Source organism: Lissotriton vulgaris, chromosome 9 (genome assembly GCF_964263255.1).
Source record: "Lissotriton vulgaris chromosome 9, aLisVul1.2, whole genome shotgun sequence".
Lineage (NCBI taxonomy): Eukaryota > Metazoa > Chordata > Amphibia > Caudata > Salamandridae > Lissotriton > Lissotriton vulgaris.
In genome coordinates, this window is record NC_141697.1 from 638615443 (window position 1) to 638687531 (window position 72089).

General features: G+C 44.2%; 1 protein-coding gene across 1 annotated transcript; it reads left to right on the forward strand.

Annotated features, from left to right (window-relative positions):
• The first annotated feature begins 9734 nt into the window (after positions 1-9734).
• Positions 9735-22786, forward strand: LOC147692012 (transmembrane protein 272-like). The gene is made up of 6 exons (XM_086936719.1): positions 9735-9775; positions 11676-11805; positions 12246-12291; positions 15106-15168; positions 17765-17944; positions 20643-22786. The coding sequence occupies exons 2-6, from the start codon at positions 11773-11775 to the stop codon at positions 20861-20863; spliced, it is 543 nt and encodes a 180-aa protein (XP_086792845.1). The 5' UTR covers positions 9735-9775; positions 11676-11772; the 3' UTR covers positions 20864-22786.
• The last annotated feature ends 49303 nt before the right edge of the window (positions 22787-72089 follow it).

Below are 72089 nucleotides of genomic sequence, written 5' to 3' on the forward strand. Positions count from 1 at the left end.
TGGAAATAGTAATTTATACCCTTCCAATATCCAACGCTTTCCCTACTGTTGCACTCTCTGGAGTGGGAATAGTAATTCCTACCCCTACGCTATCCAACGCTTTCCCTACTGTTGCACGCTCTGGAGTTGGAATAGTAATTTTTACCCCCCTGCTATCCAACGCTTTCCCTACTGTTGCACTCTATGGAGTGGGAATAGTAATTTCTACCCTTATGCTATCCAATGCTTTCCCTACTGTTGCACTCTCTGGAGTGGGAATAGTAATTTTTACCCCTATGCTATCTAACGCCTTCCCTATTGTTGCACTCTCTGGAGTGGGAATAGTATTTTTTACCCTCCCGCTATCCAACGCTTTCCCTACTGTTGCACTCTCTGGAGTGGGAATAGTAATTTTTACCCTCACGCTGTCCAACGCTTTCCCTACTGTTGCACTCACTGGAGTGGTAATATTAAATGTTACCCTCCTGCTATCCTACGGTAAAATATTGTACATTTTTTATTAATAACTTAAATTAATTATATCTTAATTTTAAGGTTATTTGAGTATTTTTAAGTATGTTTTAGTTAATTATATTTATTATTTCATTCATTTTAAATTACTTTTAAGACATTTAAAAAAATTCGATATTTTGACTGACTATATTTTTTACAGACTATATTTTGGATTCGATATTTTTGTACTTACCTGTTTGTAGATAGGAATTCGATATTTTGGCATTCTATATTTTGGTGACTATATTTTGGTAAGTCTATATTTTGTCATTCTATATTATGTCAGTGATCCGTGAGTGAAGCAAGCTTGTACCAATATAATGTAATTAATATATCTCAATAACTTGTTGAGACGCCCCCTCTCCATTCCACTCAAAATGTGGGATTTAAAAAACTCTGAAGATGCTGCCTGATGAGCAAACTAGAAGATCTTCTCTTCATCCTTTATCCACAGATGTGATGGAATCTCAGCGATGCCTTGTTGTCTTAAGAAATCATTTTTTGAGCGCCTACAGGTCTTCTCTCCTCAATAAAATTAACATAAGTGATGAAGTACCCCCCTTGCTGTACCATATAAGGATATTGCAAGTCACCAAGGACTTCTATAACCATATAGAGGAATGAGGCCAATGGCTGAGTTCCTTTATAAGGTTAAGGTACTCCAATATCCTTATCTTATCATGTGCACCAGGGGGGTACTGTATCCCTATATTAATACAGGGTCACACTATTACCTTTCACACAAACAACTTAAAATCTTGGTGTGTAACTCTTTCATATGAAAGAGTGAGCACATTTACAAAAATTAAGAATAAAAATTAACCTCTGGTGCAAAATTAAACAAATCAATAACGTGTTAGTTATTTATTACAAAGATTTATATTAAATCTAGTATGAAAAAAAGCAGCACTAGTTTGGAATGCGTAGAAACATGCAGAAAGATTCTAGTTTATCTCTAATTATCTAAGGAGTGTACAAAATAAACATGTTCTCTCTGGTTGTCATTGTACACTAAAGAGTAGAGCAGAAGGAAGAAAGGTAGTGTTTGGTTTTTCTTGCTTTGAACAGCTGCTTCAGCTAGGCTCTGTGCCCTGACCCGCCTTTCACCTTGGCTGCTGGTTTAAGAAGTAGGAATTGTGAAGTCAGAACTCAACTGTAATAACCTAGTATTAGTTGAGTTATGGCCTCTCTTTTTTATAATGGTGCATCACAAGGCAACGATTATAAAGAAATTAGATTCCTTTTATCCAGGGATTACAGAATCCCATGTATTAAAGTTAATACATGCAACTTTCTACCATTAAAATGGAGGTTGAGCTTCCTGAGTGCTGCTATCGTCACCATTTATCTCTGACTGGAGTTAGACAACTCCACCAACAGTGAGCCTGACCTCCCCATACTGCCTACTGGGCCCAGCTCAGGAAGCTTTCAGACCCTGAGTATTTCAATCCCGAATGCAGAGTTGATCCCTAGCACCTCGTTGTCCAACAACTGTTTTGTCTTGGATATCTTCGCCCTCTGTAGATTGAAGGGGGGCCAGTGTCCTCAAAATGAATCTTTCACTGTATTCAACATTTTCTCTTCATTCTGCTTGCAGGACTTTCAGAGACACTGCAGCATTGCCACCATTATGGCCTCTTCCAGGAAGATGTTGATCACATCCGCGGGCCGACAAAGGCCTACGAGAGAAAGCCATTTAGGCACTCCAGAGAATCTAAGCATCCTTAGTGTCCTGATTGCGCTGCCTCAACTAATCGTTAAATGTTTCAACAACATGAGAGGTGTATAAAATACATAGGGTGTGGCCTGTTATGGTCATAGACAAACTATGGTTGCCCATGGTGTACAGAAGGTCAACAATGTACAACAATGGTTTAAACTTGTTTTTGAACTCACGTTTCACAGGAGTGATGCTTGGCATACAGACATGTCAGTGGTCTGCACAAGTTAGGTAAAGCATAGATTTGTTTACTAACAGGAGTAGTGTGTGACTTGCTGATTAACCCAATTCAGACACATTTTAGACTAAGAGAAGTAGCATGTCATTCAGAGAAGACCGGGGGACAAAGTAGAAGAGTACATTTTACAGCTGGTTCTTATCAAATTGTAATCTCTTTTCTAATTTACAGTATCAAAAGTATTTAATTTTTCAAATAAAAATGCAGTTTGCAGCGTGGTGTTCCTTGTACATTTTGAGAAACATCAGCCTACAAGCCTGATCAGTCTAAATAACAGTGTAAGAGTAGAAACTAAAAGGTAAATTTCAAAGTATGAGGAAGGGGGAGATATTTTGAGAAAATGGATCCTCCAGAAAATTCTGATGTGACTCTGGTGCACCAGACTTCACGTGGATGTGGGTCCTAAGCCATACAAGAAAGTGTGAGTGCTCATTTATAGCCGTATGTTAAATCAGACCCCAACATAACAGTCAAATATACTAATATACTAATATATGTGATGACATGTCTCCTGCCTGTCATCATTAAAAAATGAAAGCCAAGGAAGTCACCCAAATCAATGAAGTGGTCTGAGGCTATATTCCTTTATAAGGTCAGGAGACTATTTTGTGTCTTTTACTTATCCTGAGTTTTTGGTCGTCTTGACTTGTGGTGGACTTAAAGAACTTAATTACATATCATGCTTGGATTACTTTCTCACAAGCCTGCACATGAATATGCTCTGCTTTGTTCTCCTTAAGTTGGCAGGGTATGCCCAGGCGTGGGTCCCTTTCTTACTTTACCACTGGATTCAAGCTAGCCTGGCGAATGAGGGGTGTTACCCTGAAATTGGTCCCAGTATCCTTGCTTCCGGTTCAGGGAAGACCAGGCTTGGCAGTTCAGGTTGAACTGTTCCCATGAGGCACAGGGTCAAGACTGATTTGCATATGGCTGGGTCTGAACTGGGGTGGCGAAGTGAGCTAAAGAATGATAAAGGATTCAACCAAGATCTGTGACTCGGGTGAGTGAAAAGTTTCAGCGCTCCGTCCATCGTCTCCTTATGATTGCTTTGTTCCTCCTATTCGACCACACACTATAGAGAGCTTAGGTGTGCCTGGATGAGCCATCCCTGACAGGATGGGAGAGCGGAACAGGGTACAGCCCTACTTACACTTGAATAGGCTGTGTCCAGCCCCCACACAAACGGCTGCATACCCCCTGTAGTTAGGATGAAGCCAGGACAGGGAAGGCATGATGACTGGTAATTTCAAATGAAAACCTCTAGAAGCTTCTCCCAATTCAAAGTAATGCCCAGGTAAAAATATTGGACCTCAGATACCAACCCTTTAGTATATTTCTCATCCTGTGAATACTCTGCTAGGAAGAAGAACTGCTGTGTTGCTGATAGTACTGCAACTCTGCTGGACTGCTGGTGTGAAGGACTGCTGCTCTGCTGTGCTACCCTGTTGCCTGTGTGAGAAGGACTGGATCTGCATCTGTTGAAGACAGGACTACAAACTAAATCCAAGGGTTAGTTGGCTGGCCTCCTGACTAGAGCTTTAGGAACAAATGAAATGAAATGAAATGAAATTTGATTTGTAGAGCGCATGGCTGCCCGAAAGCGTCCCAGCGCTTGCTTAGGGAACCCGTCCTGGTATTCCCTTGCGAGATAGCCCATTACTGGGCATCCCCAAGGTGAAAGCCAGGCATCCCGCTGCGAGGGGCCGTTGTGGAGATTAAGCAAGCTATTGCCCAGAGTTACAGAGTGGAACTCCATGATTGGAATAGGCACCAAGGCAAGAATTGTCAGGTCCGGGGAAATTTGAGCCCAAGACCCGCCGAGGCGGGGAATTGAACCCTGGCCTGAGCCAGACCTCTGCATCAGGGTCTGCCGCTCCAACCACTTGAGCCACACTTCTCCACCTTGAACCCACTCGTGGGCCCTTCAAAGTGGGCCTCAACATGCTCCCAAAGCCCATCAATGAAGTCAGCAGAACTGATGTATCTCCTCCGTGGTGTGGCACAACACCAGCAGACCCGGAGCATCACCTTTGCTGTTTGACGCATCACTTTCGGAACTGATTAATCGCCTCTGCTTTGAGGGTTCTCCTGATACAAGGACTCTGCATCGACCCCACAACCTGCATCGGAACTGTCACTAGTTCGAACCTTTCCCAACACAGGCCTTCGTATCACAAACCCCTCGTCAACAGCAGCCTCGATGGCGACACATGTTCTTGCACCACAGCCTCATAGCTCCGGAAGCCACACATTGCCTTCAATAACGCATCTTCCACGCTGGACTTCTCCATCGCAAGCCCTTGTCGAGAGGATCCTCGACAACGATGCAGGACATCACATCGTAGCTTCGCTTCTCTGAACTAATGCATTATCTTGCCTGATCAATGCATCTTCTGAGCGGGACTTCGCTACATTCCGTAAAGCAGAATTTAAGATACTCTTTTTCAGTGGGCTTACCTGGGTCAGACTTACCTGGGTCCTTGTGGCCGGTCCATACTCCCATCACTGTCAGCCTGAGCATGTGGCTTTGTCCCAGTCTGGCGCGATCAGATATCCACAATTGCCACTTTGGGGTTTTTGGTGGTATTTTTACTGAAATCTTTAAACTTGCATATCTCTAGTTCTAGAGATTAGAGTTTTGCCGGTTTGGTCTTGATTTCCTAATTACTCTATTTATTTATCTTAATCTGGCGTGGAATCCTTTTTGTGTGGTGTTTTCCACTGTATTACTCTTTGAAGTGCTGCACAAATACTTTACGCATTGCCTTTAAGTCAGACTGCTCCATGCCAAGCTACTAGAGGGTTGAGCACAGATTATGTTGAGGTTTGCTTGTGACTTCACTGTGACAAGGATTGTGGTTTCAGCTTAAGGAGAAGTTCATGCTCCTCAACCAATAACCCAATTTCCTACAGGGTGTTTTTAGTTTAGTGAAAAAGGTTGTGTCAAATTTACAGCCAATAGTTGTCATACCGTTACCTACTGTGCTAAAAAAAGGTTCCGCTCATGCCAATTTGACGTCTGAAAATATGTATTAAATAAAGAAAATAGTCTGTGAATCATAGAGCTGGTTTACAAGGGCATCCCTGGGAAACTGTAACATAAAGCTCAAGCACACTAGTAGAGAATGGAATTGTATATGTTTTCATACACTGATCTAATAGACATCATATCATGCAACTAAAACAAAAAGCTGTGCAGATGCAGAAACTGAAAAATGAAAACTTTTCAGAGTTGACCAAACAATTCAAGGATTATGTGGCTAATTTGAGCTGGTCTGCAAAAGGGGACGACCTGTTATTTTGAAGAAAAAGAGGGATCAGTAGAATCGACCTGGGTGTTATGGGAGGTCTACTAGATGGTGGTTAGAGGCCAGTGGGTTGATTTGATCACCAGACATCAAAAAGAAAAGCGGAAACAGTTGGAAGATATAGAAGGAGAAATACAGAAATTAGGGGCTCATGCATCAAACTCCCGTTTTGCGTTTCCAAATTTGCGAATTTTACCGAATCGCAAATATGGATTCGCAAAACGGGATGCATCATGGAAAGTGCAAAATATTTCCGATTCGGTAAAATTCGCATTTTTTACCGACTCGCAAATATTTTGGGACTTCAAAATTGCGAATTCGCAATTCCCATTGATTCCTATGGGCCAAAAGGCCCATAGGAATCAATTGAAATTGCGAATGGCACTTAGAAAATTTCATGGGTGCAGGGGGGGGTCCAAAGGACCCCCCCCTGCACCCCCGAAATGTAATTCAAAATGGATGTTTCACACACACATGTCCTAAGGACATGTGTGTCTGTAACATGACATCGTTTAAAATGTAAATTAGTACATTTTAAACATTTTTCGCAATTTACCACGAGGTTCCACCTCGTGGTAATTTGCACTTCCAAACCTTGTTCTCGCAAATTCATTTCTGAATGATGCATTGCATTTAAGGAATCGCAAATTTGCGATTCCTTAAATGCATTCGCATTCTGGAAAGTCGCAAAATCAGCGATTTCCATTCAGAAATGATGATGCATCTGAAAAAGCACTTTTGCATTCGCAAACGGCCGATTTTAAGGAATCGCACCGTTTGCGAATGCAAAAGTGCTTGATGCATGTGGGCCCTAGAGTCTGAACTGCTACTGCAGAATAAACAGATGCACAACATAGGCTACGAATTAAACAAAAAGAGTGTAGAGAAATTGATGAGGATGCAGCAAAAGCCAAACACCTAGCGACCATACATCGCCTGTACGACGTGGGGGACAAAGCGATCAAGCTCCTGGTGTGGTTGTAAAAGAGAAGAAGCTTCCATATGTTTATTTGAGATCACTCTAGATGGGGGTAGACATTGAGGGATCGGCAGGGAATAGCAGATGCCTTCACAATTTACTGTAGGCAATTATATACGCCATTGCTCGTTGTACGGATCTAATTTTGATGACCCATCTATTTTAAACTTCTTGAGTTTTGAACTTGCTGCATGGTCTTCTACCAAAGTTGTCTGTGGGGACTTAATATACATTTGAACTCCAATTTCGACCTATATGGCAATGCCCCATATCCTGGTAGGAAGAGCAAGACATTTAAAGCTTTGCGGGGGCTTATTTGTGATCACGCCCTGGTAGATGTCTGGCAAAAATTGTGCCCATCGGAACCTGGCTATACTTTCTTTTCAGCTCCCCACAGCAAATTTGTTTGGCTAGATTATTTCTTTATCTCAGACCCAATTCAGGAAGTTACTAGCTGTGAGCTTCACCCCAGGTTAATCTCAGACCATAACCTGTTAATATTCCAAGTACCAACTAACACTTCTAGTCAAGCAGTGACTGCAACATGGCCATTTGAGCGCCAATTACTGTTAGACCAGGAATACTGCAGCTACATGGCAAATCGGATAACTGACTTTTTTAGTAGGAACAGGGGAACAGCCTCTGAGTTAATTGTCTGGGGCGCTTCAATGATTGCACCTAAGCAATAATGTTATGTTCTTCTTGCATGTTGCATAAATTGTGCAGAGTGAAACCCCAGGTTGCACACCCTCTGACAACTGATATTACTGAATTGGAGACAAGAATTCTCACAGTAATACTGATCACAAGAGAGTCCAAAAGGTAGCGCCATTCATGCCTTGGAAATAAGAGTGCTCCCCCATTATAGAGCCATACCCACAAAAAATGAGAGAATTCACTTTGCGCATGCTCATACTCCTAGTAAGCGGCACAAAAGGGGGTGGTGATGGACAGAGCATCTGAACCAATCAAATACTCACACCCAGTCAAAAGATCTGGATTTGATCCATCACCGTTCTTTAGCCCACTCTGCCACCCCAGTTCAGACATGGCTATATGCAAATCAGCCTTGACCCTGTGCCTCATGGGAACAGTCCAGCCCGAACTGCCAAGCCATGCCACTGGATTCAAGCAAGCCGGGCTGAAGACGGCTGTAATGCCAGAAACCGGTCCTCGGTAGCTTGTTTCCGGTCCAGGGAAAGCATGGCTTGGCAGTTCGGGCTGGACTGTTCCCATGAGGCACAGGGTCAGACTGATTTGCATATAGCCATGTCTGAACTGGGGTGGCAGAGTGGGCTAAAGAACGGTGATGGATCAAACCCAGATCTTTTGACTGGGTGTGAGTGTTTGATTGGTTCAGATGCTCCGTCCATCACCACCCCCTATTGTACCGCTTTTGGCTGCCATAAGGGTGGCAGGGTATGCTCAGACGTGAGTCCCCTGCTCACTTTGCCACTGGATTCAAGCAAGCCGGGCTGAAGACGGCTGTAATGCCAGAAACAGGTCCTCGGAAGCTTGTTTCCGGTCCAGGGAAGGCATGGCTTGGCAGTTCGGGCTGGACTGTTCCCATGAGGCAGAGGGTCAGACTGATTTGCATATAGCCATGTCTGAACTGGGGTGGCAGAGTGGGCTAAAGAACGGTGATGGATCAAACCCAGATCTTTTGACTGGGTGTGAGTGTTTGATTGGTTCAGATGCTATGTCCATCACCACCCCCTTTTGTACCGCATACTCCTAGTAAGGCAGCATTCAAATGTGAACCAGAGGAGAAAATCTAGACGTTGATCACCCATGCATTGCCAACATCCTAGTGTGACTGTGGGGTGCCCTTAAAGGCCCCCCTCACATGGGTGCAGTCACATCTGATGGCTGGGCACAGGGGCACTGAGTTTGTGAGTACTTTTTAGCCTGTGCACACAGTACATAGGCATAGGCACCCATAGCTCTAACTCTGAGGGAGCTTGAGGGCCTCCAGATGGTGAGGATCAGTCAAGGCCAGCACCCTCCCTTAATGGGAACCCTAAGTTGGTCCTAAAACATAAGAACATAAGAACTTGGGTAAACATGGTGCTCAGGGACGGCTTTAGCACTGGTGACGCCCTGTGCGACAATCATTTTTGGCACCCCCACACCCATGACCTCCTCCTCGGTTTCTCTCACTACCACCGGGCAAAAGTGCCCTTCATCTCTCCAATCATGTTATTGCTAAATGCAGCTCCCCCCCTTGAGGTCAGGGCCCCCTCTGCAGGTCAGCGCCCTGTGCGGCTGCACCAGTCACATTACCCTAAAGCCAGCTCAGCGCTCTACTCTATGATCATCTCCCATATCCCCACTTTGAAAAGAGGCGATGCATTGGGAGGGACCCTCTTCTCTCTATGGTGTTATTGACGACCACCATACCAGAGTAGGCAATACATTACAGTATTCGAATTAGTGGCCATACCACCTCTTGTCTGAACCAAGGACATTGTGTGTAGGTTTTAAATGGGAATTACAGTCTCCAGTGCGCTGTGGTGTAACAAATGGCATTACATGGGCAGCTCAGAAGGAAGAAAACCTACCCCCAAGATCGACAAGAATATAGAACCCCTGATCATCCTGCTTCTTTGCTAAAAGCCTTCATTTCACAGCTGGTTCTATGTCACTCTGAAAGTTTTGACCAGAAAGTACAGAATTCGAATTTAGCCCTTGCTTGAGAAGTACGAATGTGCTGCTCATGTTTCACGTGTCGGTGGGTGATGTAATTAAGAATCCATTGTTTCTAGGATTTTTTTGTACCTAATCAATTTGCGGAATTTGTCCTGGTCGGGCTGATAGTATGAACGTGGCTTTCCTGTTTAACATTCCTGATTCAGTATCCCGCATGTTTCATTGTTTCCTTGCAGGTGATAAATATTCATGAGCTTTCGTGTGGGGTGTGTGCCGTTAATTACATATTGGGCAATGTGGCAGCGGTGCTATAAAACCTCTTTCGAGGCACACACATTTACCAGCACTGAAAGAGCCCGGCACCTTCTCTGCCAACAATCCTCAGGAAGGTAAGTGCTTGGTTGTACCCTCTTGGTCTGCGGAGGGTAGGGTTGCTGCCATGTTGGGATTTGAAGCTGCTGTAAGATGGCGACTGTTGTAGTTTTCAACAAACTACATTTGGAATGTGTACTATTGTTGTGTTGAAAATCTGATGAGACGATAATTGCGTGCTTAATTTCTATTTCCAAAGAGTAGAATTTTCCTGAGAGTGTGAGTAAAACGCCCTTTCTCTTATTGATCTGTAATATAAATGGAAGCACGTGCTATTTAAATGTGTTTTGAGGATATTCATGTGAATTTTTATTCCAAGATTTTGTAAACCCGGTGAAGGCAGTTCCTATCAATCTCGCGGGTAGGATTAGTTCAGAGTTAGAAGTAGTGTGTCTAGAAAAGTGACTAGTGAACTATATACTCGGTGTCCCTAAAGATATGCAGTGGAATCTAAGGAAATCGGCAGGTTCTCAGTCTAACCCAGTGTCTCAAACCTAAAGCAGAAGTATACAGACAATTCTTTCCCACGGTTTAAGGTGGTTTGTATCTAATTGAGTCAGTCATTTCATTTCATTTTGGTACTTTATTTCGGTCATAGTCCATAAAAGTAACAATTCATCAGTGCAAGTACAAATGCATCATACCGTAAAAGGATAAAACTAATTCAGGATGTGTTACATTCTCAGTAACAGCATTAGATTGAAAAAAACAATAAACCCAAACAGTGCAATGTTATACTTTGATATCTATAGAGTAAAAACAATTCATTTAAAATGGATGAATTACTACTCAAAAATAGCACCAGTTAAGTAAAACAATAAAACCGTACCATACATTAAAGTACATTTGAGTCTGACCAGTCAGAGGCCTAGGTACTGCCTACCAAGGGTCCGCCAGGTTGGTTGAAGTAGTGACAGAGAGGATTCTGCTCTGGTTGGGCCAAATTTTCTTGAGATAATTGCCTACAGAGGAACTTTATCAGAGGACGCATCTACTCTACAGATCCTCCAGGCTATCTTATACTGGCGGGCTACTTGATAGCATAATAGGGGGGCTAGCCAGCTTTTCCACTGTTTGTAGTAAGAAAGAACAAAATAAGGATGAGATGACAGACATAAACATGGGTAGATGGAAAGAAAGAGGAAAGAGCTGGTGGTCGGAGGAAGGTTTCAAGAATGGAAGTAAATGTCGAAAGATATAATGAAGAAAAGGTGAAAAGTAGGATGGAAGGGTGAACGACTGGATGGATGGAAACATGAAAGATTGGGTACATGGAAGGGGACAAGGATAGATGGAAGAATGAAACGATCAACAGATAAAAGGATGAATGGCGGGAAGGATGAAGACTGGGCAGATGGGGCAGATTGTAAGGATCAATAGGAAAAGAAAGGAAGGATGGATGGAAGGATGAATGGATGGGTGATTGGATTAATATATACACGGGGAAAGCATGAATTTATGAATTGATGGAAGGAGGATGAGAAGGTAAACAAAATTCTCCTAAGGGCAGGTTTGCTCACTTGGCATGCTGGGTGTGATAAGAGTTATGGTTAAAGTGGAGGTAGTTTCATGTTCTAGTTCCTCACTGGAACCTACCTCCACATATTTTGGTAGTTGATATTTTTTGCTACAACATTCTTGCAGCCTGATATTTCTTTGGTCGATATTCTGACAAACAGGTGAAAGGAAAAGTGAGCAAGAAAGGTAAAGCAGGCTAATGAGTGAAAGAAAGAGGCAGAATGCAGCATAAAACAGGGAAAGAGCACTGACAGCAAAGAAAAAGAGTTCAAGGGAGCCAGAAGCGGGATGGCAAGGGAGACCAATAGGAAGAAAGAGTGGAGCTGAGCTAAACAAAATACCTCATACAAAGCTGTGCATTTGGGATTATCAAACAAATTAATCTTAACTTTTCTGCAGGTCGGTCAACAAGAAAAACGGTCAATCATTGGCTCATAAGGACATCCTTGGTGTGCCGTGGGACTGAATTCGAAGAAAGCCGACAGACAACAGAGTCATGGTCCAAGACAGAGTGCATCAGGACTGCCAGGTAAATAGACAGGTGTAAAAACGTAGAAACATCAAAAAGTATCAATATGGCATCAATAAGGGCTTCTAGTATACTTGAAAGAGAAGATTGGAAGTGAGGTTCTCTCTCACATCCACAACATTCTTTCTTGGCTGAGCAAGGGCAGATGTGATGCTCACAAATGCCAATATTAAACCCAAAGAGGACCTATGGTACAGCATGAGCACACACACATATCTCAATGGCAAATTCATCTCGCTCTTTACTGTTCTTTTTAATTATCATTTGTATAGCGCACCATTATTGAGGCTTCGTAGCGCATTTCAGTAGTGACTCTTCATGGTTAAAGGCAGCATGAAGGCACGCCTATCACAGCTCACTGCTAGTACAAAGCAGACCCAAAGCTTAAATGCCAAGCTTGATCTCAGTTCTAATGCGGTCACTGTCTTATGTTTGCACAGGACACATCAGTCAAGAGTTGCTGTTGCTGTGCCGCTCAGTGTTTCAGTGAGTATTTGATTATTTACTGCATTTCAATTAACTAAGGTTATCTTTTTTGGTGTTGGACATTTCTTGGTGTTTGATGGTCGAGTTCCTCTGGAAATCCTTCTATTTGGAAAAATAAGTTTCTCACAAATGTACATTAATTAGGTCCACCTTTACGCCTAGTCACTGCTGAGCTTCTCCATGAATGGATCACTGATGGAGTCTCCAGCCTCATCTCCATTCATGCCTTGACATACCATGCGGCACAAACATCTTCACAGATGACCGGCCATTGCAGTCTCCAGGTCCCTGTGGTTTTGGGGACATGGAGCAGTATTAACCAGAGTGCCTCAGGGGTGCAAAGGGCATGTGTGCCAGCTTGGTGCACCACGGGACACTTTGGTATTACAGAAGGAGCATCAGATGCTTCTGCGGCCCATTCAGTATTACAGAGAGCTCTGGCGCACATTGAACACCAGCGCTATCATCAGAGGGGGTTTCCTCATGTGCACGGAGGCGTGAATCCATGCAAATGAGGGAATCACTTTGCCTCCGCGCCCTATTTTGGACGTAGACTAGAGGCAAACATTACTATAGGAGGCACCTGCTAAAGGCAGCCTTCTAGAGGGGAGAAAGGGGGTCCCATGGTCCTCACAGACATCCCCTTGTAGTCACTCACTGCACCCACCTGCAAGGGGATCTCTCACCCCTCTTGAAAGGGCAAGCGGGTGCCACCTGCGCAGCGAAACACGGAGCGGCTTTGAAGCAGCTGTGCTTTATTTCTCTTGAATGCGCTGCCCTCAGGTTAGCACTGGTTCACGGCTGCCCTGGGGGCAGAGCATTCATGGAAATACTGTGCAATATCCCTGTTTGGGCATGGCACCTGTACTTAAAGGTACACCATTGCACAAAGAGGGAAAGCCACCATATTTGTTATATGGGCCCAGATGTACTATGGGTTGAATTTCAAGGCAGTTGGTGTTTGTACACACCGAACGCCTTCTTACCATACCTTCCTTTTCCACTGTAATAGATATATTACTCTTGAGCACAAAATCAACATTAGGTAGCATTTGCAGAATCCTGTCCTATTGACATCAATGGGGCAGGTTTCTGTCTGCGAATGGTGCAGAATGGTAGGGATGGGGGACTGAAAGGGACAGCGGACCTCATCTTGTCCCGGCCTTTGCATTCTTAACCAACATATTTTATCATTCTACTTCCTGCGCTTTAAAAGAACAGGCGCTGCAATCAAAATATAGAATACGCATTTGGCAAATGCCTTGCTGGGTGCCTGCAGCAGTACCTTGGAACTCTGGTGGCTCCGCATTCCCAATAGCCCACATTGGCAAAGTGGAAGATGTCCCTCAGACACTACTTCTATGTGAATGGATACCACTGCTTTGGGTGTTAGTATTCAATCAATGATTTACAGAAGTTATTTGATGAGGCTGGGCCTGGAAAGAAGGGTGTTTTCAGCTGGTTAGCTAGATTTAATGATACAAAAGTTTTGAACTTAATGCATAATGGGGTTGGGAGCCACAGAGGAGCCCTGAAGATAGGGATGATGTGGTCACACTGAGGTAGGTGGTTGTATGGAGCATTGGCTTCTTGGGGTGATGGTGGAGTCCATTATGGGCCAGATTTACAAACATTGGGAATATTGATTTCCTAATTGCGATTTCTTTTAAATTGCAATTATGAAATTACTATTCCTAAGGTGTGAAGTTTGTTGAGTTTCAATTAGCGACACCTAATGGGCCGTAAATTGTCCTACCTCATAAATATTAATGAGATTAGTCACAGTTTGCGACCCATTAGGAATGATAGCCATCACAGGGATGGTTTCCTGCTAGGGTCCGCAGACCCCCTTGTCTGTGATTGCTTTTGATTAAAGCAACACTTTTTACTTTGATATGCAGCCGTTTAACTTTATGAAAAATGGGATGTTTCAAAAGAAAAAAATGAAACGCTTAAAATTCATTAAGAGTAGGCAGTCCGGGACCACTGCCTACTCTCAAAAAAATATTTGTGTTACGTTCTCAAAGGGAAAGTGGTCCCATAGTATCCATTCCCATTTAGAATGGGTTACTACCAACTTTGAATTGGTGGTACAATATTTATGTTTTGTGAACAAAATTTGGTTCCAAAGCATTATTACATATCACTGCGAATCGCTGTTTGGAAGGGAAGCCCTATACACCCCCCTTCCAAATACCGATTCGAAAACCAATCTTACGATTCAGTAACAACTTAGAAGAGAGCTCTGGGGTTTCCATATATATAATCTAAAAACGAAAGGCACATATTGAGTTGGATACCTAGACTTCCCTTGAGAGGGCAAAAAGGTAATGAAACCTAGAGTGAAACGCGTGGAAGAAAAAAGATTTTACATGAGTTCTTAACTTAAGAAGTAGAGTAACAGTATGGTATGAACTTTTTTTACAATTGTAAATTATAATTCACTGCTGAAAATAGGAAAGAGCAACAAATATGAAGAAAAAAATGCTTTTGAAATGAACTAAAAAGAAAAATCACTTGCTGTGTGACTTGAAACGTGTTTCGTCAAGAATTACAATAAGTAAAGGACTGAGAATTATAAGACAGGAAGAGATGAGAATTATAGAAATAAGTGGCGCCCGGATGGCCTTTAAATCAGCTCTGTTATTGATGCTAACCTGTTGTTGGCGAGAAGGTGAGGTGCTTAGAGACTGAAAGTTTCATTTGAAAGTTGTTTTTTTCTTTATTTAACTTTCCTAAATAGCTTCTACTTTTAGTATCACAGATGAGTAGAAGTAGGCATTTCAGAGATTGATATGTTTTCTTCTTTTTCAGAATGGCTTCTTGGTCTAATGTCACTTGTTTGGATAGCACTGAGCATCGCTGAGATTGTCATTGGTAAGATCAAATGATCTCATTGCCTCCTTGTACTCTTTCGTCTCCCCTCCACCCTGACATATGCATCCCTTTTTCTATCCTCTTTTCATCCCTTTTTCCAGTTCACCTCATGAGACTAGGAGATACCACCCCTCGAAAGATTATTTTATGCTGAATGGATACATACTTATAACCTGTTGACTAGTAATGCCTTATTTGGTGTACGACATGTGATTTGGGCTCTACCTCATAAACTAGGAAATGGTCGATCTTTGTTCATCTCTTTTAAGAAAGATTTTATTAGAACTCGAGACAAACTGTTATGACACTTTGGTTTGTGGTAGATTATTAAGTCCATGCTACACCCCACCAAGGGGTTATCTCTAGCGACTGGCCCACTCCAAACTCTCAACCAACTAGGGCATTCTTAATTTCTCCCTACAAAGGAGATATCTCTGGACTGTAGGCCATTTGCTATGTTTTGAAACTCAATAAATACATGTAAAGTAGTCTCTGTTGGCAACAGGCCCAAACAAAATCTCTGGATAGTTCTTTTTTAAATACCTCTTTTAGCCAAAACCCCAATGAGACTCGCCCTTCAGCATTTTTTTTCTTTTGGAAGAACAGAACTGCAAGCACCAAAATGCACTGAGACAAATGCATGAGGACTTAAATGTTTCCCCATAGCCTAAAGAGAGCTGTCATAGTGAATTAATTGAGTGTCTCTTAAAAATAGTTCTCACCTCCGCGACTGTAATCCAAAGGCAAGAGGTTGAGGGAACCTCTGCCAATATTCAGGATGTGACTCACCTCAGCTCTTGAAAGTATTGCAGTTAACTCATCGGAAGGGAATCATGTTGGTTTCTGTATTTAGATTTAACCAACCTAGGCATAAACTCCACAATTTTCATAGGATAGGATTTTATTGACATTCTTGCTATGACTCTGCTGATAAGCATGAGCTCTTTCGTGTCACATTTTTGTGAGAGCTCTGATGTGTGACTGCTGGTGTTATATAATGCCTCACAACTTATAATTGAGGCAGTTATGTGAGTCATGGATTGTCATGTGATCCCAAAATGATCTGATGAGTTATAAGAAAACCTTTAAAAACTATCAAAATAATAGATTGAAAGAGTTAGCTAGAACATGAAACTGGGCGGTAGGAAGAGAGAGTGAGAATGTGAGTGAGAGGAGAGAGTGAGAGACAGGGAGAGAAAGAAAGAGAAAGAGAGGGTCCAATAGAAATGATTGATTGGAAGAGGGCTAGAATGAGAGCAAAAGAAAAAAGCAAAGGTGGGGATGAGGATTGAAGAAAGGGAGGAGAAAAGAATGAGAAAAAGAAGGTGACAAGGCACAGGTGGTCTAAAAGGAAAACCAGAGTCAAGTCAGAAGGTGTCTTAAATCATATGTTTTAAGCCCAACTGCTTTAGGCCCCCATTTCAAGTTCATTGCTTAATTCTGATCCTGTGTAAACTAAGGGATGGGGATCCTGTGTATGTTTTAAACATACCCCCACAGTTTTCCCTAATGGAATAAATTAAGGAAAATGCCTTTAGAAATACCAAATTATGTGGAATTGTGTGTGCATACAAAACAGCGCTGAATGGAATGCTTGAATTACTATCAGGCACTGTAATCACTCAGGCTGCATCCCAATCCTTCGTTATTTTGCACACAATGCCTACTCAGTTCATACCCAGCTATATGCAAATCAACCTTGGCCCTGCTCCAATAGGAACAGTCCAGCCCGAAATGCCGAGCCAGGTCTCCCCTGAACTGAAACACAAGCAAACCAGAATTCGTTTTGCTACTATAATATTTTGCGATGTTACGTCTCCGTTGCAAGATGAAAACTATGAAGAGGAGGCATTTACCATAACTATCCGTGGATAATGGTATTACCAAGTGTGGTAAATGCCTTAACTGACCTAACTTGCAAGGATATCCATAGTCTTTCATCAACAAACCACACAACTGCAAATCCCAGCATGGTTTTCTCTAGGAGTGTGCTTATTGTCTAGGAGGACTGCAGCCATACTGTCTGCATTATATACATTTCATTAGAACATTGCTATGTTGGGAGCTCCATTGAAAACGATGGAGTGCTCTGGGTTTATGATGGCTGGTATAAGCCTGGAGCACCAACATTCCAATGTTTCTTTGTTCACAGCTCTGGCTGTGAACAAAGGCTTCAGGAAGCCTGAGGGGATTCCAATCTCCTCACGCGCCCAAAAGACTTTGTTTTTTTTGTTAGAACATTCTGCCCTCTAGTGGCAGAATTTTCTAATGGCCTTATTGACCTTCGTAGCTGGGCTATACCGGCTATTAAAGTCCCTCTCCCTTGTTAAAGGCCTTTGCCTTTGGCTCGGGCCTTTAAAGCTCGAGATGGCCTTTAATAGAGGGTATAGCCCTCTACGGCGGGCTATAAAGCTATAATAAGACCTGTTCCTTCTATCAGGTGAGTCTGGAGTATCTGGCAATTTGTTATTTCCTGGTAAAAGATCAAACTAAATAAAAGCCACCCTACTGAAGATTCCTTTGGCAATTTTTAATTGCTCTGTAATGCAACACCTTCTGTAGTTATTTCACTGATCTGTTGTTTTCATACTCACAGGTTCTGTTTATCTGCAACAATGCCCAGCGCAACGCTTCATCCCTATCTACCTCATCGTCAATGGCGTCACTGTCATCGTCATGTCCCTCCTCTCTATTGTGGCTGGACTGAGGCCAAATAAGCTCGTCTATGCCATCCTTGCGCTGTTGAGCCTCTTTTGGTTTGCTTGGCTTATCGCAGGTAATACCTTTACTTATGTTGTACAGTTCTAGGGAAGGTTATTATTAAACGATTGGAAGCTATCAATCACAAAATTACTAATGAAATTAGCAGTCCATTTGCATGATAATTTATAAACACAAAGTGCCATCCATAGGATGGTGGATGATGAAATGGCTTTAACATGAGAGTGCACAGCACAACAAGTCATTTACAAGATAGTGCATGATCATGAAGAGGTGGGTATATTGATTATCATGATGAATATACTTACAGATAAAGTGACCTGATAGTCTCCTGTTTGTGAATGGCTAGTTGTGCAATTTATTACCATCACAACATAAAATACCCACCAGGATTAGAATGTTTGGGCAAGGTAAGAAAAGTGATACATTCTATATCTGAGTAAAAAACTCAGATTCACTGTGTACTTTTTATTTAAGAGCACTTAAAGTGGTTGCTAAAATTGAGCTAGATGTAATTTTTTGAAGCATTGTTTAAAATATGATATATGTGTCCCAAGTCAAATTTCCTGTGGTATATTGTTCCATGAATTGATTCCAAATACCTGTATTTTCCTGCTTCCAGATCTCTTATTATTTGCATTTTATTGACGTTATTTACATAGGGTTTATGTAGACCCAGAGGTTATCGCAGTGCTTTACATGGGCAGACATTTTGTACAGACAGATGCAGCTTTAAAAAAAGGTCTGGTTACCTTATAAATTGGGTGTGGGCAGGTAAAATCCATAGAAGAAAAATCTTTGAGATCTGCATGGATTGATAGGAGGTGCTGTGGATTGACCAGGAGGGGACTTTGGGTAGTGAGAGAAGTAAATGGAGAAGGTGAAGCGTTTCAGTTCTTTTGTGGGCAGTGGAGTTTGGCACCTGTCTGTTTCTCAAATCCTGACACCCTCATTCAGTTAATATTCAATGGTCTATAAAGGGAGACAGGTACATATTTATTTACGCCTTGACTGGAATGGAGGAACCCAGCATCAATCACAACTCGAACATAAGCACAAAACGTGTAGTTCCTCCGCAGGCCCTGGCGGTGAGCGAGTCAGAGTTTGCGCAATGGGCTGAATTCCGAGTTGTATGGAGTTTACAGCACTCACTAATTACCAGGGGCAATATAGTCCACACCGTTCATAAAATTTTGACAAGCCAGATTTAACAGTTGAAAAGTACATTATTTATCATGAGATGCAGATTGTGGCGTGTTAAGCCAACGTGATCTACTGGGCTAGAGTGAGTTTGTTTTCCCAAAACAATTGGACCAGGTCTCTCCCATACTGGCTGAAGCTTCCAGGCAGCTTTTCCAGCACAGAGATGAAAATTCTATTCAAAGTTGTAAACTGGAGTTTACCATCAGTTGTAGGCCAAGCTCTGCGATAAAGGGAAAAACGGCCTATCCTACTCAAAAAGTATTTCAAACAGAGCCTTACCTTACTCACCACTGATAAAAAGCCATTTTAACATACAAAATAACCTTAAAGTTTCGGACTTTTATCAGTAGGGTCAGAGATTGCCCCATTGAATGAAAACACCTGAAGAAGGACTTAGGAGAGATTTTCTTTAATCTGTGACACATCTCACTTAGTACTGCTAAGGTGCAACCAGTTTTACTGTAGCCGCCCATGACTGCTTCCTGGGATTTCCTGATTGCGAATAATTTCTTTGCCAAAAAGGTTATGCTATCTAAATGCATCCTGATGCTTTCTGTTATTTCCATGGTAAATATTTAAAGTGAAATGTTGCACGTATATTTTGTGATATTTAATGTTTATGGGCCAAATGTAGGTAAAATCCAATTTGCAAATCCTTAATAGCGAATTTTACTGATTCACTATTAAGGACTCTTAAAATTGAATATAGGTAGGAATCGCTAAAATATATGGGAATCCTTAATATTCCTTAATAACGAATCACAAATTGAGATTCGCTAATAAGGAATACCTACTCATTCATTCCTATGGGCTTGGAGGAACATAGGAATGAATGGGAAGATATTCTCCATCTGCGATTCGTTATTAGTGAATCGAGATAGCGGGTGCTATTTCAAGGGTGCCAGGGTGTCAAAAGGACACCCTGTTGCACCCCTGAAATGTGCATGTGTGCACATGTGGCGCACATACATGCCCTAAGGGCATGAATGTGTGCCACAGGGCACTTTAAAAAAAGTAAAAAAGTGCTTTTTTAAAAAGAAATCGCTAATTTCTACTAATTACTACCAACTTGAAGTAGGTGGTAATTAGCGATTCATTAAGGCTAAAGTGCACTTTTTTTGTCCTACTTACATTGCATTTAAGGAATCGCAATTTTCCGATTCCTTAAATGCAAGAGCTCGCTATTTGGCCACCTACATCTGACCCATAGTCCTCAATTCCCCCCCTCATGCGTTAGAGGTCTTTGGTGAAATAGTTTCATGTAAATCGAATATACTGTATCTTAAAGCTTATATCATATAACTGTTTAACTGAAAGATTCATAGTTTAATCATTGGTATCAATGTACCTTCTGGATAGTACATCTTATGCCAGGAAAAGAGATTTATACACATAAGTATAGTTTTAAGTGACACATGGTGGCTATTGCACTTATGGGTTTTGTGGAAATGTGGGTTAGTCAAAAAGGTAGGATTATTTTAAAGATGGGTCGGCAAGGATCTGAGATCAGTGTTGGGGATATGATAAATGTCTGTTTTTTCCCCCAACAGGGAGCGTCTGGACTTTCCCGCTGTACCCCAACTACACGAACTGCAACAGAACCGTTTACCTATTTACGTTCTCCATCTTGATCATCCAGTGGATCGTCCTGGCGCTGTCCCTCCCCGCGATCATTGTCAAACTTTTCTCCTCTTTCCTCGCTTGTTCTTCTTGTTCCTCTTGCTGTCTTTGTTCTCAGTGCTCCGCTTGTGTTTCCTGTGTTACTAAATGATGAACCTAAGCCACCAAAATCCTTACATTTTATTAGAAAACTTACATTTCCATGGACTATTTGCACAACATTGGCTCAAGAAAGAAATTGTTTATTTTGTAAATTCGCAATTGCTAAATGATGATTTTTGTTGCACTGACAATTACGGAACACCTTTCCTTCTGACTGACACATCACCTAGACACCAGGATGATGGCCCAACCCTATTATTATTAGGCACATTGTGTAACAATAAGCACCACATGATGACCAAAGGTTTAGTGAATCCTGATTTTGCACAAAAGCAGGATACATGTAGGGGTCAAAAGTAAAACGTGGCTCTGAGAGAGTGTCACTGACAAGTGTGTATAGCTCCAACAGAAAACATGGCATGAACTCAGCCGCGGCCCGTGCAGGTAAGAGTGCTGGGGCCGGGTGGGGGAGGAGGGGTAGTTCGACAGATGAAGACAAGGGAAAATTAATTATTTATTTCATTTTCCCTCGTGGTCATCTGTCGAATCCCACCCAACCCGGCCCCACGGCCCCACCATACATACCTGCACGGGCTGCGGCTGCATGAACTGTTTTTCCACTTCTTAATTTACCTGTGTTTGAACATCCTAGAGACACAGAACTTATAGATTTACTGGGTTTGCTGTTGTTCCATTTAGAGGGTATGTATTCCAGCAATTCGTACTGCATTCTTCCTATTGAAGGAGGATTAATACTGATTTATATAAGTTTGCTCCCTGTCACAAAAAAGTAACAGGTGTTGCGATTCAAGATATTTTACTGACTACAAAGTCAGTAAACTCTTCACCAAGATTTGTACAGGAAATAATGTTTTCTAGAGTAGTTTTGTTAATTGCCGGTACGGCACATAACAATGAGCATAAGTTGGTGCACCAGAGAACTACCATGTTAAATAATAAAAGATTACCAGCTACGGCTCACAACAAAGGTTTTTTTCAGATCATTATGATGATCCTAGACAGCCAACATTTCAGGAAATTGAAAAAAATGGTGCCACACTGTTGAAATAGTGTAAAATGGAAGTGTTTGTTGGAAAGAGAAGAAGGGTGAGGTTTACTAGGGCTTTATGCCTGTGCAAGCATCCACAAAGTGGCGCATGCTATTTACTATTCAGAGCAAAAAGTATGTTCCAATGGAAAGGTGAATGTTACAGATCACACAAACTGTGGCTTGAAGGTGGCATTACTAGGCTGGATCAATGCAAGCATGCACAGGTTCTAATGCCAAGCAGGCGCTATGAAGCTCAAGACCAGAATTTGTCTAGTAGAAGAAGGCTCAAGCAAGGTAACATTAGTTTTTTTTTCTTCAAAACATCATTCCATTCCATATGGAATGCAGTGCACAACACATATCCCATGCACTGGAGCCTTACGAGTTTGTTTACACGAGGAATCCGTTCTGGAATGGTATGTCTCCAGTATTAACCCTAAGCTAGACAGTGAACACTCACTGATGTACCATGAAGTGACTCTGTGCGTCATGCAAGGCAGCCAGGCCTTTGAGATTCATCAGACAGAGCAACAACAGTTTAACCCCTTCACTGCGGCGGCTATTCCGCCGCAGTGCTAAGGGGGCAGGACGGAAGAGCGGCGGGCCCATGCTGGTGATGGCTAGAAAAAATGGTTAGGGGTTCTGCCCACCTCACCCTCCCGTACCTGAGCAGGAGACATCCAGGGATGAAAAGGTAGAAACAAATGGTACTGAAGGGATCAATCCACTTTTAATTTTCAAACAAGAAACAATTAATTATCTTGTGATTTACGAATTATACATAAGATGAGTATATATTAATTCATATACACATATATGAGCGGACAGCAAGAGAGGCACAACAAATAACAATCTATATACAACACATCACATGTACATTATATACAAATATACAAAACATTTACAATATCAAAAACACTTCTCTGTACCCTCACGACAAAAAATATATAGAAATATATATACACACCAATTTACATATGTACCTCTTCTTAAATTGGCTTGGAGTATACAACAAAATGGTAGTCCCAAAAACAAAGCACCAGGGGGTTAACACATCAACCCAGCCTACATTTGTGTTGGTGCACATAGGAAAAAATCAAATCTTCCTTGAATTTTAACAGGGGACTCCGTTCAAAGCAAAAGGTGTTGACGCAGTCGCGGTCGCGTTTCAGCCAGATGATATAGGCTTCATCAGGACATGGGTACTCTAATCTTCACAGCCCTGGCAAAACCTAGGGCAGGAGTCGCCGGCCAACCACACAACCACCCAAGAGGGTGGGGAGGAACCACCGTCTCGGCTCTAGTCTCGAGAACTCTTATATCTTCACTGTGTCCGCCCAAATAGAGACAAAGTATATCAGAAGTGGTTCAAATCTCACGGTCTTCCTTCAGTTTCCAAAAGGGGGTCGGTGGCACGTTATTACAGTGCTTGCTGCGGCGTCTCTCCAGTCAACCCACCAGGAACCGCTCCGTCACCAGCGCCGGTTGCGCTGTGCTTATGACGGAGCGGTTCCGTCATGGCCCCGCCCGCTCAATAGAACGCTCAGCGCAGGCGCGGAATTCGCGTCACGCATGAGCGACGGGCGGGCCATGACGGAACCGCTCCGTCATCAGCACAGCACCACCGCAGCTGATGACGGAGCGGTTCCGTCATCAGCAATTAAGGGGTTAAGGCCAATGCTTGGTCGATTCGAAAATAATGTGGGTGCTATGCTGCGCTGGGTGAAAAATGTGTACATCTGGGCCTGAATGTGTATTTCAAATAGGAAAGGTATAAAAATAGACCTAATTAGAAATTAATGTGTCCTTGTGTACTGTAACTGGTGCTCCTGTAAAGCGCTTTGATACTTGATTCCTTCGGGTCAAGTTTGCGCTATATAAAACTCTGGAAAAAAAAATGTTTTTAAAAAGTGATAAAGTACCTCTAGGGTGAATTGCTGAATGTTATACGTTATACATTTCTCTGTTCAAAACAATAGTATTTATTTTATACGAGTGATTATTTCTTGCTTCTCCTTTTAGTATATTATCATAATGTGACAAGTCAAAATTAAAACATTTGGGGGTCATGGAATGAAGGTATAATTATTATTTGTTGTCGTTGTTATTGTGCTTCAATAAATTAATTTGTTTGGAAAACTGGCATCCTTTAAATAATTCACACTTAGATCTGAATTGGATGAACAAATACAATTAAAAGATTGCGTTTTACAGACACTGTCGCATTTTTGTTCTTAAATGTTCTTTTGTGTTCTTGGACGTTTTACTTCCTGAGCAGAACGCTTGTTAATTTATCATATAGGCCATTGTATTTTTTCAAGTAGATCATTTCTACAAACCATTAAAGCATAGTTTTTTAGGTAAACAGACCATATAAATGTATTCTCTCCTTTATAACATCACGATTTCATACATAACCCAACTGGCCTTCAAGTGGCGGAATTACCCAAAATGTGATCAGCTTCTTAAGAACCATTGTTAATCATATGTAAATAAGGTAGAGGCATTATTTATTACATTTACATTTGGAGTTGGAAGAATAGTTGAACTTGCAGAGTTGCATCATGCTCGACTTGTAGGCTTGGTGCTGGTCTGGATAATTGTTACAGTTTGTCTATTGGTCTCAAGTGAGCCTGAGTGTAGCTGGTTTTGCCTTTGAACCTTCTTTAGTGATTTGACCAGTGCAACAATAAAGAAAGACATGTTTGCAACGGCAAGGAAATATACTATGTTTGTGTGTGCACTTGTTTGAATGAGCATAGGTGATGCAGGGATGTTCTTTACAGGTTAAACAGAGCAGGGAAAACTCCAGGAGCTGTTGCAGGAGACCGGATGTGATGTCGCCTGCATTAGGGGATTCCACCACTCACTCCCACCAGTACAAAAGGAAAAAAAATGTTGCCACAGTTCTGCAGACAACAGCAATAGAGTTAGGCCAGGACGCCCGTGTCCTTTGATTTTAATAATAGTGCAGGACACAATCCATACCTGGTACTGATGGATGTGCCAGACCTTATATGATCACAAATTAATACGCAGAATGACATCGACAACTGTATGGTGTCGGAGATTAGTCAGACCACTTGTATGCTTATGTGAGGTCTGCAAAAGTTTACTCAGCAAAATAGGAAAAGCGGAACATTGCTGTACAAATAGGCAGCGTGGCCCTTTATTAACAGTGGAGACAGCGGAAACTCCCGCTGGCTAGGTGGTGATATTGTGCACACGTCTACTTGAACCTCCTCGGTTCTCCTCTCAATGTATATGCCAATGATACTTCATTCAACGTTTTTTTCTCAATTCAATCATTGATGTTTACTTTTTCATCATCATAATCATCAGTATAAATCCTTTACTCAGGACACTTCATATATTTACATTTTCCTTCTACCCAATGCATTTCGGGTCTACGGCGACCCTTCTTCGGGGGTCTGTGTGAGAAAAATCAAGGAAATACAATCAGCCTTTGACAGCATCATACTATGTTTTGCATGATAAGCGAGGCTATAAAAATACCCGAAATAACACACACTTTCTAGCAATCATGCCTGATAATATTGTAAACCAATTACATCTGAGCCACTACTCATTAAATGACCTAACTCTCCATTCTGTTGGTATACGCGCTCCATTAATCCCTGAATTCTAAATTAACCTGAAAGGTACAGAACAGCCGCTAAAACAGAAAAAAGCTAACATAAACAGTTTAAATGTACAGCGGTCGTGCTCGACTTACGGAAAATGGTAAGCGTCCCGGGATTCAAACTGTCTTCCAATCAGTTAATCCAAACCACCTAGTGCTATGTTCTCTGTGCTTTAAGTCATAGGATTGGCTGCAGTTGCGATCACGTGATCGCGATGGAAACACTATTACTGTATTACTATGTAACAACGATTCAACATATGAATCTAAAACATTCTGCGGTCTAAAACATTCCCGCTCTGAAAAAAATTGTCAAATGAAATGAAATATAACAGTGACATGTTAATTCAAATGTGTAAACTATACTACGAAGAAAATGGAAATATGATAACTCTGTGTACCAAATCAAGTCTCTATTAGATATGTTCAATACTAAGTGAACACATGGTCTGGGTGGCAAAAAAACCAGGGTTTGTTAATCATATTATTTTCCATGGTAAAAAAGTGTCCAAGACTAAACACTTGGTGAATGTTGCACAACAACGAACTGAATGAAATTTATAGTAACAATTTACTTTTGATTCTTGAGTGCGAGATGGATTCCTAAATGATTTAGCCTTTATTAACAGTGAGCATCTAGTGCTAAACCCCCCAACTCCCAATGTTCAGGACATTTTACAGGATTTCCACGTACAATCAGGAGCATAGCTTAGTCAGTGAGATTCTGAGGGGTATGAATCGTCAAGTCTCTCCGACTTGATTGTGGAACTCCAATATCAGAATGCGGAGCCCTAGGAGCCAGACTCCCAGGAACTTCTTCCTCCCGAATAATTTAGAGAGGAGTTGGGTCTGGTGTAACCTTGTCTGAGCCACCATATAATGGTCAATCGGATTGTATTTCTTCTGCCGTGTACGAGGAGTTCAAGACTCGACCGCTGGGCCCAGGAAAAGGACCGGCGACGTTGAGGATGATAATCATGTTAAGCATGAACTAACAAACAAGACTGATTCCCAGGAAAATGCTTCTGATTTTGCCCAAGAATTGTCAATGTGGAATCTCCTTTCCCTAATGCAAACAACCTTTCAGGGAATGTTAAAGGCACTGGTTTTGAACAGTACTCGAAATGTTAAGCTTATCCAGCTACTCAAAGTATTAGTAAATCACCAAAGGATGGTTCTAAGGAGGCGATTTTAGAAGGAGATTTAAATGGTGTTATCACTGATCCTAGTTCTCCTTCTCTCCTATTGAGCCGGTCCCTTTATCAACTCGCACCATAAATGATGAGATATATGTTTCTAGATGTACCTTCCTTATTTAAAAAAAGAGTAGTATATTTGGGCAACAAAGGGTCTTATCTTAGTGTCGCCTCACTATGTTGTTGAGACCTGGGGTGAGAAGGAGAGCTCAGGAAGGGAGGGTAGGTAGAAAGCATAGGAGCTGTTTAAGGCCACATGAAATAGAGTTCATGAGCCAGGCTCCTAGATCCTCCCAAGCTGCCAGCTTCAAAGGCTACAACTAAGATGTGTAAACAACTAACTGCTAAGGGAAAGCTGGGTCAGGGAAACTTCCAGAGAAAGAAAGTGGGAACATTTAAGAAATCAAGGATAGTTCAAGGGTGGCAAAAAATGTTTATAGGGACAAACGTAGGAAAATACACACAAAAATACGCAAAGTATTAACATTTTGAAGGGGCGATCTTTGCCTAACCCTTATGTTGGAGTAGTGAGGCTGACAAAAGAAAATCCTGTGTTGATACAAACAATTCCTCCCTATTTCAGGCAGGAGGTGCTTGTCGGCAATTTACACCACCATTGTTATTCCCAAAGATGCATTCTAAAAGGAAAATGTTGCATTCAGTTTCTCATCCCCTAAATAGATCCATGCTGCTAAGTGCTTTTGCCAATATTAAAAGATTTAGGAAGATTTCTTCAAAAGGATTTGGCTCTGGTTGGTTTAAGGAAGGTTCCAGGGTAAGAACTAACCAGTGTACTGTTTGTTTCAGTGGAGACACAGAACATAGTGGAGTCCTCAGGCTCAGTTTGTGTGACAAATTGCATTAGTCTCTGTAATAGAAGTGAGGCAATATGTGCACCCACTGGGAAATCAGTGGAGGGCTCTTACACTGAACTTCCCACATTTCTAAATGAACATGGAGGGCTAAAATGTAACCAGGTTTTTCTTGCCCCCCCCCCCCCCTTCCCGATGCAGGCCAGAGAATAGGTGCTAGAGGGAGTTGGTAGGAGCGAGACAGTTTGCAAGAAAGAAAAGTTACAATAAAGTTCCATAATAATATCTTGATGTCAGCCATCAAAGTTGGTCCCATCGTCCTCACCACTCTCTAGGAGAGAAAGAGGACAGTGTGGCCAGGGCTGTATCCCTAATAGAACAGAGATGCACCCCCTCAAAAACGTCAAGGATCACTTACTTTCTTCTTGGAGCAGGGGGTGGCTGATGAAATTGACTGGTAGAGGTCAAGGCATCCGCTGCCGGGTCGTGTCCTGATTTGGAACATTCATGGGTTTAAATTGTTTATAGAAATGGGAAAGCACAGAGAAGTCTTAACGAATTACCCTATGTTGCTCCTCCAGGAGACCTGGTTGTTGGAGTGCCAAGCAGTGGAGGGGTGTGTTGCCTTAGGTCAAAAAGAGGGACTGCTCATATTGGTATCTGTCTGCTGTGGGAAGAAGGTAATGAAACTCTAAACTACTTGCGTATGGGCCCGCGCATGTTTAATTTATTTGTTCACCAATGACAAGGGGTTAAAACAAATGATTTGTCTGGATGCGTATGTTCCTACAATTCATCCCTTGCCAGAGTGTGAATTTTTGAGTATGGTTAATGCTGTGGGAAAATTGAGATGCTTTGTTGGTGGTAGGGGGAGATTGTAATGAAAGATCAACTTTCAAAGAGCTTGATGTGGGTATGATTAGCATTACACGTTCCTGAAAGCACTTTTCCTGAAATTCCTAGAGAAGGAGGCGCAGAGGTTCTGTCTCGCTTAGTCCGATTGAACATGATAATTGTTAATGGTCAGTGTAATGATGATACTCCTGCTATGAGAACTTTCAAACATGGTACAAGTAATCTGGTCATTGAATATGTGCTGGTTCCAGTGCACCAGTTCCATTGAGTAAAACAATTCTGAGTTTTAGACATGGGACCTAGCGATCAGATTGCCTTTCGTCTGGAGTACAGAGAAGATTTTTTTTTGCCCTGTCCAAGTATCAACTCATCTCTTGAAGTAGTTTACCATATGAGAATATGAGTTCTGATTTCCGAAGATATATTGCAGTCTTTTTCCATGAAGAAATTTGAGCATTTTGGCCTGCAAAAGGGTCAAGATGCGTTGGATTGGTATTCTGGGTTAACAAAGCAATTGTTAGCAAACATCCCATCTCCCTAGAATGGGCACAGCTGCTCATACAATTTAAACGAGCGACAACAATAGATGATACACCAAGGCCATCCCGGCCTCAGTTCCGCGGTTCCTCACAACACCCCAATCCACCTAGTCAGATGCTAGGAGACTGAGATCCTTGACAGACAGGACGTGATATGCCAAGCGCCAGCCCTTCCTGGGAAAATTGCCCGCCAACCCCAACAGAATGCTCCCTCTCTCCCTGGGGCCCTCGCGCTCCCCGCCCCTTGGACCAATGGCCCGTACACCCTCCGCCCACCACATCCACTCGCCCTCGTCAGCCCTCCATGCTCTCCTCCTCCTAAGGGTCTAGGAAAAAGTTTTCCGCACATTTACAAGTTCAGTTTCAGTCAGCAGTTTGGATACCAACATACACATTGAATGCTAGCAACTGCCTATCTGGTAAAGGATCACATGTGCACTCACGGGGATGACATTCACACCTGCCTTCGCCAGTACGTAGCCCAAGGGACAAGACACAACGAGACATACTATTGTTCAATCAGTTTACTTACATGCAAGTCCACGAGCGAGTATGTGCAATCCCATCGGGCGGAGTGGAATCCATATGTTGAAGATGAGTTATGTTTGTGGATTTTATGTAACCCTTCTATGTGTGAAACAACTGATATATGATTGATGTAATACCCCCACCTGGGACTTTGAAATGCAAAACCCTAATAAAAATATTTAAACAAAAACAAAGCAATTCTTAGCCCAGATCCTCCTGGGGAATTTCCCGGGGCCAGGACATCTGCGACGGCAGATGGGTAAGTTGTGTGGGGTGCGGGAGGGGGTTTACGCTACCTTTTAGACACCTCACACGAGTCCTCGAACGACCGTTAAATGGCGTCGAGTTTATTGGGGCCCCCGTCAAGTACAAAGGGAAATTGGTAGATGCACTTGAGGTACGCCTCTGTGCGGTCGCTCCTCTCACAAGTGAGGGGGGGTATTTCTGGTTTAGGGATCTGACACCGGTTACGACCTTGCCGTTGGCCCTTAACGTTAGGATGTACAATTTCAAGTCAAATGTTTTGTAGGATGTTAGTTCGGCTAGGAGAACCTTTGTATTAGAGATCTGTTAAGGTTAGCCAAACATCGTAATGTGGAAATGAAATTGTACATAATATGAAACTGTTATTTTAATGTTTTTATTTTGTTTCATATTTTAATAAATACGGCCGGGAAGGGTAACTCCCTTCCCGCCTTCCAAAAGTTCAAGAACTGTTTCCGGTTTCCCAATTCTTGGGGATTGTGTTGAGAGGGGGTGGCGGGTATCTCAGCCATAAAGAAAACAGTTGGTTTGATGATGATTGCAGGGTGGGTAGAAGAGTTGTAAGTAGGAGTAGTTGTCCCTTCAAGTCAAATCCTAGTGACGTTAGCTAAAAACACTGCTGTGGTGGCTGGAAAAATCACCTATTACAAATGATGTGCCCCCAAAATGAAGGGAGTTTTGTAGGTTAAATTGGGAGTCAATGATATCTGCCATTGTTGATAAACATAGTAAGTTCTTTTGGCGGCTAATAAACTCAGTAACCCTTTTATCGCAGTCCTCTCTTGAGGCTCTGATAAGTGAGAATGATTGGTACACTTTTATATATGTGCAATATTGGGGGGGAAAACCTGAAAAATATTTTGCGTTCCAGGCCAGATCTGCAGTAGAAGTGATTACAAGTACTCAGACGGCGGTATGCTTTCTGACATAATCAGTAATGTGAATGCCTCTAGTGCTGGTGGTCTGGATGGACTCCCATCTGTGATATTCAAAAATGACCATAAGACTCGATCCACTTGGGGCATGGGTCCGAGCGGATCCAGTGACTTCGGGAAGCAAGGGGGATGGTTTGTGGGAAGAAAAGATCTCCCTATACGCCGACGATGTTCTCCTCTATGCGACCAGACCCCACTTCACAATCAGCAGACTCCTACACATTTTTCACATATTAGGTTGGATATTCGGGTTGTCGAATTAATTGGGACAAATCCCTCCTATATATGCTCTCGGGCTGTCCAGCACCTGCTCCCCCTGAAGGTATCCAACTTCAGGTGCATGACCACTTTAAATTCCTGGGCATTGTGGTAATCAAAACTGAGGCAGAATTCATGGTTCAGAATCTATCACCGCAACTAGACCGCCTGAAAAGGGACGTGGCACACTGGAAGACATTGATGCAAAAATGAAGGGACCCCCTCTGTTTAATAGTCTAGGCCAGGGAAAAAAGGGGTTAGGAAAAACACAATACTGAATATATCCCTCACAGCCTGTTATACTTTCTCATTAAACATTGTTTATATGCATTTAAATAATCATCAAAATACAACAGTGACAACTATAATTATACTTATATAATTATACAACTATAATTATCATATCATTCTTTTATTTTGTCAAAATATTTATTTTCATTATTGTTTTATTTTATCAAATAGTTTTTTTCTTTTTATATTCTTTTTAAATTCCTATTTTCATTGTATCTTTTTGATATAAAAACACATTATACATCTTTTTGATTGTATAAAGGAGTGCTTTATAAACACGACATCCTGCCCGGTGATAAGATCTGGATTAAAAAACAGATCAGGACATCCCAACTCTTTAAAACATGTTTTTAAATATTTTAACCAGGGGATCTTAATCTTGTTGTCAAGGCTCAAAGCCTCTCTTAGTATACTGTGTGTGAGGCCTAGATTCTTATTGAGCCAACACTGTAGCAAAAAAGTTAAGGGGCGTAGGGCCAAGGTATCAATTATATATGGCATACCTGTTTCTTTGTGAACTGACAGATTTGCTGTCCCCTTTGGAACGCTCAAGTGCTGCTTCAAGAAAGTATTTTCTGTCACCTGGAGGCCCTGTAGCCCACAATATCCCCACATGTCACTGCCATAACTTGCTATTGACAAACTCTTGGCCCTATAGATTTTGAGCATGGCTGCAACAGTGCTGCGTTTGCCCTAATGACCTCGCCCCTTTTTTTGCTTAGAAGTGCCGCTCAATTGAGCCGATGGTCTAGCAGGACACCCAAATAGGAAAATGTTTTACAGTGTGGCACCCTTATACCGTTCACCTCAAAAGGGTACTGTTTTTTTAAGTATGGCTCCAGCTGCATCACATAAGATTTTGTATTATTTATGGACAGGTCTCGCCTGTCCATAAAATCATGAAATGCATCTAACAGGGTTTGAAGCCCCTTTGGGGTGTGCGTGCCAGGAGGACTGCGTTGTCCGCATACAAGAGGACGGGCAGACCTCTCCTTCCCACATACGGGTAATCTGCCCCTGTTTCCAACAAAGCACCTTCCAGGTTATTGATGTATAAATTAAAAAGGAAGGGTTCTAATATGCACCCCTGCCTGACCCCCCTTTCAATATCAAAGTTTTGTGATACATTTAGGTCATTGGAGTACCTGACATTTGCCTTGGTGTCCCTGTGGAGATCCCTCAGGAAGTCCACCAGGCTGTGCTCCACCTCCATGGTCTCAATGGACCCCCACAAACCCCCCAATTTACACAATCAAAAGCGGATGAGAGGTCCATGAAGGCCATAAAAACAGAGCCTGAGCGAGCCTTGGTGTACTTCCTTATGATCATACAGAGATTTAAACACTGGGCCATGGTGGGGTGTCCTGGGCGAAACCCATATGTCCACGATAATCTTATTTTCCTCCGCTCAGGTACACAATCTCTTAGGGATTACCCCCCCAATGACCTTGACAACGGAATCAATCAACGAAATTGGCCTGTAATTCTTTGTACAATTACGATCCCCTTTTTTATGTACCGGGACAATCGTGGAAACACCCCATGAATCTGGGCATCCTCCTCTAGCAGCCGCGTTAGCCACGGCAGTCAAGTTCCCCGCACAAAAGGTGGGTTCTGATTTCAATAGGTCCGGGGGATACCATCTGGGCCTGGCGCTTTCTTATTGGTCAAATTTGCGATACCCTCCCTGAATTCATGCTCTGAGAAAACCACTAATTCCTTTCCCGTTTGCCCTGACAGAGTGAGAGACTTACAGGATGTATTTTTGAAGATACCTTCAAAATGGGACACCCATTCGTCCTCAGTGATATTGGAGCCCACCTCACGGACCCTTTCTGCTAAAAAGGTGATCGGTTTATTGTGCTCCAAAATCTGGAACTATTAGCCAGAGTTGCGGGGTCTAGGAGTTCCCTCCACAATGCTTCCTTTATTTCCGCCTTACGCTTGGCTAGGGCATTTTTATAGTTTTTCCTAAGGATGCAGATCAAAGCACTATCCCTTGGAATCTTTTTTAGCCCAGCATTAAGGTCTCTCACTGTCATGTTCGCGGTTACGCGAACTACATTACCCGGCACGCTCCGGGAGTGAACTACGACTCCCGTGATCCTTCACGACGAGCCGCATTCTCGCGAGAGCCTCCATAAAGAGAATGGCGGGCGAAGGATGAGCGTCGGGAATTCCGGTCAGCTTGCTCGACTTTGGCTTTAGTCCTGGTTCCTGTGCGGTAAGGGTGCTTGCACCGCTCTTGACTTACAGCGTTTCGCTAAGAGTACAGATTTAAAGTCGGTTTCGGCTGGAGAAGCCAGTGGTAACGTTGGCTCTTGTTACCAGGCATTTCTTGTATTCTGGGACATATCTGGGATTTTGTTCGGTTGGCATTTCGGCCAACGGTGTTGGATTACTATGTGCTATCAGACATTAGATAGCATCACATGCTATATGGTTCATTTACTTTGTTTGGATTGATACCTGAAATTCCAGCTAAGAGGCATTAGTTGGAATTGTGAACTCTCTTGAGTCCAGTGGAGCGTTGTGGATACCTTTGAACTGTGTAGAAAGGCTATTTTTGCATACCTTTGTTTTAGGTGTTAACTGTGTAATCGAATCTTCTATTAACAGGGGTTCTGGAGGTGTGGCTACACTCTTCCCCTGTGATGTTTATTGGATTAATTGCTTGGGTATGTTACATTATCATGTGTATTATGTATTGCATCTGACCGCTGCTCATCCGTGCCAGGTATTACATTTTTGTTTGTATTTTGTACCTTTACTTAGTTACACCATATCAACCCCTACGTAGCCTCTACACGTCCACAAGGCATTCTTCTTCTTTTACAGGTATAGAGAGTTATAGCCACTTGCCATACAGTGTGTTTAGTTACGGTACAAGAACTCTGGTCTTATGCTTGTGTTTTGCTCCTGTCTTTCAGATCTCCCTCCCTGCCGTCCCCTTCCTTTCCTTCCCTGGTCTTGTTTATTATCCCCTCACTTAATCTTGGAAAGGGGCGACCATTCGGTCCCCCCGAACGTATGGCCGAGTACCACGAGCCCCCCGGGAAGCCATTTTGGGGCGGGAGGCGAGCCTCGGCTGGTATGCCCGAAGCGGCGTAGCTGGGGCGCGCTGTTTCCCGCCCTCGAGTGGGCTGGCCTAGACACTGACGTGGCTGGCCACGCCCTAAGGGCAGGCAGGGGCGGGTTTATGCCCGCCCTGAAGACGGATAAAAGGAGCAACAAGCCAAGAACGCATCCTCTTGTTCCTGTGCTCTGAAGCTGCACCCCCTCGCTGCACGTGAGCTCGAGACGGAACGAAGAGCCAATTTTGAACGTGGTAATCTTTCTTCTTTGTCTTACAGATATTCGGTCGGAGAATGCCTAAGAAAGTCGGAAAGCGAATGACTACCGACCAGATGCTGCGAGTTCTTATGAAGGAGGTGACCGACCTGAAGAAGTGAATGGCGGAGAAAGATGGGGAAGAGGGACCGAAACGGCCGTTGGTCGGAGCAGCTCCGGGAGGAAAAGGCAAGAGGCCCAGAAGGGGAGCAGCTGGAGGGGACATCCCGGTTCCCTGTACCCCACTCGAAGAGCCAACTCCGGTGCCGGCAGAGGGGACTCCGATTCCCGTAGTGGTCACCCCCGTGTCCGGGGAGGATATGCCGCCCGAGCTGGCAGCACAATTAGCAGCGTGGTTGGGTAAAGATTCGGGCGCCACGGCTGACGACGCACGAGTGTTGGTGAGGCAACTGCGTGAAACGAGGGAGGCGGCGAAGGCAGCATCGCCAGTTATCACGCCGGCTGCGGCAGTAGGAAAACCTCCGGGGACAGGCTCAGCCGCAGATACAGCTTCCGGTTCAGGTAAGCGGCCATTGCCGATTGCAAGGGATGAGTCTGCCCCGTCAAGGCGGGAAAAGTTGGGTCAACATGTCCCTCTAGCTATTAAGGAAAAGATATGGGCAGATGAATATGTAAACATCTTCTCGTTACTTACCGATCATTATGAGATGGAATATGTGAAGAGCCAAAAGGAGCTCATGCATCCGAGTGTTTGGCGCGCAAAGATGGCCGCCTTCAAGGTAAATGAGAACATTGGCAATTGGGGCAAGGCGTGGGGGATTTTTACATCCATCCTGGGCGAACGTAAGCCCGAGTTATTGTCTGAATTGCCGATTTATCAGTCACGTATCATGGGGTATTCCGTGTCACATGGGGGCAATCAATGGTTCTGTTACGATAATATTTTCAGGAAAGCGAAAGAACATGATAGAAACTTAACTTGGGATTGTTACGATTCTGTGTCATGGTCAAAAATGTCGGAGACTGGTATGTTGAATTTGCCATTAGTAGGGAGTAATGTGGGGGAGTCCTCCCGCCCATATTCTGGGTCCTCCTCTCGATCAGGCGCGAGTAACGAATACCAGTCAAGGCCGAACGGCACCACAGGTAAAAAAGGGAGTTGCTGGAACTTTAACAGGGGAAAATGTACGAGGCCTCAAGGGTCATGTAAATTCAGGCACGAATGTAGCGGTTGTGGGCAAGCGTCCCATCCTGAGTCCATGTGCAGAGCCAAAACGGGTGATAACGGGGGTAGAGGAGGCGCCAAACAGGTCTGAAATAGTCCGAGGGGCGCCTTTACCTACTCCAATTGATACCATGGCAATGATTCCTTGGCTCAGCGAATACCCGGACCACGCTTCCGCTGGGGTGTTACGGAACGGATTTTCATATGGTTTCCGCATCCCAGTGGGGGAGTTTCAGGGTTTAGCGAAATGTAAAAACCAAGTATCAGTCTTGCAGCACACGACCGTGGTACAGGAGAAGATTGGAAAAGAGGTGGCTCGAGGTCGAGTCGCCGGTCCGTTTAGTGTGCCACCGGTTGCTAACTTTGTTTGTTCCCCCTTAGGGGTAGTCCCCAAGAAGGACCCGGGTGAGTTTCGGCTGATACATAATTTATCAGCCCCACGTGGTCTTTCCGTAAACGATGCGATAGACCCGGCAGTGTGTTCAGTACGGTATGCATCTTTTGATGAGGCCGTAGCCATTTTGAATCGCCTAGGGCCCGGTGCGCTGATGGCGAAATCGGATATCGAGTCAGCGTTCCGGTTGCTCCCGGTACATCCAGACGATCAGCGTCTTCTTGGTTTCATGTTTCAGGGACATTACTACATGGATAGATGTATGCCAATGGGTTGCTCTATATCTTGTTCCTATTTCGAGCAGTTCAGTTGTTTCCTGCAATGGGTCTTCACAAGGAAGACGGGGTTTCATCAGGTTATGCATTATCTCGATGACTTTTTGTTTCTAGGGGCAGCCGGGGATCCGGAATGTGGTCAGGCTTTGAATGAATTTTGTGTCTTAATGAACCATTTTGGTGTGCCATTGGCACCCGGTAAGACGGTGGGTCCTGCGACTTGCCTCGAGTTTCTGGGTATTGAGCTCGACTCGGAGGAGGGTTGTTTTCGTTTACCAAGAGAAAAAGTGCTCAGGTTCAGGGCATCCCTGGAGACGTGTATTAGTCAGTCCAAGGTTAAGTTGCAGCAATTACAACAATTGGTGGGTCAGCTGAATTTCGCCCTGAGAGTAATACCGATGGCCCGCCCCTTTTCCCGCTCGATCGCTCAGGCCATGGTCGGCCTGAAGGAGGGTCACCATCGCACGAGGCTCTCGGCCGAGGTTCGCCAGGACATGCGCATTTGGTTGGCATTTCTGGCGGATTTCAATGGTCGAGTTGTCTGGAACAAACCGGCGGTGTCCTCCGAGGAGCTGGGGCTGTGGACAGATTCGGCAGGGAGCATTGGTTTTGGTGCCATCTTTGGCACACAATGGTCGGCTCAAAAATGGCCGTCATGGTGGCATGAGGATGGGTTGACGAGTAACATTGCTTTTCTTGAACTGTTCCCCATTCTGGTGGCCCTGAAAACTTGGCCTGAGGGGTTTAGAGATCACTCTGTGGTATTCTGGTCTGATAACATGACCGTGGTTGAGTGTATCAATAACCAGGCGGCACGATGCAAATGGATCCTGAGGCTGCTGAAAGAAATTGTCTTGTTGTGTATGCAATTGAATGTCCTATTTAAGGCAAGACATGTGCCGGGGGTGATGAACCAGGCGGCTGATGCGCTTTCTCGTTTCCGTATGCAGGCCTTCTGGGGTTTTCTGCCCACAGCGGACCCGGTGGCGGCACCCTTCCCCGAAGCTCTCTGGTCTCTCGGTGCCCCGAATTACGAAACCTCGTGGGAGAGAGTTTAGCACCCAGGACAAGGAAGGCGTATGAAGGGGCGTTCCGTTCCTATTTGGCCTTTTTGGGGGCTGCTGGAGGGGAGCTTTGGGGCCAGGAGGAGGGGGTAGTAAATTTCCTGCTGTCTTTACATCAGGCAGGCAAATCTGTGGCTACTGCCCAGAGGCATCGGGCAGCCATTTCCTTCGTGGCAAGGGCTTATGGGATCCAGGACCCGACAGCGTCTTTCGTTGTACAAAAAGCGCTACGTGGGTGGCAACGCCTTGAGGGTCGCAGAGTAGATGAAAGGCGCCCGATAGGTCTGGATAGGCTGGCCCTGTTATTATCTGTACTCCCTTCAACGTGTTCATCCCAGTATGAAACAGTGTTATTCCGAGCCGCTTTTGCGCTGGCATTCCATGGGGCTATGCGGGTAAGCGAACTAGTGGCGAGGAACAAGCGGGATGTGACCGGAGGACTGTGCCAAGAGCACGTTCAGGTCAGAGGGGAGACGATGTCCATCTCGTTTGTCAGGTCCAAGACCGACCAGGGTGCGATGGGGGACTGCATAATCATACAAAGGATTCCCGGGTCCTCCATGTGCCCGGTAAGTTGCGTAGAGGAATATTTAACGCAAAGGGTGGCATCATGGGGGGGGACATTGTTGCGACACGCTGACACCACCCCACTGACGAGGTTTCAGTTTCAGCGGGTGCTTGCGATGTCAATCTCCGCTGCGGGCTTGAACCCCGGCGAGTTTGGGACCCATTCCTTTCGGATAGGGGCTGCTACAGAGGCTACAGCCAGGGGTCTGAATGTCGAACAAGTTAAACGTGTGGGGCGTTGGTCCTCGAACTGTTATAAAAGGTATGTGCGGTTGCACATGTTATGAAGCTGTAATGATGTACTCACGCTTCCTGTTTTTCTTTGGTTTTTCAGTTGCGCAAGCCTACGAGGCGGGGCGGACTGGGCAGTCGACCCAACACCGGGTCAGCGGTCAGACATCACCGGCTGTGAAAAAGGAGGTGTGGGTCGTGGGCCACTCATACGTGAGGCGGGCCGCGGACGTATTCAAAGCAGGTGACATGATTCACGTGGCTGGGGAATACGGGTACAGTGTGTCCTTCTACGGAAAGGGCGGGCTCTGTATTGACCAGTTTCAATCATTTTTTGAGGGTTTGTTGGGGCGGACGAGGTCACCGCCGTCTGTAGTCATAGTACATCTTGGGGGCAACGATCTGGTGTCCACTGGTAGACGACTGCTTCTTGAGGCAATGCTTTCCACTGTAAGTTGGTTAGCGAGAAGAGTTCCAGGGTGCACAATCGCATGGTCCCATATGATACCACGACAAGTGTGGCGGGGGGCTCTTTCAGTTTCTGCTCTGAATCATTCAGTGAGGAAGATTAATAATAAAGTGAGTCGATTGTTCCGTTCAAATACACTGCATTCTATTTCGCATGGTTGTATTAAAGGGGACAGTATGTATTTGGGTGATGGTATTCATTTGTCCCGGGTGGGGAACGAGTTACTCATAGGAGACCTGATAGCTTGGCTGGGGACTTTAAGACATGACCTTTAGGTAGGAGTGTGTGGGGGGTCCGGATAGCCGGTCAACTATCCGGCCTGTGGCGGTAAGGTCATGATCGGTGAGCACTAATTAGTAGATCCCTATGAGTGGGCGTCACCCATTACGGATGGGAGCGCTCGAGGGAGGTGGCCATTGGCCCCTCAACGGGTAGGCGGTCCCTTCTAAGGATGGGACGCCGAAAGGAAAGGAAAGGCGGTCAAGGCCCCTTCCTGGGTAGGAGGGGCTACAGCCCCCTCCTGGGGAATTTCCCGGGGCCAGGATATCTGCGACGGCAGATGTGGTAAGTTGTGTGGGGTTTGGGGGGGGGTCTACGCTACCTTCTAGATACCTCACACGAGTCCTCGAACGACCTTTAAGTGGCGTCGAGTTTATTGGGGCCCCCGTCAAGTCAAGGGAAATTGGTAGTTGCACTTGAGGTACACCTCTGTGCGGTCGCCCCTCACAAGTGAGGGGGATTTTCGGGTTAGGGATCTTGACACCGGTTACGACCTTGCCGTTGGCCCTTAAACGTTAGGATGTACAATTTCAAAATTTCAAGTTAATGTTTTGTAGGATGTTAGTTCGGCTAGGAGAACCTTTGTATTAGAGAATATGTTAAGGTTAGCCAAACATCGCAATGTGGTAATGAAATTGTACATAATATGAAACTGTTATTTTAATGTTTTAATTTTGTTTCATATTTTAATAAATACGGCCGGGAAGGGTAACTCCCTTCCCGCCTTCCAAAAAGTTCAAGAACTGTTTCCGGTTTCCCATCCTTGGGGAGTGTGTTGAGAGGGGGTGGCGGGTATCGCGGCCATATGGAAAGGGGCGACCATTCGTCCCCCCGAACGTATGGCCGAGTACCACGAGCCCCCGGGGAAGCCATTTTGGGGCGGGAGGCGAGCCTCGGCTGGTATGCCCGAAGCGGCGTAGCTGGGGCGCGCTGTTTCCCGCCCTCGAGTGGGCTGGCCTAGACACTGACGCGGCTGGCCACGCCCTAAGGGCAGGCAGGGGCGGGTTTACGCCCGCCCTGAAGACGGATAAAAGGAGCAACAAGCCAAGAACGCATCCTCTTGTTCCTGTGCTCTGAAGCTGCACCCCCTCGCTGCACGTGAGCTCGAGACGGAACGAAGAGCCAATTTTGAACCCACCCACCAGCCCCTGAGGACAGCCAGTTGTTTTGAATAAAGTTTTGATATGGTAATGCTAATTTTTGCAGGTTGTGGTGATTGTCGTGTTATTCTTAGTATGCAATAAAGAATGGTCAGCTACAATATTTTCTTCAAATAAAGTAATTCTGCACTAAGTATTGATCAGTAGTCATACGTGAAATGGTTTATGGTTGTTTTTTAATTGAATTATTTAGTTAAATTGTCGTATTTATTTTTTGGTCGGGCGGTAAGGTCATGATCGGTGAGCACTAATTAGTAGATCCCTATGAGTGGGCGTCACCCATTACGGATGGGAGCGCTCGAGGGAGATGGCCATTGGCCCCTCAACGGGTAGGCGGTCCCTTCTAAGGATGGGACGCCGAAAGGAAAGGAAAGGCGGTCAAGGCCCCTTCCTGGGTAGGAGGGGCTACAGCCCCCTCCTGGGGAATTTCCCGGGGCCAGGATATCTGCGACGGCAGATGTGGTAAGTTGTGTGGGGTTTGGGGGGGGGTCTACGCTACCTTCTAGATACCTCACACGAGTCCTCGAACGACCTTTAAGTGGCGTCGAGTTTATTGGGGCCCCCGTCAAGTCAAGGGAAATTGGTAGTTGCACTTGAGGTACACCTCTGTGCGGTCGCCCCTCACAAGTGAGGGGGATTTTCGGGTTAGGGATCTTGACACCGGTTACGACCTTGCCGTTGGCCCTTAAACGTTAGGATGTACAATTTCAAAATTTCAAGTTAATGTTTTGTAGGATGTTAGTTCGGCTAGGAGAACCTTTGTATTAGAGAATATGTTAAGGTTAGCCAAACATCGCAATGTGGTAATGAAATTGTACATAATATGAAACTGTTATTTTAATGTTTTAATTTTGTTTCATATTTTAATAAATACGGCCGGGAAGGGTAACTCCCTTCCCGCCTTCCAAAAAGTTCAAGAACTGTTTCCGGTTTCCCATCCTTGGGGAGTGTGTTGAGAGGGGGTGGCGGGTATCGCGGCCATATGTCAACGCTCTGTGCCTCCATGGCTATTCAGACATTGGCTCGATTTAGAGGTGGGCTTACCATTCGACAAACCGATACTGAGGACAATCAACATAACAGAATTCCCGACCCACGTATTCTTGTCCTCCTGGTTGGGTTGTACCGGTATGGCCACTTTAGAGGACGTGATAGAGGCTCTGGGTGCATTGCAGTTGGAAGAAGCTGCATCTAGGCTTGAGACAGCGGACTTAAGGGCACGTGTGGATGTTGTCCAACGCAATCCTTTTGATGCAGGGGGCACACCGCAGCCTCAGCCTGTGGTGGTAGAAATGCCAGTGTCCGTGCCATTAGCTTCACCTAAGCGTTTTTCTGGGGATTCAGATAAAGTACAGGTGTTCCTCACCCAGATAGCACTGCACTATTCATGTAAACCTAGATCTTTCCCCACAAATCAAGCCAGGGTGGCCTTTCTGATCTCTTACTTAGCGGACACTGCAGCACAGTGGGCGGTCCCGTTAGTCAATCGCAATGATCCTTTGTTGCACGATTGGGAAGCGTTCAAAACTGAATTCTTAAGGGTGTTTGACAGAAGGGCTGATTCATACACTGCGGACAGGGAACTACTTGAATTAAGGCAAGGAAAAAAGGATCTGGTTACCTACTTAAATGCATTCAGGCGTTTAGTCACTGAGACCACTTGGCCCGAAAACAGGCGTCCATATTTCATCAAGGCTTATGCGATGAACTGAAGGACGTAATCGCGCAAATAGATCCCCAGACCACCACTTGCGAAGGCTTGAATAATTTGGCACTGCGTTTAGATCATCGTTTTGGTGAGCGGAAAGGGGACAATCGGAGGAAACCTGGTGTTGAGACGCCTGTCACCAAGGAGGGGAATTCAGCTCCCTTATCCGAACCTATGGAGATAGGGGCAGTGAGATCAGCATTGACGCCTGCGGAAAGAGAATCTAGGCGTAAACAGGGTTTATGTTTATATTGTGGGAAGAAGGGCCACTTTGTGAGAGAATGCCCTGTGAAACCTAAAACCAACAGATTCCGGGGTAATAGAGTGGCTGCTGCAGATGCAGAAAAGGTGTCGGAAAACTGATAGACTCTGGGAAACAGGAAGGGGTTTCTTGGAGTCCTAAATATGTCCCTTCATTGAGTGGTAGAGCAAAACGGGTGACGAATCATCTATTTGTGTCCATAGTATTGATGCTGGCAGGAGAAGCAGTAGGCACGTCAGCTATGGTGGACTCACGGGCAACGGGCATGTTCATAGATATCCAGGAGGCTCAACGTATGGGTATATCTCTGGTTCAAAAAGAAAGGCCTGAAGATGTTTATGCGGTGGATGGGAGGAAACTTAGCATGGGTCCCATTAGCTATGAGACTGAGGAAATTGAGGTTATAATGGAAGACACGCACTCTGAGTACCTTACTTTTGGGGTTATTAGGGCTCCTCAATACGGGGTCATTTTTGGGTTGCCGTGGCTAGAAGACATTACCCTAGCATAAATTGGGACACCAGAACTGTGCAGATGGGTTCCGAATATTGTCTGCAACATTGTTTTCAGGGAGCTATGAAAACCGCTCAAGCATTATCAGGTGGGTCTTGTATAGCTACAGCCGCAGAAAAATGTGTTCAACTTCCTGAGGCATATCAGTCTTTTGGCCAGGTGTTTAATGAAGAACAAGCCAAGGGACTACCTCCGCACAGACAGTATGACTGTCAAAATCGATCTGGTCCCGGGGGCGACTATCCCGTGTGGGCGGATCTATGCCTTAACAGAACCAGAAAATCAACACCTGCGAGAATATCTGGACAAATTGTTAGATTTGGGGTTTATACGTCCATCCAAATCCCCAGCTGCCTCACCCCTATTTTTATTCCAAAAGCAAACGGTGAGTTGCGCGTGTGTTTAGACTTTCGCGCATTGAACGCCATTACCCTTAAAAGCAGGTATCTCTTACCCCTGATTAGTGTTCTATTGGAACAAGTGAAAAAGGCCACCATTTTCACAAAACTTGATTTGAAGGGGGCGTACCATCTGGTTCGTATGCGTAGTGGGGATGAATGGAAGACGGCATTCAAACCCAGATACGGACTCTTTGAGTACAGAGTGATGCCCTTTGGTCTCTGCAACGCCCCTGCGGCCTTTCAGTATTTCTTAAATGATGTGTTCCGTTACATTCTGGATCGATATGTGATTGTCTATATCGACGACATCTTGGTCTATTCAGAATCGGAAGAATTGCACTTACAACATGTAGCCAACGTACTTACTATCCTACAGGAAAACCATCTGTACTGTAAGATCAGTAAATGCGACTTCCATGTTCATGTTGTGGCGTTTTTGGGGGTAATGTTGAGTCCGGAGGGTCAAGAGATGGCTGTGAGGAAGGTGGCTGCAGTCAGGAATTGGCCTATTCCGAACAATGTTCGTGATGTGCAATGTTTCATAGGCTTCGCCAATTTCTATAGGCGCTTCATTAATCAGTTCTCTCGGTTAGTGGCGCCTATTATGCATTTGCTTAAAAAAGGGAAAAAATGTGTGTGGTCTGAGGAAGCGCAATACACTTTCACGGACCTTAAGGAAGCGTTTGTATCAGCTCCTGTGTTGTCCCACCCGGACCCGGATAAGCCCTATATAGTGGAGGCGGATGCCTCGGAGGTGGCGATTGGGGCGATCTTGTCTCAACGTCATACGGACACGGGGCAGCTACACCCGGTGGCATATATGTCACGTAAGTTAAATCCAGCTGAACTGAACTATCACATTGCTGAAAAGGAGCTGCTGGCTATAAGAGACTCTTTTCTGGAATGGAGACACTTCCTCATGGGTGCTCGGCATATGTTCACGGTTTACTCGGACCACAGAAATCTACAGTTCATGTCTGCTGCGCGTCATCTGTCACCTAGACAGCTCAGGTGCATGATGTTTTTCTCTGGGTTTAACTTCATCATTACGTTTCGCCCGGGAGCAGACAACAGAAAGGCGGACGCTCTCACCCGCCAGTCGACAGGTACTCCTTGTGTGGAGAAGTCTGAGGCTAGCATCGTGGCTTCGGACAAAGTGGTGTGTGTATTGCAACCTGATACCTTTCTGAGAGATGTTAGGAAAGGGGTGAACTCCTTTGTTTGGAAGACCTGGCTGCGTGGTCACCCGGAAAGGAGTTTGCATAGAGGTCTGCCAATGTGTCGTAACAAGTTACTTGTGCCTACCAGGGCTTTGAGAAAACAGGTCTACGTATGGTGCCATGAGTCGCCTAGTGCTGGACACCTTGGTGTGGTTAAGACTCTGGAGCATGTATTGAGACAGTTCTGGTGGCCCTCGGTGAGGCCTGATGTCGGGAGCTGGGTTGCCGCCTGTGATCAATGTGCGAGAATGAAATCGGATCACGTCGCCCACAAGGGTTGTTGCAACCTCTCCCTACTCCCTCAATCCCCTGGGATCGGATATCGGTGGACTTCATTGTGGGTCTTTCTGTTGACAGAGGTTGTACGGTCATTATGGTGGTGGTCGATTATCTGTCCAAAATGGGGCATTTCGTGGCCTGTAAACAAGTACCGTCTGCGGGTCACCTGGCAGTATTGCTGATGGTCAATGTGGTGAGGTTACATGGTCTGCCCAGCGTCATAGTGTCAGACAGAGGGTCACAGTTTACAGCCCAGTTTTGGAAGAAATGGTGTTCCTCATTGCACATAGATTCCACCCTGTCCACCAGCTTCCACCCACAAACCCATGGCCAGACCGAACACTTAAACCAGACCCTTAAGCAGTATTTGAGATGCTATGTGGATAACGACAAGGAGAATTGGGTGGACTATTTATGGCTGGCTGTGGTGGCTTACAACAACACCACGCACGGTTCCGCCAAGTCCTCTCCGTTCTATTGTGTGTATGGCAGACACCCTCGTTTTCTACCCTTTGTACAACCGACAACGGAATCTCTACTTCCTGGGGTGGCTCATAGGGTGGCTCATATCAAGGAGACATTGGTTAAAGCGCAGGAACAGTTACAGGCTGTGAAACGCAGGTACAAGGCTGCTGCGGACAAACACCGGAGACAAGGTCCATTGTACTGTGCTGGAGATGAGGTTTGGCTCTCCACTAGGAATATGCGTTTCAGGAAGCTCAGTGTGTTCAACCCCAGATACATCGGGCCATATAGGGTGCTGAAACGCATTAACCCGGTGGCTGTGAAATTAAAACTACCTTCCCATCTCCGCATCCATCCAGTGTTTCATGTCTCTTTATTGAAGCCATCGTTTTCCAAGGGCCATCATCGTCCTTCCCCTGTGCTGGTGCAGGGTGAGATGGAGTATGTTGTTCATCGGATTTTGGACTCCAGATATCAGAGAAGCAAATTGTGGTACTTGGTATCCTGGAAGAAGTACGGGCCGGAGGAGAACTCTTGGGAGCCTGCTCTGGGTGTTCATGCCCCCAGGTTGGTTTCTGCTTTTCATCTGAGAAGTCCGGGGAAGCATGGCCCGTGACCCCGCTGTGGGTAGAGGGATGTACTGTCATGTTCGCGGTTACGCGAACTAAATTACCCGGCACGCTCCGGGAGTGAACTACGACTCCCGTGATCCTTCACGACGCGCCGCATTCTTGCGAGAGCCTCCATAAAGAGAATGGCGGCCGAAGGATGAGCGTCGGGAATTCCGGTCAGCTTGCTCGACTTTGGCTTTAGTCCTGGTTCCTGTGCATTAAGGGTGCATGCACCGCTCCTGACTTACAGCGTTTCGCTGGGAGTACAGATTTATAGTCGGTTTCGGCTGGAGAAGCCAGTGGTAACGTTGGTTCTTGTTACCAGGCATTTCTTGTATTCTGGGACATATCTGGTATTTTGTTTGGTTGGCATTTCGGCCAACGGTGTTGGATCACTATGTGCTATCAGACATTAGATAGCATCACATGCTATATGGTTCATTTACTTTGTTTGGATTGATACCTGAAATTCCAGCTAAGAGGCATTAGTTGGAATTGTGAACTCTCTTGAGTCCAGTGGAGCGTTGTGGATACCTTTGAACTGTGTAGAAAGGCTATTTTTGCATACCTTTGTTTTAGGTGTTAACTGTGTAATCGAATCTTCTATTAACAGGGGTTCTGGAGGTGTGGCTACACTCTTCCCCTGTGATGTTTATTGGATTCATTGCTTGAGTATGTTACATTATCATGTGTATTATGTATTGCATCTGAATGCTGCTCATCCGTGCCAGGTATTACATTTCTGTTTGTATTTTGTACCTTTACTTAGTTACACCATATCAACCCCTACGAAGCCTCTACACGTCCACAAGGTATTCTTCTTCTTTTACAGGTATAGAGAGTTATAGTCACTTGCCATACAGTGTGTTTAGTTACGGTACAAGAACTCTGGTCTTATGCTTGTGTTTTGCTCCTGTCTTTCAGATCTCCTTCCCTGCCGTCCCCTCCCTTTCCTTCCCTGGTCTTGTTTATTATCCCCTCACTTAATCTTGTCAACGCTCTGTGCCTCCACGGCTATTCAGACATTGGCTCGATTTAGAGGTGGGCTTACCATTCGACAAACCGATCCTGAGGACAATCAACATAACAGAATTCCCGACCCACGTATTCTTGTCCTTCTGGTCGGGTTGTACCGGTATGGCCACTTTAGAGGACGTGATAGAGGCTCTGGGTGCATTGCAGTTGGAAGAAGCTGCATCTAGGCTTGAGACAGCGGACTTAAGGGCACGTGTGGATGTTGTCCAACGCAATCCTTTTGATGCAGGGGGCACACCGCAGCCTCAGTCTGTGGTGGTAGAAATGCCAGTGTCCGTGCCATTAGCTTCACCTGAGCGTTTTTCTGGGGATTCAGATAAAGTACAGGTGTTCCTCACCCAGATAGCACTGCACTATTCATGTAAACCTAGATCTTTCCCCACAAATCAAGCCAAGGTGGCCTTTCTGATCTCTTACTTAGCGGGCACTGCAGCACAGTGGGCAGTCCCGTTAGTCAATCGCAATGATCCTTTGTTGCATGATTGGGAAGCGTTTAAAACAGAATTCTTAAGGGTGTTTGACAGAAGGGCTGATTCATACACTGCGGACAGGGAACTACTTGAATTAAGGCAAGGAAAAAAGGATCTGGTTACCTACTTAAATGCATTCAGGCGTTTAGTCACTGAGACCACTTGGCACGAAAACAAACAGGCGTCCATATTTCATCAAGGCTTATGCGATGAACTGAAGGACGTAATCGCGCAAATAGATCCCCAGCCCACCACTTGCGAAGGCTTGATTAATTTGGCACTGCGTTTAGATCATCGTTTAGGTGTTTAGTTACGGTACAAGAACTCTGGTCTTATGCTTGTGTTTTGCTCCTGTCTTTCAGATCTCCCTCCCTGCCGTCCCCTTCCTTTCCTTCCCTGGTCTTGTTTATTATCCCCTCACTTAATCTTGTCAACGCTCTGTGCCTCCACGGCTATTCAGACATTGGCTCGATTTAGAGGTGGGCTTACCATTCGACAAACCGATCCTGAGGACAATGAGCATAACACTCGCTGCTTTGGAACAGATAATGCAAAACCACTTAGGTCCACCAGGCAAACTCTTTCTCCCTTTGCGAGTAACATATCACCTATTTTAGACGAGATTCCTTCATAGGATTTTAGAATACACGGAGGAGTTGATTCCTGGTTGAGGCAGCAAGAAAAATCTGCCTCACATTCGACTTTAAGTGACTCATGAAAAATGGACGGGATGATCTCTTTCCATTTAATCCGACGCCCTCTGGCAGTGGTTTGAAGGTTATTACTACCTATCACTCTATCTTTTATCTTCAATGTACTCCCACCTATAGTCACACAGACAGGGTTATGTCCACTATGTGAACTTGGGATGATTGAAAAGCCCTTTAGGTGAGGTACTATAGATCTAGATAGTAATATATGGTCTATGAAAGTTCCACTGCCTCTCCCCTTGAATGTAGGATCCCTTAATTTACAATGGGGGGAGACAAAATTCATTGCCAGGGCTAACTCCTGCTCAGTAAGCATGTCATTTAATTCTTCTCCCTGAATGGTGTGCTCAAAATGGAGGCCCGATGTTACTGGGCATCCCAAGAGCCCCATGATATGTAACATGGGGTCACCACATAGGTGGATATTAAAGTCTCCTAATATGAGCAGGTTTTTCTTGTGAGAGGCCTCTTCCTGTTTGACAAAGCTGTTCAAATCTGTGATCCCACTACCTTCTTCTCTATTGATGGAATTAAAGAAGTTTAGCATCCAGAAGGAGCCGGCCTTGTGTCCCAAGGAAATTGCCTGAATATTTCTATTGGCAGTTGGAATATTCCTAATATTGCATCGAAGAGCCAGCAATGCAAAAATGGCAGGAACTCCCTTAGCTCTTCCACTGGTACCTCTAGTTGCCGGAACATAAAAGGCTCGGTACCCCTCCAGTGAGATGTCACAATTTACTAGCCACATTTCTTAGAGACAGATAAGCGTATATAGGATTTAAAGGTTTTAGAGATGTACTATTGGGTTTGTGGGGGGATTGGGTGAGTGGTATTTATTTTTTATATTAATTGTACTTTGTTCAAGTATTATTGTACTGTGTTTTGGTAATATTTTAAAGTTATGTTTTTTAGTGATGGGCAGGATAAAGGATTTATAGTGGCACATTCTGGGGGGTTTATTAGTTAGAGTTATTTTTTTTAACAAAATGTGAAGTAAATGTTAATTACATATTTAAAAAATATATTTATCATCAATTATTGATTTGAAATCTTGACAATGCTTAAAAAAAGTTGATTTTTTATTTTCAATTTAATATTTTCATCTTCTTTAATTATGTTTGGAAAATTATTATGTTTTCATTTCATGTTTGTTTAGTTTATTGTAAATAACTCTTTTACACAAAAAGTTGCAAAAAAGATTTGAATTTAAAAATTAATACATATGTAAAGTTTTTCTAAGTATAACAATAATGTTTTAGTTTAAAAGAACTATTAGCTAGTGTTAATAAATATTGCAAAAAAATTTAACGAATTAGGGGCATATTATCAAGGGGGTTTATCTCTGCTTTTTTGCCTTTAAAAGCCAAGAAAGCGGAGATAAAATTAACTCCCTATTACCTAGCTGTCGCTAACACCAGTTAGCGACAGCTAGTAGGAGATAGCAACCATCTTGGGCCCCACTTTGCATGTCAGTGATATTTATCACTTATGGCATGCAAAGTGGGCGTGCCAAGATGTTAGCGACTGAAAACAGTCACTAACATCGCTATCTCCTATTACCAACTTTTGGAGATATTCGCGCTAAGCGCGAATATCTCCAAAAGCTAACACCTGCCCTGAGCAGTTCTTAGTCATGTTATCCAATGGGAGGTGGATAACATGGCTAAGAACATTAGGTCGGTAATGCATGAATATCACTGACTTTTCAGCGATATTCATGTATTGCGGGGATTTTTATCGCATTTGCGATAAACCTTGGTAATACCAAGGTTTATTTGCGGTAAAAACCGCCGCAGCTCAGTGGTAAATTTTTGTCTCTAACCAGCAATAGCGATAATTATCGCTATTGCTTGGTAATATGCCCCTAGATTTTATTTTACACTTTTGAAATGTTTTATAATTGTTTATAAAAATGTAAACATTTTCTTCATTATTTTGCCATTATATATATATATATATATATATATCTATATATATATATATATATATATATATATATATATATATATATATATATATAACGAAAATGTTATTAATTGAAATGTGCAATTCAAGAAATGTGCTTTGTACTTTAATTTACAGTGTATTTGGGAAGAGATTAAATACCCATCTATTTTGCGAATTGCTGATAGTCTTTTTCCCGTAATATGTAGAATGATGCAGATAGTCTGCTTTCCATTTTGCTTAATGGTCAGATGACAGTCTATGCACATGATTGGTCAATGGTGTTTTAAAAATGTTAATGGGGTATTCAGTACTTTTATCCGGTGATCAAGGCGACCGAGTTTGCCGAAACGCGTCTGGTGTTTTTCTGCACATGCAATGCACTTTTGAGAAAAGAAAAGAAATATTACCTGCAACGGAAAGCTGAGGAAAGTGTCTGTTTCTCCGTTTTTGCTGGATGGCATTGTGGAGCTTTGTTTGATATATATATATATATATATATATATATATATATATATATATATATTACCTACTGGCGATAGCCAGTAGGTATATATAGTTAGGATTAGCTTCCATAGGAAATCCGCAACATTCTATTGGGAATAACTTTGGCGCCGGTTGAGGAATTTGCATGTAATTTTCCAAACTTTTGGCCAGCTCCGCTCCGCTCCTTCCCTGAAAGATTTGGGGGGGTTCGTGAAGTGGGGGCTGAGAAAAAAGGGGGTCCCAAAACGTGTTTTCCCCATGTTAATTTCCATAGGACGGTCTGACAAGTCTACAGCCCGAATCGCTGAACGGAATAACGCCAAACTTTGCAAAATTGTAGGGACTGGTACGCAGATGTGCCTTTGCTATGTTTGGTGAAAATTGCTCCTGTGGTTTTTATGAAAATTAACTCTGTCAGCACTTCATCCAAAAAGTGTTGGCAGCCATCTTGGGACCAATATACATGATAGCACCCCATTAAAAAGCATTGTAGTTAATAGAGGGTTTTAGGACTTTAGTTACGTTATAAATCATTTGTTGATGGTACCATACTCATTTTAGGAATTGTGGTGTGTTCTAAGGTGATTTTACCATGTGAAAAAGCCTTCTGCTGTGATATCATGAATCATGTTTGAAAGAAAACTATTATCTCAAGCTTTTCCCACATTGGTTTGGAAGGGGATCTATAAGCTAACCTGAAAGCACATTTTCTGTAAATTCACATTATCTTTCTCAGTCATGTGAGAATGAAGTCTGACATTCTCAGTAAAACATGTACATCCAACAAGGACAGAGACTGTCAGTTGATTCCTTTGTGTTCTACTGCAGCCTCCTAGAGTGTTCTTTTTTTTTTAGTTATCTTTATTGAGTTTTTCCCAGTGTATATAAACCTCACACCCCCAGGTCATACAGGATCAGCAAAGAATATTTCACATGTAAACACAGAAAAATTAGAGAATTCGTACATTGTACAATAATGGCTAAGTAGATTAATCAAACAACCAAGAAAACATTTCCCTTCTTTTTGAGGAGATACACATAACATCTGGATAATTATAGATTTCAAATAATATGCCGCTCTAACCATTTAAGTTTTTGTGGTATTTAAATCCCGCAGAATATGGCTTTATATTTAAGAGAATTACTTTGAGATTGGGACCACTCAATCAAAGGATTCCAAATTTTCAATCCCCTGGCCCTCCTACTTCTGCCTGTTCTTTTATATATAGCCATTTCCAAATTAAATATAGCTAGCAATCTAGAAAACCATTGTTGAAAGGATGGTGGGTTAGGGTCTAGCCAGGCAGAAGCGATACATATTCTTAGAACCGCCATGGCGATAAATATTAGTTCCTGTCCAAGTGATGATTCATTGAGATTGGTTACTCCAAGCAAAATCATTTCATTAGAGAGGATTATTCTGGTTTTTAGAATCTCAGTTAAAAACTGTTCAATACTCAGTTTTAAGGGGGATAAATTTACACAGGAAGAAAATAGGTGTATGCTATCCGCCTCAGATAATGTACATCTAAAGCAGCATGTACCCCTCCCACTTCCCCATTTAGCGATTCTATCTGGGGTATAATACAAGAAAAAGGATGTTTTATAAAATTGTGTTTGCAGTTTGGTTGACATAAGGATGGTTTGGGATAAATCATAGGCATGAGTGAATTCTTCCATAGTCATTGTTAATTTTCCCTGCCACTTCTGTGATTCCTTTGTGTTCTACTGCAGCCTCCTAGAGTGTTCTAAAGAACAACTAGAGCGCTAACAGTCCTACTTATTACAAAGGTATAGCACACCTGAAGCCATCTTGATTGGAATAAAGTGGCGACTCTTAAAACATTTAATTTAAAAAGGAGCAAAATGAGGGGGTATATTTTGCCATAGAAAGTATTACTAGTGCTGCAGAAAAAAAAATTAGGGCACATTTTGAGTGACTTCTCAAATCCTCTTCTATTTCATTAAAAAATTCTGACATGCAGTCTCCCAAGATGGCCACCAGAGACAAAAGAGCCCAAATGTAGCCTAAATATCACCCAGATGTAGCCCAAGTATAGCCCAATGACAGAATGTCCCAGAGTGTTCTAAAGAACAACTAGAGCGCTAACAGTCCTACTTATTACAAAGGTATGGCACACCTGAAGCCATCTTGATTGGAATAAAGTTGTCAAGCCCGCTCTGGTGTCTGATCAGTCTGGTCCCTTGAATTCATCTATGCGGAGAGGCTTTTGGTTTCCTCATCGATCTACCTCCACCTGGAATCAATTGGTGGCACGGTAAAGGCAGGGAGAGTCAAGCCTTTCTGTGTAAGTTAGATCACGCTAGCCTATAGGTCAGCGCTCTAGTCTTTCTGCAGCCATTCCGCCATTTTGTGCGCGCTCTGCCTGAGCGCTGCGCACTTCAACTGATATTTTAACGAAGCCGGTCGTGTCAGTGAGAGTCTCTTGCGAGGCTCTCAGTTTTTGCTTCGCTCGTCATAAGTTCCTGTTTCCAGTCAGAAGAAGAAGAACCAGAGGTTTCTGAAGACTTCGCGAATATTTCCTGTCTCGTCAGATTTGGAAATTTCTTCGCGTCTTCCAGGTCTGGGTATTGCCGTTGTTTCTCTCATGTAATGCCGTGCTGAGTTTCCGAGAGAAAGCGGTAAGCAAAAGACTCTTTTGTCTTTTGGATTGAACAATACAGAGTCTATACCAACTCTAATAATTATTAGTCTCTGTCGAGTCTTGCTTTAGCATTCCTTAAGGCTAGTCCTGAATTCTCGCTAATGTTAGCGTTCATAGAAGAAACCTTGTGATAGCTCTTGAATTTCTATGAACTATACACTGCAGTGCACAAGAGAGGATTGCTAATACTGGTATAACCTCCTTCAACTCTTGATGTGCTCATACTTGGCTAGATTTGGATACTTCACATTCCTGAGCAACTGCTAGTTCTTCTCTTTAACGAACATTGCTTGTCCAGGTTGGGTTTAGGAGGATATCTATGTGCGCATGTAGTTATATGTCCTTACTCACTCCTTGAGCTAGAACTAGTTAGCAGTAAGAACTTCTATCAAGACGTATCCTTTTGGTGAAGCAGTATCTACGTATCGTTCTTTCACCATTTACTTCAGCAAGAGAGAGGCGCATTCCACACTAACTCAGGTATAAGAGAACTCTCTCAGGACATTATGGAAAGACAGGAAAAGAGGTCAAGAGTTTATGAGAATGTATTAATTTTATGTTAATCTTCTAGGTGCCAGTATACTGAAGACACCAGGGTGTGGCAGTCTCTCTGTTTGTTATCCACTTCTTCTTTCCCCCTCATTCCTGTGCTCAGAGTCCTCTGGGACCAGGGGTGTTTGGGAATTGGGAAATTCTCATCACAAGAGGCCCTTTCCGGATCGCCCCCACAGACTTCAGGAGATTCAGGTACAGCAGTCTTGACAAAAGTGGTAACTCTTAAAACATTTAATTTAAAAAGGAACAAAATGAGGGGGTATATTTTGCCATAGAAAGTATGATTAGTGCTGCAGATAGAAAAATTAGGGCACATTTTGAGTGACTTCTCAAATCCTCTTCAATTTCATAAAAAAATTCTGACATGCAGTCTCCCAAGATGGCCACCAGAGACAAAAGAGCCTAAATGTAGCCCAAATATCACCCAGATGTAGCCCAAGTATAGCCCAATGACAGAATGTCCCAGAGTGTTCTAAAGAACAACTAGAGCGCTAACAGTCTTACTTATGACAAAAGTATGGCACACCAGAAGCCATCTTGATTGAAATGAAGTAGTAAGTCTGAAAACATTTAATTTAAAAAGGAACAAAATGAGGGGGTTCATTTTGCCATAGAAAGTATGATTAGTGCTTCAGAAAGAAAAATTAGGGCACATTTTGAGTGACTTCTTTAATCCTCTTCTATTTCATTAAAAAAAATTCTGACATGCAGACTGAAAGATGCACTTTGAATACCAGCAGCAGACTTCCCTGGTGAGCAGTAGCTTTACTACAGTGATCTAATGAGCAACTAGAGTGCTAACATTCAGAATTTATGGCAAATGTGTGACACATCTGAATGCCTTCTTGATGGAACCAAAGTAAACAAGCATTGAAAGTGCAATAGATTTCGCCCTCGTTTAAGTTAAAGCCATTCTGTTTGTAATGAGGTGGCTTTTTAGCTTTGCTTTTATTAGTGTTTTTTAAACTTTCATGTAAATAACATGCATATGTATGCATATATGTATAGGTATGCATGCAGTTATATTTGTATTTATATAGATTTACAGATTATATATGTTTATATATGTATTTATTTATTTATTTTGAGTGTTTTGTAAAGCGCGCAGCGACCCCAACGGGGCGTCCCGACGCTGAAAGCTCTGAAAGTTGAGGCCAGAGGGTCCGATATCCAGATTTAAGAAGAGAATAGATGTGTTTTCAGGGATTTACGAAAGGCTGATTCTGTTGGACAGGTGCGTAGGGCTAGGGGGAGCTTGTTCCAGTGCTGAGTGGTGCAGACCTCAAAGGTTTTTCCACCTGCACGGGAGCGTTTAAATCGGGGGGTTGCCAGAAAATGAATAGTATTGGAGCATAAGGTCCTTGAGTTGGCATAGGGTCGCAGGGTGTTTTTCAGGTGTGCCGACCCACTGCCTTTGGATGCTCGGAAGGCCAGTGCCATGGCCTTAAACACACATATTTTGGCTATGGGCAGCCAGTGCAGTTTGCGGCGGTGTGGGGAGATATGGTGTCTAGCAGGGATTCTCTCTACCAGCCGGGCGGCGGCGTTCTGGACCGTCTGAAGTTTGTGGCAGAGGCCTGCTGTGATACCAAGGTAGAGGGCATTGGCGTAATCAAGATGGGATGTTATCAGTGCCTGGATCACAGTCTTACGGCAGTCCGCCGGCAGGTAATTGATAAGTCGTTTTATGGTTTTGATCTTTGCGAAGCAGGAGGCTGGTACAGTTTGTACCTGGATGTTGAAGCTAAGTTGGTTGTCCCAGCGTACTCCTAGGTTTCTTACAGAGTCTTTGGGGGTGGGGGCTAGGCTCAGGTCTTCTGGCCACCAGATGCTAGAATCCAGAGGGGATGGTGAGTTGAAAAACAGGATCTCCGTTTTTCCAGCATTGAGTCGGAGGGAGTTGCCATCTATGCAGCTCGAGATGTCCCTGAGACAGGATTTCAGTGGATCAAAGGCAGAGGCTGAAGGGGAGTCGAAAGTGAAGAGAAGCTGAATGTCGTCAGCGTAGGAAGTGGATTTGATCCCCGTCTGGGCGATCAGTTTGGCCAGGGGAGTGAAATACACATTAAAGAGGAGCGGGCTCAGGGAAGAGCCCTGTGGGACTCCCCATTTGAGTGGTCTGGCAGGGGAAGTGTATGGAGGCGTGAAGACCTGCTGTGTGCGGTCTGAAAGGTAGGATGAGAGCCATTTCAGAACAGCACCACCCAGCCCTAGGCCCTCCAGTCTTTTCAGCAGGATATTATGAGAGACGGTGTCAAATGCTGCTGAAAGATCCAGCAGCACTAACACCGCCCTCGACCCTTGATCAAGCGTCCACCTCACTGAGTCAGCCATTTCGATAAGGGCCGACTCGGTGCTGTGGCCCGACCTGAAACCGTGCTGGGAGTCATGGAGTAGCCCGTTGGTTTCGATGTAATTCGACAGCTGAGAGTGTACCAGTTTTTCCAGGATCTTGGCTGGGGCAGGCAGGAGAGAGATCGGCCTGTAGTTGCTGGGGTCGTCTGGGTCCAGGTTGGGCTTTTTGAGGATGGGGACTAATGAGGCATGTTTCCATTTGGCAGGGAAACAGCCTGTTCTGAGGAAGGCATTCCAAATGAGGTTGAGGTGGGGATTAAGAACGGGGGCAAGATTTTTATACTGCTTGGCTGACCACGGGTCTTTCGGTGAACCTGATTTGCATTTAAGAAGTTCAGCCAGAGAATCAGCTTCTGAAATAGTTGCAAATTCGAGTAGGGTGGGCTGCTGAGGTGAGGAAATGGTGAGTTCCTCTTTTTGCCCTACAATGTTAGGGGTGGGGAAGGAGGAGTAGATAGCCTCAATTTTATCCTCGAAAAATTGAGAGAGTTTGTCGCATAGCGACTGGGAGGCGGGCTGAGTGTGAGTCAGCGCATTGGGATTAGTGAAGGATTTCACTATATTAAGAATTTCCCTGGCGCCATTACTGGTTAGTTTGATTCTGGAGGCTAAAAAATCTCGTTTGTGCTTTTCTATCATTCTCCGGTATTCTTTGAGGGCTGATTTGTAGGTGGTTTTGCTCTCCAGGGAGTAGTTCTGTCTCCAAAGACGTTCGAGGGATTTACAGAAGGCCTTTTTTTGCCGGAGCTCGTCAGAGTACCAGGGTGCAGAGGGTACCGCCCTGTAGGTTTTAGTAGGTTTCAGGGGGGCTAGAGCGTCTAGAGCCTGGCTAATCCATGCGTCCAGGTGGTAAATCTGTGAGTCCGGGTCAGACGATAAACAAGGTCGGGTGTTTTTTAGATATTCCAGGAGCGTTTCAGGGATGATGCGACTCCAGTTTCTACCTGATGATTTGGGGGTGATGGCGGGTCTGATGTGGCGGGGAATGTCAAACTCAAAATGGATGAGGAAGTGGTCCGACCATATGACGGGGGTGGGGGGAGTGGCCCGGATAGATGGTAGGTTGGAGCAGATCAGGTCCAGAGTGTGACCTGCTTTGTGCGTAGGTAGGGTAATTATTTGGACCAGGTTGCACACTGCTAGTTGCTACTGTGCGAACAGGAGTCGTTGTTGACGTGGAGATTAAAGTCTCCTAAGGCGGTGAAGTTAGCGTAGCGTGTGCTAAACTGGATGAGATAGTCCGCCAGAGCCAGTAGATGGGAGGTGTTGGAATGCGGGGGACGGTAGATAAGAATTCCGGAGCAAGAGGAGGACGGGGAGGTTTGGATGCTGAAAGGTAGGCCTTCAATACAGTCAATTTGGTCAAATGGGGGTAGGGTAACCGTCCATTTGGTTTTGTGAATTAGTGCAACAACGCCTCCTGATTTGCCATTGGGTCTGTTTGCACAGATAATGTTGTACCCCTCCGGCAGAGCAAGAGTGATGGCAGGGTTCGTGGTGTCATTCAGCCATGTTTCAGTTAGAAAGAGCAGGTCCCAGTTGTTATCCCGGAGGGGCTGCCAGATGTCAATGGCATGTTTGCTCAGTGATCTGCAGTTGATCAGTGCTGCTCTGAGGGTCAGGAGTGATTGGGCTCCGACAAGGAGGCAGAATTCAGACGGGAGCCGTCCTGATAGTGTTGTCTGGAGCGGGGAGGGAGAAGTTGCAAACAGTGCAAACATAGTCCTGTTTCCGGGCCTCTGAAGCGGGAAAAGGGCAAGTCGCACAAAGGGTCGGTTTCAAAGACAGCAGCTCATCCCGGGTGAATGTAGCGGGGATATGGCTACTCGGTCGGGTATAAAGACCGGCCCCGGTCGCGTCCTGATCGCGGACGAGCGCAGACGAGCTTGCCTTAAGCGCGCCTTCGGCGCGCAATCGTCGCGCCCGCTGCGCTCGTCCGCTGCACTTCCGGTACATGCACATTTTTGTGTGGGTGAACTTAGGGGGGCGTGGCCTCGGAGTGGGCGTGGCCCAGTCAGGACGTGGGGAATGGCGGATACTGTTAGCTCGGCGTTTTTCGCCCTTTCCAGCGCTCGTTTGCTAGGCAAGGTGTGTCTGCACACTGCAGTCGTGTAGCAGGAGGGGTGAGTGAATATTTTTAAAATAGCTTTCCAAATACAGTTTTTAAAATAAACAGTGCAAAGTGCTCAATCGATCTGTCAGCTCCCGGCTGTGCCTCAGGAGAAGTTTCAGTGTTGTCTGCGCGTTAGCAAATCAGCGTGCTTTTTATGACAAGCAGCGGGGGCGTGGCCTCGAAGTGGGCGTGGCCCAGTCAGGACGTGGGGAATGGCGGATACTGTTAGCTCGGCGTTTTTGCCCTTTCCAGCGCTCGTTTGCTGGGCAAGGGGTGTCTGTACACTGCAGTCGTGTAGCAGGAGGGGTGAGTGAATATTTTTAAAAAAAGCTTTCCAAATACAGTTTTTAAAATAAACAGTGCAAAGTGCTCAATCGATCTGTCAGCTCCCGGCTGTGCCTCAGGAGAAGTTATAGTGTTGTCTGCGCGTTAGCAATTCAGCGCGCTTTTTATGACAAGCAGCGGGGGGCGTGGCCTCGCAGCGGGCGTGGCCCAGTCAGGACGTGGGGAATGGCGGATACTGTTAGCTCGGCGTTTTCGCCCTTTCCAGCGCTCGTTTGCTGGGCAAGGGGTGTCTGCACACTGCAGTCGTGTAGCAGGAGGGGTGAGTGAATATTTTAAAAAAAAGCTTTCCAAATACAGTTTTTAAAATAAACAGTTGCAGAGAGGTGTAAAAAGGGGCATAGCCTCATTACACCTCTGTGCAATGCAGCCCCCTGGCGCATACTGGAGGTTCCAGGTGGGTTAGTTGGCCCCCAGGGACCCCTAGTATGCAAGGGGAATTAGTTCCCCCTCTTCAAACATGCACGGGGGCTGCGTTGCAGAGAGGTGTAAAAAAGGGTGTGGCCTCATTACACCTCTCTGCAATGCAGCCCCCTGGCACATACTGGAGGCTCCTGGTGGGCTAGTTGGCCCCCAGGGACCCCCAGTATGCAAGGGGAATTAGTTCCCCCTCTGCAAACGCGGCAGGGGGCTGCGTTGCAGAGATTCTGGAAATTCATGACTTACTGTCCAATTACTCCTTAGACATTTTATTCCCAACAGAAACATGGCTGAAGGACGATATGGATTCAGTGGTCAACCTAGCTACCCCCAAGGGTTATACAACGTATACCCTAAACAGAGACACCAGAGGTGGTGGAATAGCGATGATGGCTAAATCCCATCTCACTTGCACTTTCACTAGATTGGAAATTGAAGATTGTGAATGTGCCTGTTACAATATCAAAATTAACCCCCAACTCACCCTTGTAGGTCTTCTAATCTACAGACCTCCGGGAGCTAACGCAAACTTCATACTATCTCTTCTTGAGAATGTATGCTCCATGGTTACCGGAACTGCCAACTTCTCTATCATTGGGGACTTGAATATCAATCTTGATAGTACCACCGATAATAAAATCAATACCTTATTAGCTGACCTAGCCGCCTTACAGCTCTGCCAACTGGTGAATGGCCCCACGCATAGTGGCAGGCACCTTCTAGACCCGATCTTCTAAAACCTTACCGACATGAATGTAGAATCCCCTATTCCCATGACGTGGACAGACCACTATTTAGTGATTATGGTACTATCCATTGTCGGCGACTCACACATCAGTCCCACTCAGCAGGTCAGGAAAAGACCATGGAAAAAACTCCGCCTTGAGGAATTTCATTCTCTCCTCACTACGAACCCTCCTATTCTTAGTGAGGACCCTAATTCAGGGTATGACAGTCTTTGCGACTGGATCAATAGAGCCTTAGATACTTTAATTCCAGCAAAGTGGATAAAGTTACGACTTTAAGAATCCAGCCCATGGTTTAACGATGAGCTTACTCTTCAAAGAAAGGAATTAAAAATAGCAGAACGTAGATGGAGAAGGGATTATGACCCTACGCTCAAGATCCTATATGTCCAGCTTCAGAAAAATTACCATTGTAACATATGTAGGATCAGGGCAGCATATTACGCCGCTGAAATCCACAATAGCCAGAACGCTACCAAAACTATTTTTAGAATGTTAAAAGAGCTCAGTGCTAAAAAAACAGTAAGAAATCCCAATACCTCACCCGCATTATGTGATAACTTGGCCACCTTTTTCATGGACAAAATCAAGAAAATTTACAACTCCTTTCCGACTACCTTCCAACCCACTCCCACTGTAGATCCTAACAGACCCAAACTTTCCGTCATTCCGGCACTTAGTCACGGAAACTTCTTAACACTATGTAACAAAATTAAATCTGGCCCACCTACAGATCTCCTGAAACCTGAACAATTCAGAGAAGCTGGAGCGATAATACTAGGCCCTCTTAGAGACATTATCAACTTGTCCTTTCTCACGGCCAATCTTCCCACCAGCTAGAAGCAAGCATGGGTTTCTCCTGTTATAAAAAAGCCCACACTTGACCCTAACCTACCTGAAAACTTCAGGCACATCTCTCTACTTCCTTGGCCAGCAAAAGTGGCGGAAGCCCATGTTAATTCCATCCTGACCAACGTTTTGGTGTCCAATTCCATTCTAGACAGATATCAACATGGCTTCCGGGCCGGGCACAGCACCGAAACAGCCCTCCTGAGTGTTACTGAACATCTTCGGACTATACTAGACTCAGGAGGAGCGGCAGCACTGATTCTTTTAGATCTCAGTGCTGCCTTTGACACTGTTTCCCATAAGGTGCTGCTGTCCAGACTAGAGGAAGTAGGGGTAATCGATCAGGCCCTTAGCTGGTTCAAGGCATTTTTGTCAGACAGATCCTTTAGGGTCTCCACTCCACCATATCTCTCCAAGGAATGTTCCATTGAACAGGGAGTGCCCCAGGGGTCTGCTCTCAGCCCCACCTTGTTCAATATTTATGTCCTTCCATTGGCAGAGGTAGCCAGGAAGTGCGAGCTTTCACTTGTGTCCTATGCCGACGATACCCAGCTGGTGGTAGCACTAAAAGACGAGAGAGGCTTGAGTGCGCAGAATTTTGAACAGTCTCTCGCAGATATCACCAGCTGGATGTCATCAAACTACCTCCAACTTAACGCCGGCAAAACGGAAGTTCTGCTATTAGGTAAAGACACAACCGCTTGGGGGAATAATTGGTGGCCTGAGATTCTGGACCAACCACCTGTGCCAAAAAATGTGGTAAAAAATCTAGGAGTATGGATAGATTCTGCTCTGAACTATGTTCATCATACTAAAAAAGTAGCGGCTACGTGCTTTGGCATCTTACGAAACCTACGACCCATTTTAAAATATTTTGACCACCATACTCGCCAACTGGTGGTACAATCAGCTATTCTCTCGCGATTGGACTACGCTTGCTCCTTGTTGCTAGGAGCTAACGTAGCCGAGAAAGCTAGATTGCAGCGAGTCCAAAATGCTGCCGCAAGAGCCCTGACTGGTCTTCCTCACCACAAATCTGTCACTACTACCCTCAGGAGTCTACATTGGCTCCCTGTAGAAAAGAGGATTCATTTTAAAACCCTGTGCCTTGCTTTTAAAATTCTGAAGCTTGCGTCCCCCCATGTTGTGCCCGCACCTTTCTTCCTACGTTCCTCGATACTCCCTACGGTCCGAGGGACAGAATCTGGCCATAATACCTTACATCAAATTGAGTCGGATGGGCGGTCGCTCATTCAGATACCTTGCAGCAAAGCTTTGGAATGAACTTCCAGCTCAGATTCGTGGGATGAAGGATCTCTTACCTTTCAGGAAAGCTATCAAAACTCTCCTCTTCTGTTAGTTATGCTATTTCACCTATAGTCTGCATCTTCAGCAACCTCCTTTGGATATAGACAGCTAGCGCCGGGACGCCCCTTGGCTGGGGCAGCCGTGCGCTATATAAACACCTATAACATAACATAACATAACATGACATAACATAACATAACATAACATAACAGGTGTAACAAGGGGCATAGCTCATTACACCATTGCAATGCAGCCCCCTGGCGCATACTGGAGGTTCCAGGTAGGCTAGTTGGCCCCCAGGGGCCCCCAGTATGCAAGGGGAATTAGTTCCCCCTCTTCAAACATGCACGGGGGCTGCGTTGCAGAGAGGTGTAAAAAGGGGCATGGCTTCATTACACCTCTCTGCAATACAGTCCCCTGGCGCATACTGGAGATTCCTGGTGGGCTTTCAGGTCTTATATAGTTAGGAATTAGCATTAAAAAAAACTTTGAAATTCACTGAAAAAAACATAGGTTTCAGGCCTTATATAGTTAGGAATTAACATTTAAAAAACCTTGCAAATTCACTGAAAAAACCATAGGTTTCAGGCCTTATATAGTTAGAAATTAGCATTTAAAAAACCTTTGAAATTCACTGAAAAAACCATAGGTTTCAGGCCTCATATAGTTAGGAATTAGCATTTAAAAAACCTTTATAATTCACTCAAAAAACTATACGTTTTAGGGGTGTTATAGTTAGCTGGACATTTCACTCATGCAAAACCATTGAAATTGCTCCTATATAGTTAGATGTACTAAATAATGTTGTTGTGGGTAAACTGGTGATACTAATGCAGTTTTGACCAGTGCTGGAGAAAGGATACAAATGTCTAAAACATATGTTGCTTCCAAAATAGACCCACTCCAGATAGCATTGCAATGTGCAGCAGTCCCATAAAGATATCAGTCGTTACTGATTTTTGCTTCGAGCCCGTAAAATGAATAACTAAAGCCGCCCGGTCCATGAACGCTAGCCCAGACATCGAAACCCAATCCAAAATGGCGACCAAATTTGATAGACGGCCGAGATATTTTGATCGTCATATCAACATAACGCCCCCTCTTTTAATATATACCACAGTGAATACTAAACTAGAATCTGATATAAACAATATCATGTACATAATAATATAACGCAAAAATTAGGAATAATATAGTCATACTAAAGAAAGAGTACTTCCAGGTCGTTAATGTTGTTACACTAAATAGATCTCTGAAGAATGATCCACAGAGGATACATTTTATGTAACAATCGTATGTAAATCTTTAGCAATACAACGGTAAAAATATGAGCCAATTTCGGGGTAAACAGAGAAGAGATAGGCTCGCTTTTTAATTCACTTCCGGGTGGACTTCATCAGAGCCAGCATATAACCTGAACAAGAGGGTACGTCAATACTACCCTATGAAGACCCGGACACGGAGGAGCAGGGAGGCCGCTTTACACAAACGAGGTACGTGAATATCGATAACACGTAGATTATCAGAAAACACTTCGTGCATCCTCGGCTTGACTTTAGTGGGCTAGATCTAGAACCCCGCCAATCGTGTGAGCGCTAGCCGGTATTTAAACTTTGCTTTTTTCAATGTGACTTAAACCCGTAATTCTACTAAGGCGCCAAAGGAGTAAATTTTCACACTTATGCCCGCCATCAAGAACCGACGACTAAAGAATAATATAAGGCAGCTTCGTCGGCCATAGTTATTAAGGATGATGGACATAAATAAATCTTAGTATCACTGTGGCAACCAAGTAATTAACGGACCGTTTTTTGTAAATTATAAAGTTATACAATGTTCTAGTACAATGCTACCTGCATAGTAACTAATGCCTTGCAAAATTAATGAAACTGACAGGCTATCAAAAAAGAGAGATCGTCTCCCTAAATTCATCCTGCGAAATATCCACCGCAGAACCAACAGAATAGATGAAAAGTCTTTCTTTTCTGGTGAGTATGAAAGCTAAAACAGAAATAAGGATTTAACGAAACGAGGGTATATATTATATAAAAACAACATAACGTTCTGGTTTACCCCCATTAGTGATTCCAATGCGAAGAAGGAATACGTAACGTCAATTTGGACAAAACCACGTAATTAATAACGGTGGCTCCTCTGTGCCGATATAAGAAAAATAGAAACCTTAAAAAGGTAAAGGCAAAAACAAATAGAAGAATATAAAAGAAATTGTTAATTTATGATTAATTAAACTAAATACAAGCATGATGTTATTTTACCCTTATAAAAGGCCTTGTTTCACCTTAAAGATCCCCGACAAACCAAGACAACATTAAAGAAAAGTCTTGTCTTCAATAAACTCTTCAATCTTAAGGTACTTGAATGATGTACAAGTCATATAGTGTTTTGCACAAATATAGGTGCGCTAATAGATTCTATAGTTATAAGATGGAGGTGTAGATAGTTTTTCTATGTAATCATGGGGTGGAGATAGTCCAAATGAATGGGTGTGGTCCTATTCTTAAAATTGTTATTTATGTGTCGATGTACAGAAACAGGCATCTAAAAAATGTTGTTCTACTTTTAGACTTCGAGTTATTCTAGTCAAAACGTCCTGAAGAAGGTGCAACCATTTTACAACCACCGAAACGCCGCGTCGACCTTTGTTTTTTGACTGTTTTATGGTTATTGAAATTGCTTTTTTAAAATGAAATGTATTGTTTTTAAACCCATGTTTTTAATTTAGAGTGTAACCCTTATAGGGAGGTACCTAAATAAATTGTATCATATTTTTATATATATCTTAGTTCATTTTTGTTTCTTATACTGAATTGTGTCACCCATTGGTAGTAATGTTAGATGTACTTTGCATAAATTCCAATTAGGAACTCGTCCCCCCCCTCCACACATTACACTGTCCTTACACATAGTGAATACATTGGTCTTACCAATTGACCAAGAACAAACCACAGGGTTTCATTATTTTTTTCACTAACTATATTTCGCGCACCCGCAAACCACTGCTGATGATGTCACATATTACATCATTCATGACAAGGTCAGTGACATCACTGATGACATGAAGCAAGAAGGGTTCACCGACCTTAATGGAGGCACCCACTGCAGTGTTCAGGCTACCGGTGGACTGGCGTTTTGGAATCAATTTGGTATGCTTGAACCCCCGCTAGCCAACGCTGGTCGTCTGATGAAGACGCGGACTGTTCAAGTTTGGGGTGCCTCGACCATGTGAGGGTCACCCACGAGCGTTTTTGCGATTAACAACAGCGGGAAACGAGGGGAGTATGCACAGCTTCTGCAACAATTAATGGACCTCATACCCAAAACGATACGAATATCGGCATAACAATAAAGAACCCTGTTTGATTTTGGAACAACGGGAACGGATAAGAATTAGTGAAAGAGGTGCATTATGGAACATTTAGTCCCCTCCATTCCATTCCCTTTGCCCATTGTAGGAGGTGTTGTTCCGGATGGACTGAAGCCCCACCAATGGAGTGCAGAGAGTATTTAAATCCAGAAGCTGAGCAGAACATTATCAAATGGTTTTGGCACAGAAGAAGGTATTGTTATCGAAATGCATTTGCCACATTAAAACCACTTTTGGAAAAGATCCCGAAGTGCTCCGTGTGTTTGAGTTGCTGGCGAGGCAAGAAGGGTTCACCGACCTTAACGGAGGCACCCGCTGCAGCGTTCAGGCTACCGGTGGAGTGGCCTTTTGGAATACATATATATATATATATATATATATATTTATATATATAAATATATTATTTTTTTTGTCACAAAAGATGGGGCACAACCGGATACTTCACTGAAGCCTTTTAATCAGCACTTCAGCCCACCAATGCGTTTCAGCCACACAAGGCTTTGATCACGGTCAGTAAGTCCTTCTACCAATTCCATTTAAATGCTAGCCCATTTTAGCCTTAGGTGGCATTATGGGATATGTAGTTTGGAACAAAAATAAATCATTTTAAAATTACAGAAAAGAAAGACTGGTGTGATTCACACATTTGCAATGTCATTAGTACATTTTGCTACATGTTAATTCACATGGGCAGAATTATTGATTATTATTCATTGTCGGATAAGTTCCTTACTACTATTAGTTCGAGTGTCGGGTATAGTACCCTAGCAATTGAACATATACATATATATATATATATATATATATATATATATATATATATATATATATATATATATATATATATATATATATATATATATATATATATATATATATATATATATATATATATATATATATATATATATATATATAATGGTAAAATAATGAAGAAAATATAGTAGGATAGGCAAAGTCAAGGTGGGCAGCACAGCGTTCCTGTATGTAAATAGAGCCCACCTTATCTTTGCCTATCCTACTAAGGATGTAAATATCCTTTTAGAAATACAAACTTAGCATTGAACCTACCAAGATATTTATTTGTATTCACTTCGAGGGACTACGAAACCCATCATGCACAAAAAACATTGCGCTAAGCAAAGCCCAAAGGGAGAAACTGTTACTAAAAGCTTGCCGGAAATGATCAGAAGTGAACTGTCAATGCCTGTTTGTTTTTGCAGCCTATGAAGAGGAGGTATGTCAGCCTCGAAACGCGTCGGTATGAGAGCGAAAATGGCAAGACATAGGCGAGCTACAACGAGGCAAAAAGACCGGATGGTTGGGAAGTTTATTGTTCAAAATACCACCAAACCCTGCATTTCGGCCATGACAGCCTTGCTCACGCATTGTGGGTCATATGATACCATACCTTTTCAAACAGACTTACAAGTGCAAAACAACAAAAGTGGAATAGTGCGGGAGATTACAAAAGCAGACGCCATCTTGAAATGTACCCTTGTAGTACTGTCATATATACAAATCCATAACCGTTTCATTTTTAATCAAGGTATCCCTTAGCGACCTGCTTCTGCGATATGTAACTGAAGGTTTGCTCCTTACAAAGGAGCCTATCACCAGGTCACATTGTGTCAGGATCCAGCAGCAGGTGCCAAAAGCAAGGCCTAAAACTGTAAATGTAATCATTGCTAAACAGTTCAAATCTAAAAGGAGAATCAAATCCATTAGTTTGAAAGCAAATGGAGATTGTGGAATTCCAAGATGGCTGCTGATGTGCTTTTTCCTAGTGTTTCAAGTGCAGGTTTAGAATAAAATGTGCAGCGCATGCTGCTTTCAAACTGCGCACTTCAGTGAGGAAATTTCCCCATAAGCAGCCTTGCCCTCAGCCCTCCATCGTGAAAGTCAGTTTAGGGTGGTGACTTCGATTTTTAGGCTTCGTACTAGTTCTCCATGTTTTTTACAGTTTTCGCAGGAGCGCCATTGACCAAATAAAGGCTGGCAGTGTCTCTGTTTTGAGTTTGCTCCTTTTTTGGAAGAGACTGTGAAAAACGTCTTTATAACATGCCACCTCTTGAGAGGAATTTGATGTCTCTGCTTTGAGGGTGGAATTTGAAGCATTTTTCAAAGGCAAACAACTATAAGATAGGACATTCATAGGAACTGTTTTCATGCTGCAACTTCTTTAGAACATCTGGGCAGGATAATAGGTAAGTGACAATTCAAATTATAATAAGTATGGTCAAATTCCTTGCAAATAGAGTGAAGGAAAAATCTCTCAGTGTAAACGTTTAAATGGTGACTATGGGTTCGTTTCTAAAACGAAAGTCAGGAGAGCGAATTATATAAGAATTTTAAAAAAGAACTCCTATCTGAGGAAACAGAGGAGTCTTAATCTATTTTCATCTCTTCATGGCAGACACAAATTGAAATGAAATGAAAAAAAAAATGAAATGAAAATGTGATTTATAAAGCGCATGGCTGCCCGTAAGCGTCCTAGCGCTAGTAACAAAGGTAGTAGAGGAGAGGTGAGGATTAAGGAAAAAGCCAAGTTTTCAGCCCCTTTCGGAAGGTGAGATGGTTAGGTTCGGTGCGCAAAAAGAGGGGCAGCGAATTCCACATCTTGGAGGCGTTATAAGAGAAAAGACGCCCCCCTGTGCGAGCCTTTTTGATCTTAGGTATGTAAGCCAGATGTAAGTGCGCTGAACGAAGAGTACTGGATGCTTCATGGCGTCTAATCAGATTTTTTAAGATCTGGGGTCCCTTACCATAAAGGATTTTGTGGGTCGTACAGAGGGATTTAAAGTGTACGCGCTCCTGGATGGGCAGCCAGTGGAGCTGTTTGAGGGCCGGTTTTGCCGAACTCCTCCTGCTGATGCCTGTTAAAGTCTGGCTGCAGAGTTTTATACAACCTGAAGTTTGGCGAGGACTTTCTTAGGGGCACCAAGGTACAAAGCATTACCATAATCCAGTCTAGATAGCAAAAGGCTCTGGATCAGGATCTTCCTGGAGTCTTGAGGGAGCAGGGGAAGAATTTTGTGGGTAGACCTAAGGATGCCGTAGCAAACCCCTGCTGACTTCCTGGCTTGGGTGGTAAACGTGAGGTCCTGGTCAAGCCACATGCCCAGGCTCTTAATGGATTGTTTTGGAACCGGGAGAGGGCCCATACAGGGAGGTCACAACGTCTTTGGGATGAAGTGAGACTGGTTGCCCAATACCAGAACCTCAGTTTTATCACTGTTAAGTTTACGGCGGGAACTATCCATTCAGTGTGAGATGTCTTGGAGGCAGGCGTAAAGATTATCCGGGGGATGATTAAACTGACTGAGAGAGACCACAAGCTGAGTATCGTCGGCGTACGTCACCAGTTTAACCCCGTGGGGGGTGACTATTTTCTCCAGGGGGACATATAAACATTGAAAAGGGTGGGGCTCAGGGACGAGCCCTTAGGAACCCCACAGTGTACAAGGGTGGCACGGAATTTAGAGGTTCCCTCCAAAATATGGAAGGATCGGTTGTGGAGGAAAGATTTCAACCAAGTCAGTGCGGAACCCGAGATTCCCAGTTCCCTGAGCCGATGGGTCAGAGTGATATAGTTCACTGTGTCGAAAGCTGCGCTCAGATCCAGGAGGATCACTGCCACTGATCTTCCTGAATCAAGGATCTTTCTAGCCTCCTCCACGACCGCAATCATACCCATTTCAATGCCCTGACCCGGGAGAAAACCCGTCTGGGACGGATACAGGAGTCCATTTGTTTCCAAATAGGCTGAGAGCTGCTGGTTGACAAATTTTTCAGCAATTTTGCTGACTATGGGCAGTAAAGAGATGGGTCTATAATTACCCAGTTCAGCCAGGTCCAGGTGGGTTTTTTTTAAAAGGGGTTTTACTATGGCTCTTTTCCAGCCATGGGGCAAGATACCTCGTAATAGAGAGGTGTTAATGAGTTTAACCAACGGGGGCAAGATGGTGGGGAAAACTAATTTCAAAATTTTAGGTGGGGCTGGGTGAAGTGGAGAACCACTTTTCAAGGAAAGAAAGATGGGGAGAAGAATCTCCTCTGTGATCGGGGAAAAGGAATTTAGGCAGGGACTAAGTTGTTGCTGTGTGCTGAGGAGGGGTTCTGGAGGGATTTCTTCTTTGGGGGTGGGATGGATTTTAGAATGGTTTGGATTTTTGCATTGAAAAATTCTGCGATCTCATTGCAACGGTCGCCGGTGGGGTCTACAGGAGGGGGAGGCTCTGAGATTTTTAAAAGCTTATTTACTATACGAAAAATTTCCTTTGAGGAACAGGAGGAGGTTCTAATTTTTCCTCAAAGAAGGCAGCTTGAGTTGTTTTAAGGGCCTTTTTATAGGTTGAAATAGATTGACTATATTCTTTCTTTTTTTGGGTGGCAAATTCTTTCCTCCATGCTCTTTCGTTTTTTTTTCAGAGTTTGTTTAGCATGAGAAGATCATTATTGAACCAAGGTGACTTGGGCTTCCCACCAGAGGTATGGACCGATGTTTTAGGGAGGATTATATCAAGAGAATCCTCAATCCAAGCAGAAAACTTATTGTCCACTGTATAGATAAGGGGATCGTGAAGTGGAAAGGAGCATTCCAAAAGTTGCCTCCAATCTTCTGTGGCCAATTTCGACCAACGGTGTTCTAGAGTCTTGGGGGACAGTTTAACCCGGTAGGACACCGTAATATACCAGCAGAAAGCAATTAGAGCATGATCTGTCCAAGGAAGGGGGACAGGGTTTTGCACCTTCAGGTCTGGGATGTTAGAAAAAAGGGGGTCAAGGAGATGGCCCTTAGAATGGGTAGGTTGGTCGTTAAGCAGGTGAAGTTGAAATGCTGCAAGGTCAAGTTGCAACTCAGATGCCCCTTTAACGCCTGGGTTGTCAAAATGAAGGTTTAGGTCACCTAAGAAGGTAAAGTTAGGGGAACTACTAGCCAGGGCGAATGAGGCTTCTAAATGGGAGCTGCAAAATTGCCCTAAGGGGCCCGGAGGATGATAGACAAGAAGCCCTGATAAAGAGTTCAGGGGGGAGATTTGAATGAGGAACAGGATGTTTTCGCAGTCTGAGATCGTACTGTCGATAAATCGACAGGACAGATGGTCTTTGTATATTATTGCAATTCCTCCTCCTTTCCCTGAGGGTCTGTCTAATCGTTGAATCAGGAAGCCAGGGGGCAAGGCTCGCCCAATGTCATAGTTGGAATCCGGTGAGAGCCATGTTTCCGTGAGGAACAGGACCTCCAGGTGACCATCTTGAAGAAGCATATACATTTCAGGGGCATGTTTGGGCAGGGAGCGACAATTAAGCAAGGCCATATTAAGTGGGACTACTGGAGGGGGACAGGGATCATGTCCCCCAAATTGGAAGAGGCAGCTAGGACAACGAGTAAGGGGGTCCGTCATACTAATAGTATGAGTGCAAATCGAATGAGAGGACCGCTTGAGATCCATAAGAAAATCCCTAGAGTAGAATGGAGGTTGAAAAGTGTTAGTGGAGATAATGCAGGGCCCAGGACCCGGTCTGGCACGGACGGGCGCAGATGTGCTTGCCTCTGGCGCGCCATCGGCACGCCCGCTGCGCTCATCTGCTGCGCGTACATGTGGCGTGGTTCATTTGTAGGGTGAGGCAAGCGCCAGGCGCAACACTAGCCCGCCGACCTCACTCACCCAAGATGGCGACCGTGTAAGAGCGCCCACGAGAGGGATCACGCGTCCAGGTAAGTCCAAAATTGGCTGCCTGGGAGTACTTGAACCACGGGGAGAGCAAGTGGGGTAAGTAGGGCTGGAGCAGATGATTAAGATAAAAATTGCACAAGAAGCATAAAAGGCGAATTCTGCGCTAGAACAAGCGTTTCTCCAAATTATTTTAAAACAACGGTAAAATCACACCCAACCGTCAATTACAACCCTTCAGTTCTCGTCTTCCGCCTCAGGAACAACTACCTCTATCAGGGGGTGCTCAGATTCCAGGTCCTTTTGTAGGGACCTGTGATCTATGCAAAGATTACTAACAATGATAATAGCACATCAATGAGAAATGACTTATGCACAGTTACATGAAGGTTGAGTGATGTGTAATTGAAAAGAACAAATTGCCAACAGAATTTAATAAGATTGTTGCAGGAAGAATATAGATTAGAATAGATTTAAAGCCTTAGATGCTTGGGGTATGTAGCATCTACACCTATTTAGTGTTTTCAATTGAGTTAGAGATAACAGCTAATGGAAGATTAAAAAGTAAGTGTAATGTATATTGTGTTCTGATGCAGTTTCTTACACTCTCGTAAGGAAACATACTTTAGCACACATGCAGTGCCAACTCGCACAGCGAATAGAACTATTCTAGACGAGAGAAAGAACTGAAGGAAGTCAAGGCTGTCTCTTCTTTTCTCCCCATTCGCATTCCTCCCTTGGGTCCCTCTTATCATCCAGTGAATTGAAGGCCTGAGAGGTTACAAGATAGGCATTGGGAGCAGTCTTCATTCTACTCCTGTGGAAATCATAGGTAAGAGTTTCTAACACATTGTAAGAGACTCCAGTTCTTAGTTAGAATACTTGTTACTGTACTCAACTCACTGTTAAAAGTCGTCATTATTCTAATGGGACCCTCCTCTACACGCGCAGCCGCGCCTCTGGCGCGCCTAAGGCAAGCCCGTCTGCACCCGTCCGTTCCTGGACCGTGCCCAGTGCCAGGCCCCCTGGCCCCCACGAATGCCACGACGCCTGTCACTGCTACGATGCCAGCACCCTCCATGCACTCAACACCAGATGATCACACACTTGCTTCCTGGCCGCCCAGAAGCACACCAGCTGGAGCTGCGACTTCACCAGCCTCCGAGCCGCCAAACCGCCCACCGTGACAGGACGCAACCACCTCAGATGCATACTACGTAACACCCGCTCCGCACGCAAACATGCCATCGAACTCTGTGACCTGCTCGACACATCCTCCCCGGACGTCGCCTTCCTGACAAAGACCTGGATGAACGCATCCTTGGCACCTGACATCGCCATAGCCCTCCCAGACGGCTACAAGATGACACACAGGGACCGCACCAACGGAGTAGGAGGGGGAATCGCCATCATCCACAAGAGCACCC

Bases quoted from the DNA above. Each gene is read 5' to 3' on its own strand.
- LOC147692012 (XM_086936719.1), top strand. From the start codon at position 11,773: ATGGTCCAAGACAGAGTGCATCAGGACTGCCAG. The intron at 12,292-15,105 runs GTGAGTATTTGA...CTTCTTTTTCAG, and splicing joins CTGTGCCGCTCAGTGTTTCA to AATGGCTTCTTGGTCTAATG. The intron at 15,169-17,764 runs GTAAGATCAAAT...TCATACTCACAG, and splicing joins CATCGCTGAGATTGTCATTG to GTTCTGTTTATCTGCAACAA.